Below are 68,516 nucleotides of genomic sequence, written 5' to 3' on the forward strand. Positions count from 1 at the left end.
CTAGCATAAGGGTGGACATTCAGTCAGCTCCCTAAAGGGAGCTTAGTGTGGGAGGGCACTGAGGTACTGCCAAACATAGACCTCAGCTTCAGCCTCTCCTGGCGGCCCAACCCAGCCCAGCCTAACCCTAGTCCCCTAATCTCAGCTCCAACCCAGCCCCACCTGGCCTTTAGTTCTCTATTTCCTTCTCCCAAAAACTAGGTAGGTGGGTGGTGATGGAATAGGAAGACTAGATTTTAACCTAGGGAGAGGGTTTTGAATCCAGAGCTGGTCATTTCCTGGCTCCAGCGGGGCTAAGTTGGCCCTGAGTGAGATGGTAGGAGGAGCATGAGGGATGGCAAAGATACTGAAGGCTCCCTACTAGTTCCTCTCTGATTCATCCTCTGATCCCCCAACATCGCCTTCTTTCCCAGAAAGGGGGAGGTACAGGCTGAGTCAGAAGTGAAGTTCAAGTTCTGGCTGTGTGATTCTGGATAGGTTACTCAATCTGAGTTGTTTCCTCAGGTAGAAAACTGGATGATAATGATGATGGTATTACCTGTCTCACTATGCAAATCTTAAGGTTTTCAAAAATTGTTTCCCAGGGAATGTAGCTTTTCTTGAGGCAATAATGGCCCCTGGTGGCCATGCCCCAGCAGACCCCACTACCTTCTGCCGAACAGAGACCTGCGCTGAGTGAGGAAGTGGGCAGGTTGCCTCTCTGAAGTTGCTCATCAAAACCACAGACCCAGGTTGGGAGTGGTGGCTCATACCTGTAATCCCAGCACTTTTGGGAGGTCGAGGCAGGCGGATCACCTGAGGTCAGGACTTCGAGACCAGTCTGATCAACATGGTGAAACCCCGTTTCTACTAAAAATACAAAAATTAGCCAGGCATGGTGGTACGCACCTGTAATCCCAGCTAGTTGGGAGGCTGAGGCAGGAGAATTGTTTGAACCCAGGAGGCGGAGGTTGCAGTGAGCCAAGATTGCGCCACTGCACTCCAGCCTGGGTGACAGAGTGAGACTCCATCTCAAAAACAAAAACAAAAAACAAAACAAAAAACCCCACAGACCCAGAGAGTTAGTGTTAGAAGGGAACAGCTTGTTGTTTTGTACCCTTACCCTTACCCTCTGCGACCTCATCCATGCTCATAGTGGCCCTTTATCCACCCTAACCAGGCATCACCCTTCTAAATCTCTATCCCAGCCCTCAACCCTAGAGCTGCACATCTGGAAGCTGCTGTATCTCCCCCATGCCACTATCTCTCCCCTTCCCCAGGGCTTAACCACATACCTGGGAGTCTTCCCTGTCCCCTCCCTCCATCCCCACATCTAACTCATCCTGGAACACACACAGCCTAGAAATTCTCATGTCTCTTTCCTCCTCTCTACCCCTAGGCTCAGGTCTCATCCAACCTTGCTGGTGGCAACTGCCTTCTAACTCGACACCCTACCCCAACCCTCCAAGATGATCTTTCTTTTTTTTTTTTTTTTTTGAGACGGAGTCTCGCTCTGTCGCCCAGCCCAGGCTGGAGTGCAGTGGCGCGATCTCGGCTCACTGCAAGCTCCGCCTCCCGGGTTCACGCCATTCTCCTGCCTCAGCCTCCCGAGTAGCTGGGACTACAGGCGCCCACAACCGCGCCCGGCTAATTTTTTGTATTTTAGTAGAGACGGGGTTTCACCGTGGTCTCGATCTCCTGACCTTGTGATCCGCCCGCCTCGGCCTCCCAAAGTGCTGGGATTACAGGCGTGAGCCACCGCGCCCGGCCCAAGATGATCTTTCTAAGATGCAAATATGACCAGGCTACCCTTTGGTTAAGGTTAAAACCCTTCATGGCTCCTTGCTGCCTAGAGGACAAAGGCCCATGTTCCTCCCTTCACCATGCCTGCCCCCTCCTCTGGGTTCCCTTGCTCATGCTTGCTTGTCTACAAGGAACACACTCCCTGGCTCCCAGGCCTGTCCTCTAGCACACCCATAGGCTCCTTGGGGAAGGGCTCCATATCGCTCATCTTTGATTCCTTTGCAACATTTATTAGGTGCCTACCGTGCCTACCTGGTATTCAACAGGTGCTTAATAAATATTGTTTGGCCGGGTGAGGTGGCTCACACCTGTAATCCTAACACTTTGGGAGGCCGAGGTGGGTGGATCACTTCAGCCCAGAAGTTCAAGACCAGCCTGGGCAACATAGGGAAACCCCATCTCTACAAAAAATAAACAAAATTAGCTGGGTATAGTGGCATGCACCTGTGGTCCCAGCTACTCGGGAGGCTGAGGTGGAAGGATCACTTGGGCCCGGGAGGTCAAGGCTGCAGTGAGCCTTGACAGCACCACTACACTCCAGCCTGAGGGACCGAGTGAGGCCCTGTCTCAAAAAGAAAAAAAGCTGGGCTCGGTGGCTCATACCTGTAATCCTAGCACTTTGGGAGGCCCAGGTGGGAGGATTGCTGGAGTTCAGGAGTTTGAGACCAGCCAGGGCAACATAGTGAGACCTCTCCTCTACAAAAATAAAAAACAAAAGACTAGCTGGGTGTGGTGGCACGTACCTGTAGTCCCAGCTACTTGGGAGGTTGAAATAGGAGGATCGCTTGAGCCTGGGAGGTTAAGGCTGCAGTGAGCCGTGATTGCATTACTGCACTCTAGCCTGGGTGACACAGTGAGATCCTGTCTCAAAAAATAAAAGGAAGTAAAATTAAAAGAAATAAATCAGTAAGAAAACCAAGACCCAATGCCGGGCACGGTGGCTCACGCCTGTAATCCCAGCACTTTGGGAGGCCGAGGCGGGCGGATCACAAGGTCAGGAGATCGAGACCACGGTGAAACCCCGTCTCTACTAAAAATACAAAAAATTAGCCGGGCGCGGTTGTGGGCGCCTGTAGTCCCAGCTACTCGGGAGGCTGAGGCAGGAGAATGGCGTGAACCCGGGAGGCGGAGCTTGCAGTGAGCCGAGATCGCGCCACTGCACTCCAGCCTGGGCGACAGAGCGAGACTCCGTCTCAAAAAAAAAAAAAAAAAAGAAAACCAAGACCCAGAGGGGTGACTTGATTAGTTCAGATATCCCATAGTAACACAGGACTCCTCGTTCAATGTTTTTTTCACTCCACTGGGCTGCTCCTTAGTTTCTACCCCCACGACAGAGAATGGGAAGGCCACCTTTCCTGCTGTGGACATGAAGGGAAGGAGAGGGCAGGAAAGCCAGTCCCATCATCCCTCCAGTAGGGAAAGGAGAAAATGGAGTGAGAAGGAACATTCCCACCTCCTGGTGTCCAAGCCTCCCTTCTGTGGCTGGGGAAAAGCAGGACAGAAAGGCAGAGGCCAGCCTGGGTGCAGAGCTCCCAGGTCCCAGCCGGGCTGCCCAGAAGAGGCCGTTCCCTTTCCCTGCTTCCCAGGTGCCTTGGTACAGAGCTTCTCAAAGTTGATCCCCTGCCACCTGGTCTCCATCCTGTTTGTTTCCCTTTCCCCATCTCTTTTCTAAGACTCATTGCTGACCTTATCCTTGCCACACACATCCAGTGGGACCTGTCTAGCTGGGAAATGGAGGGAAAGGGAGAAGAAGGGAGAGCAGAGGAGGGGCTAAATTAGGGATGAGGGCAAGAGCGACTTCCTGGCCCCTGCCCTAGCCCATGCATTGTGAGGCAAAGAAGGTTGGGGTAGGGGAGGTGACAAAAATGAAAGAGTTTTAGATCTGTCTGACCACTGCCTGCAGTGTTTTGTTGTATCTCCCCCTCCTGTCCTGTAACGACTTTTTGGCAGATTCCAGAGCTTTCTGGGCACTTTGGGCTACACAAGTCCTACATAGTTCAATTGACCCAGTTTTAAACTTCAATTACCTATCCCATTAAAACACTCTTCATTACTTGCTAGCCAAGGCTTGACCCCAGGTCCAAAGACTGGCACTGGGGAGAGGAATGCTCTGCTCTTTGCGCCCACCCCCACCCCTGTAGCCCCCTCTGAGGCTTATTTCCCCTCTGTAGGAGAGGAAGACACAGGGTAGGTGCCACTTACCTAGTGTTACAGTCAACCTCCCTCAGATGTGAGCCTCCCTTGGGTGTGGTGACACCCGAACCGGCTGCACCATGGGGGCTCCTTTTTGGGGTCCTCTTGGCCCACAGAACCTCACCTGTCTCCTCCTGTGCCCCTCTCCTTTCCTCATTCATCTCTCTCCAGGCTCTGTGTCTCTTGTTTGGTGAGGCCAAGAGAGTGGATGAGCAAGTCCTCCACCCTGAAAGACAGCTGGCCTGGAGCGGGATGCCAGTGTGTCCTTCAGCAGGCCCTGCCTTGAGGAGTCCTTCCTTGGGGAGGCTGCACGCACTCTCCTTGGTAGGCATCATCCTTGCCCTCTGAGCAGAGGAGGGAAAGCCACAGCCTGCCATCCTGAGCTGGTCATTCCATACTGCAGTGCTGCTGGTCACGGCCTCCTCACATTCCACCTGCCTTCTCTAATGCAGACTTGGGTGGGGAGAAGGCCTTCAGGATGGAGGCTGGCAATTTCCTTTGGGCTGTGTGTGTGCTACTCAGAGGCCATTATTTTTGGTTTCAGAGCTTAGACACAAGTTCATTCAGAAAGTCTTCATCAAACATTATTCCAGGACGGGCGCGGTGGCTCACGCCTGTAATCCCCGCACTTTGGGAGGCTGAGGCAGGTGAATCACTTGAGGCCAGGAGTTTGAGATCAGCCTGGCTAACATGGTGAAAACCCGATCTCTACTAAAAAAAAAAAAAAAAAAATTAGCTGGGCATGGTGGCACAAGCCTGTAGTGCCAGCTACTCGGGAGACTGAGAATCGCTTGAACCAGGGAGGCAGAGGTTGCAGTGAGCCGAGATCACACCACGACACTCCAGCCTGGATGATGGAGCGAGACTGTCTCCAAAATAAATAAATAAAATTTAAAAAATTTAAAAATTAAGAATACAAAAACATTATTCCAAGATCCCTTACCATCTGGTCATCTTCTTCTGGGATTAACTCCAATCCATCAAGGTTCCTCTTGAAATATAGTGTCCAGTACAACACTCCAGATGTGGAGGACGATGGGAATGTTGCCACTGCTCATCTGGACACCTCACATCTATAGTCACTTATATCCTTTTCACTTTTTTAGACAGCCACTTAGTATTGGTTTCTTCCTAACAAGCTTGTAGTCTTCTAAAACCCCCAGCTCTTTCTTCTTCGCTAGACATGCCCTACTCTTCAACTGGTCTTTATTCTTCTCTTCTTATGCTGTTGATTTTTTGAAACCAAAAGCAGAATTTTACACTTATCCCTATTAAATGTCTTTTTTTTTTTTTTTTTGGATGGGGTTTCACTCTTGTTGCCCAGGCTGGAGTGCAATGGTGCAATCTCAGCTCACCACAACCTCCGCCTCCCTGGTTCAAGTGATTCTCTTGCCTCAGTCTCCCGAGTAGCTGGGATTACAGGCATGCGCCACCATGCCCGGCTAATTTTATATTTTTAGTAGAGATGGGGTTTCTCCTTGTAGGTCAGGTTGGTTTTGAACTCCCGACTTCAGGTGATCTGCCCACCTCGGCCTCCCAAAGTGCTGGGATTATAGGAGTGAGCCACCGCGCCCAGCCTGTTTTTTTTTTTTTTTTTCTATTTTGTTAAAATATAACTCTCAGTTCTTGCATAGTCTGTAGATCTGGTAAACATGGCTTCCATGTTTTCATTCAAGTCTTTAATTAAAACTTTTAATTGTCAGGACCAAGGACAGAATTCCCTCTGGGCAGCACACAGAGCCTCCCCTAGGCTTGCTCGTGGCCATCTCTGGGGATGACTGCTCAGCTGACTTTGTATCCACTGGCTGTAGTACCACATAGCTCATATGTCCTGGGTCCAGAGACCCAATAAAAGGTACAGCCAATGGCCCCACAAACATCCCAGTAACCAAATGCAGTCACCAGGGAAAGAGAGGAAGGGAGGGCGGGCCTAAGTTTCTCTAGGGAGTGCCTTATTTCTCTAAGTGCCTCGAATATTGGGTATCTGCTTAGAATCTGGTAAGCACTGACATCAGATCCTCTAGGCTGTGAATGCTGGAGCCTACCATCTCCTGTTTTAGGAAAATCAACACCACACTCTTCCCCAGAATTCTTAACCATCTCTATTCCCCGTAATTCCTAAAACTCACCAAGAGTGATTCACGAGAGGAGGTTTCCTTCAGCTTAATAGCTTTCATTGTGACGGTCCTCAAAAAAAGCTTTATACAAAGACTTCCCCATACACGGTCTTATCTGATTATCAGAACAAACTTATAGAGATAGGTGGGTATTAACCTGCTTTACCAAATAGTTAAACTCAGGCTCACTTAGAGAAATTATGTGATTTGTCCAAGGTCATTCAGTTAGAAAGTGCAAAAGTCATCTGCTCTTTGCATGAGACACAGTTCCAAATGTCTGCCTTCTGGGTGAGGGTGAGGGGTTCAGAGAGGAACCCCCAGCCCAATGCCACCCTGCCTCTTTAGGGGACTCCCCCAAGAATCCCAGGGGATCTCAAACATTTAGCATCCCTCTTCTCCCAGACAGAAAGTGAAAGAGAGAAGGAGGTCAGGTGCGGTGGCTCACGCCTGTAATCCCAGCACTTTGGGAGGCCAAGGTGGGTGGATCACCTGAGGTCAGCAGTTCAAACCAACCTGGCCAACATGGTGAAACCCCACCTCTACTAAAAATACAAAAATTAGCCTGGCATGGTGGCGGGCAATTGTAATCCCAGCTACTCGAGAGGCTGAGGCAGGAGAATCACCTGAACCTGGGAGGTGAAGTTTGCAGTGAGACAAGATCACATCACTGCACTTCAGCCTGGGCAACGGAGCAAAACTCCCTCTTAAAAATAAAAATAGGCCGGGCGCAGTGGCTCAAGCCTGTAATCCCAGCACTTTGGGAGGCCGAGACAGGTAGATCACGAGGTCAGGATATCAAGACCATCCTGGCTAACACGGTGGAACCCCGTCTCTACTAAAAAAATAAAAAAATAAAAAATAAAAATAAAAGAAAGAGAGGAAGAGATTCCAAGCCAGCTCTGCTGGCCACAGCTCTAGGGAGACCTCAACCCAAACCAAACAGCAGGATTTATGAAGTTATGCAAGGTTGAAGGAGCCTGGGCATCCCAGATCCTCAGCCTCCTGGCCTGCACTGACTCTTAGTCAATCTCCTGTCACTAACCCCTCCCTGGCCTCCATTCTACATATTGGTGGTGAATTCCAAAGCCCCACTGGCCTGGGGACAGCGATGGGGGCCTTAAGAGACTCCTCAAGGGGAGGGGGTATTGATGGGATGACTTCCTGGTTATTGACCTGGCTGTACCCTCTACCCAGAAAAACCCCTCCATCCTTTGTGCTGCCCGGCTCTGTCCCCAGCACCTTGGAGGCTGATCAAGTATTCTAGTCATCTTATTATGTTTACCTCCACCACCAGACTATGAGTGCCCATCACTGTTGACCTCACATCACCAAACTATAAGCATTTCCAGGGCTGGGACAGAGTCCCAGCAATCTCTTTGGTGCTGACACATAGTAGGTGCTCAATTAACACTTGAGCTAAATTGGATTTAGCAGCTTGATCAGAAATGTCTTCCCGGAAGATCCCCTCTGTCTCATTATCCCTGCATCTCCTCCCCAGCCCTGCTTCTCCTTCACTGTAAATCCCCCAAATTCCACTTGTCCTTTACCTCCCAGCTCAAGGATGCGCCCCGTCCAGAGAGCCTTCCTTACTACTCTCACCCTTGGTGAGCTCTCTACTTCATAAACTGTGGAATCCTTAAAAGGCTGTTTTGAAGATTAAGTCAGGTCATGGAAGTAAAATGTTAGAACACGACTGGGCACATCATAAAGGCTGGATAAACTTGGGCTAGTGGTTAGGAAGGAAAGAGTGGCCTCTTCCTGCTGCTTCCACTTCTGAAAGCCGCCAGAGGGCGTCCACCACCCAGAATTCTCTGGCAGGGGGTGCGGGAGAAGGGGCCCCTCCCCAAGAACAGAACTTTCTAAAGTGGATGTTTGAACCTCGCAGTTATAGGGAAGAGTTGTAGGAAGGATGGAGAGACAAACGTTCTTAAGCCCATGACGGCCCTTCACCTGGTCGCTCCCTTTTCTGATGGAGACTCGGGCAATAGCGTGTGTGTGTGTGTGTGTGTGCGTGTGTGTGTGTGTGTCCCAATATCAGACATTTGTTCTTGTTTTCCAGGCAGTGTCTCTCCAGCTTCTTTCTGCAATGCTGTAGTACTCCCTCCAGTATTTCAGGAGGATGAGCATTTGTTATTTAAAAAAAAACCAAAAAACAAAAAAAACCTGGCCACATTCATTTCTTTCAGTAGCCATGCGATTTCCATCACTGCTCCCATTTTATGGATGAAGAAACTGAGTCTTAGAGGAATTCAGTAAGTGATACCTCTCTCGGATGTGTCGAGTAACTGAGACTGCACTCCCTCCCAGGCTGGAACGTCCTGGCACCCCCACTCCCACAGGCTCGGTTCTGTGCATTATTTGCCTTTTTTGCGGATTGTGACCCTTCTTCACGGCCTCCTCCCTCAGAAAGCCACCATCCTCAGATCCGATTCTCCATGGTAGGGCTTCTTCTTTGGTTCCACTCTCCAGCACCCTGGGGAAGCAGGGACAGAGGCTGCTGCCACTCTCTGACCTCTAAGGGGTTAAGACCTGGGTCCCGCCCCTCTTCCCGCCCGCCTGGCGGGAGTATGAATAGCCTCGCTCCCACTCCCGACTCTCAGTCGCTCAGGCTACTCCCACCCCGCCCCGCCCCGTCATTGTCCCCGTCGGTCTCTTTTCTCTTCGGTCCTAAAAGCTCTGTGAGCCGCTCCCTTTTCCTGGTGCCCAGCGTCTGTCCATCCTCAGTGGGTCAGACGAGCAGGATGGAGGGCTGCATGGGGGAGGAGTCTTTTCAGATGTGGGAGCTCAATCGGCGCCTGGAGGCCTACCTGGGCCGGGTCAAGGCGCTGGAGGAGCAGAATGAGCTGCTCAGCGCCGAGCTCGGGGGGCTCCGGGCACAATCCGAGGACACCTCCTGGCGGGCGCGAGCCGACGATGAGCTGGCGGCCCTGCGGGCCCTCGTTGATCAGCGCTGGCGGGAGAAGCACGCGGCCGAGGTGGCGCGCGACAACCTGGCTGAAGAGCTGGAGGGCGTGGTGGGCCGATGCCAGCAGCTGCGGCTGGCCCGGGAGCGGACGGCGGAGGAGGTAGCCCGCAACCGGCGCGCCGTCGAGGCGGAGAAATGCGCCCGGGCCTGGCTGAGCAGACAGGCGGCAGAGCTGGAGCGCGAGCTAGAGGCTCTACGCCTGGCGCACGAGGAAGAGCGCATCGGCCTGAACGCACAGGCTGCCTGTGCCCCCCGCTGCCCCGCGCCGCCCCGCGGGCCTCCCGCGCCGGCCCCGGAGGTGGAGGAGCTGGCAAGGCGACTGGGCGAGGCGTGGCGCGGGGCAGTGCGCGGCTATCAGGAGCGCGTGGCGCACATGGAGACGTCGCTGGGCCAGGCCCGCGAGCGGCTGGGCCGGGCGGTGCAGGGTGCCCGCGAGGGCCGCCTGGAGTTGCAGCAGCTCCAGGCTGAGCGCGGAGGCCTCCAGGAGCGCAGGGCAGCGTTGGAACAGAGGTTGGAGGGCCGCTGGCAGGAGCGGCTGCGGGCTACTGAAAAGTTCCAGGTGAGGAGGTTGAGGGCCTGGGTGAGAGAAAGTTCCAGAAAGCTCCAGAAAGTCCCTTATGAAGCTCAGAGACCTTCTGGGAAGGGAGTGGGGCTAGCTGGCTGTTGAATCAGGAGCCAGTTCTCAGAAACCTGGTGCCACAAGTCCTAGACTTTTACAGCCCCGTCTAGTGTAGGGTGCGAATGGTGGGGCTTCTCGAAACACATCCCTGGGTGGGCAGTCAGGCCCAAGACTCATTGCAGCAGCCCCCCCCCCACACTCTCTGGGTGGCACCGTCTGGCTCTGATGATGACCGGGTCTCCGGGCCCCTCCCCAGGCTCTGCTATTACTGGGAAGATGCCCAGCACTATCGCCTCTGCGCTGAGTCTGGTGGCCTGGTCACTCAGAATCTCCAAGTTCCTCACAGCCCTCCTTCCCCCGAGGGGAGGAGTGAGGGGCCCTGAATGAATGGTTACCAGCCCCCTCCCATGTCATGGCTTCTCGGCTCCCTGGAGCACATTCCAGAGGCCCATAACAGCTGCTCCTTCTCACAGGGCACAGATGTGACCAGCAGCTGCAAAAACAGCTTCTTGCCTGAGCCACACAGAGGTGCCATGGCCACCTCCCCATCCCTCCTCTCAGAGGAGAGAGAATCCAGAACATGTGGGAAATGGGGTGGGGCGGGGGTGGGAGCCTGCTGTGAGGAGCAGGAGACAGCTATGGGAGATGGGACCAATGGGGGACTGGGGCTGTTTGCCTTCCAGTCCTGCAGGCTCCAGGCCTCTTGATTAATCGTTTTTCCTTCTGCTTCCACTTTTTTTTTCCCTCTTCTCCTCTCCATAACCCATCACCTCCCCTTCCTGTGGGGGCTGTGTTCTGAGCAACATGTGCTACCATTTAATCAGCATCCTCAGAGGAGGAGCAGTGGGAGAGGGCTGAGAGGGCTGACAGGGGCCCTGGGCTTATCTTGGCTGATCCAGAGGGGGCTCTCTGGGCAGGCAGTAGGGTGGGGGAGACGGGGGTCTGCTGCACAGAGAAGTCAGCCAGGGAGCAGGAGGTGCTTCCCAGGCAGCAGCAGCGGGCAGGACACAGGTTGGTTCGCAGAAGGGACCCCAGCCCCTCCGCTGACTGCCTCTTGCCTGCCCTGCAGCTGGCTGTGGAGGCCCTGGAGCAGGAGAAACAGGGCCTACAGAGCCAGATCGCTCAGGTCCTGGAAGGTCGGCAGCAGCTGGCGCATCTCAAGATGTCCCTCAGCCTGGAGGTGGCCACGTACAGGTACGAGATGAGCCCTGTCTACCCAGGCACACAGAGGTGCACACACATGCTGGGGCAGACTGTGTGGCTGAAGGGGACCAGAGGTGTAGGTGATGGTAACTCTGCTGCCACTGGGTTCTGTAACTCTAGGCTAGTCACTTCCACACCGAAACATGTCCTGCCTGAAACCATCTGCTCTCCCATAGGTTGGAGACCTGAAAAATGTCCTGTGCCCAGGAAATTCCCCCAGGAGAGATGATATTGCTGAGTGGGACAGCCTCTGGAGAGGGGCTGGACCCGTGTGGGGCAACTGTATCCAGACCCTCCCCCCAAGGGGCAAAGCTCCAACTCTATGCGTGCCCACACCCCGGGGGCCATGTCCTTTGGCAACCACGGAAAGGAGGCATTGCAGGCATGGGGTGGCTGCACTGACTTGCCACCTGACCTGGGCCTCAGCCTTGTCTAGGGGCTGAGGGCTGGGCTGGGGGACTTCCAAGGCCTCTTCTAGCCTGGATGTCATGGGGCCTGACTCCTCTGATGCCCCCTAGTGCCCTTGGTCCTGCCCAACCTTTCATCGTCCACATTTTCTGTTTTCCTAGAAATGGCTGAGACCAAGGAGGGGCGGCTTCTCACTTGCTATGTGGCCTTGGGCAAAGCCCGCAGTCTCTTCTGGGAAATTGGCCCTGTTGGCTGAGGGGCCATTGATGGACCCTGAGGAAGGGGCTCTGTGGCTGGTGAAGGGCCATATGAGGTCAGGAAAGGAGGGGAGGCAAGGCCCAGAGATGGAAGGTCAGTGAGGCTCTGGGGAGGATGTGGAAGAGAGGGGCTCCACCACCAGGGAAGAGAAGCCCAGAAGGAAGGCCACAGCATTGGGAAGGACAGAGGTGAGGCTACAGCAAGTGCTAACCAGTCTCAGAGATCATGGAGCAAAGCAGAGAGGAGTAGCTGCTCAGCCTAAGTTGTTGAGTTGATTGGTCCCTGCTCCCCTCATTGGTTCAAGGGGCACTGAGGCAGGGGCCTGGACACAAAGACCTCCGTGCACCGAAGAGCTTGGGATCCAGAGTGCTCAGAGATCCTAAGATGAGGGCCCTGACCCCAAGTGAAACCACCGAGGGGAAGGGTCTGGTGGGCCCCGAGGAATTTAACTGCTGGTTTTTGAGGCATGAAAAGGATTTGGAGAGGGGGAGCTGAATTCATTTGCTTTTGTCTGTCGCTAGCTCTGGGGGCCACCAGGGAAGGAGGAGGGAGCCCATCCCATGGGAACGGCCTGAGAATTCCCACTTCCCCAGAATCCTCTCCTTCTCAGACCCTCCAGATGGTGACTTGGACAATGGCAGCAATTAGCATGAGAATCGGTCCCCCACACAGAGGATGAGGTCATCGGCCTGGGGTGGGAGGAGGAGGCTAGCCTAAGCCTTGTGTGCGTGTGTGTAGGGCAGTGTCCGACTGTGTGGGAATCTGCTTCTATGTCTGAGCTCTGCTGTGTATCCCAATACGGTGTGACTCTGTGTGACCAAGTGTGTGACGTCTGTGGGTATGTGACTATGTGATTTCACCCTGAGTGTGACTTTTGTGTGACATTGTCAAATGAAGAGGAAGCCTGCAGGGCCAGGATGGTACAAGCTCAGCCTGAGTTGTCCCCAGCTGGCTTGCTGCCTGCAGGCCTGGGGGCAGAGGGCTGACCCCACTTTCCCTCCCTCCTCTCCAGGACCCTCCTGGAGGCTGAGAACTCCCGGCTGCAAACACCTGGCGGTGGCTCCAAGACTTCCCTCAGCTTCCCGGGTAAGAGGGGCCAAGATCCCACAGAAACTACCCTGCTTTGCTCTTCATATCCCAGACCTATCTTTCCCTAGAGGCACCAATCTAAATCACAAGTCCGTGGCCTCCAGAGTCAGTGAGCATGCTCTCAGCCCAGCCGTGGGCACCAGGGGCAGGCGCATGGACACTCTTGCCAGTGGTGGCCGCTCTGTGTCTCCCCTCACTGCCAGTGGTATACTGATGCTGTTTCTTCCCCCTCTGCCTTTCCAGACCCCAAGTTGGAGCTGCAATTCCCTGGGACCCCAGAGGGCCGGCGTCTTGGATCTTTGCTCCCAGTCCTGAGCCCAACTTCCCTCCCCTCACCCTTGCCTGCTACCCTTGAGACACCTGTGCCAGCCTTTCTTAAGAACCAAGAATTCCTCCAGGCCCGTACCCCTACCTTGGCCAGCACCCCCATCCCACCCACACCTCAGGCACCCTCTCTTGCTACAGATGCAGAGATCAGAGCCCAGGATGCTCCAGTCTCTCTGCTCCAGGCACAGGGTGGGAGGAAACAGGCTCCAGAGCCTCTGCAGGCTGAAGCCAAGGTGGCCATTCCTGCCAGCGTCCTGCCTGGACCAGAGGAGCCTGGGGGCCAGTGGCAAGAGGCCGGTACAGGCCAGTCCCCAGAGGACCATGCCTCCTTGGCCCCACCCGTCAGCCCTGACCACTCCAGTTTAGAGGCTAAGGATGGAGAATCTGGTGGGTCTAGAGTGTTCAGCATATGCCAAGAGGAAGGTGAAGGACAAATACGGGGGTTGGTAGAGAAAGAAACAGCCATAGAGGGTAAAATGGTGAGCAGCTTGCAGCAGGAAATATGGGAAGAACAGGATCTAAACAGGAAGGAAATCCAGGACTCCCAGGTTCCTTTGGAAAAAGAAACCCTGAAGTCTCTGGGAGAGGAGATTCAAGAGTCACTGAAGACTCTGGAAAACCAGAGCCATGAGACATTAGAAAGGGAGAATCAAGAATCTCCGAGGTCCTTAGAAGAAGACTTAGATACACTAAAAAGTCTAGAAAAGGAAAATAAAGAGCTATTAAAGGATGTGGAGGTAGTGAGACCTCTAGAAAAAGAGGCTGTAGGCCTACTTAAGCCTATAGGAAAAGAGGACACACAGACATTGCAACCCCTGCAAAAGGAGAATCAAGAACTAATGAAATCTCTTGAAGGTAATCTAGAGACATTTTTATTTCCAGGAAAGGAAAATCAAGAATTAGTAAGTTCTCTGCAAGAGAACTTAGAGTCATTGACAGCTCTGGAAAAGGAGAATCAGGAGCCACTGAGATCTCTAGAAGTAGAGGATGAGGAGGCACTGAGATCTCTGACAAAGGTGAATCAGGAACCCCTGAGGTCTCTTGAAGATGAGAACCAAGAGGCCTTTAGACCTCTGGAAAAAGAGAACCAGGAACCACTGAACACTCTAGAAGAAGAGGACCAGAGTATTGTGAGACCTCTAGAAACAGAGAATCACACATCACTGAGGTCTTTAGAAGAAGAGGACCAAGAGACACTGAGAACTCTTGAAAAAGAGACTCAACAGCCACAGAGGCCTCTAGGGGAAGAGGATCAGATGACATTAAGACCCCCAGAAAAAGTGGATCCAGAACCACTGAAGTCTTTTGACCAGGAGATAGCTAGACCTCTTGAAAATGAGAATCAAGAGTTATTAAAGTCACTCAAAGAAGAGAGTGTAGAGGCAGTAAAATCTTTAGAAACAGAGCTCCTACAATCACTGAAGTCTGCAGGACAAGAGAACCTGGAAACACTGAAATCTCCAGAAACTGAGGCACCACTGTGGTCTCTAGAAGAAATAAATCAGGGGACAATGAAACCTCTAGAAATTCAAGAACCACTGGAGTCTGTGGAAGTGAACCAAGAGACATTGAGACTCCTAGAAGAGGAGAATCAGGAACCATTGAGATCTCTAGGAGCATGGAACCTGGAGAATTTGAGATCTCCAGAGGAGGTAGACAAGGAAAGTCAAAGGAATCTGGAAGAGGAAGAGAACCTGGGGAAGGGAGAGAACCAAGAGTCACTGAGGTCTCTGGAGGAGGAGAGACAGGAGCTGCCGCAGTCTGCAGATGTGCAGAGGTGGGAAGATACGGTGGGAAAGGACCAAGAACTGTTTCAGGAAAGCCCCGCTGGGATGGCTGGAGTGGAAAATGAGGATGAGGCAGAGCTGAACCTGAGGGAGCAGGATGGCTTCGCTGGGAAGGAGGAGGTGGTAGAGCAGGGAGAGGCGAATGCCACAGAGGAGGTCTGGATCCCAGGCGAGGGGCACCCAGAGAGCCCTGAGCCCAAAGAGCAGAGAGGCCTAGCTGAGGGAGCTAGTGGGAAGGGAGGGGCTGAGGGCCTCCAGGACCCCGAAGGACAATCACAACAGGTGGGGGCCCCAGGCCTCCAAGCTCCCCAGGGGCTGCCAGAGGCGATAGAGCCCCTGGTGGAAGATGAGGATGTGGCCCCACGGGGTGGCCAAGCTTCCCCAGAGGTCACGTTGGCGTCAGAGCCTGTCACGGGTGAGTCTGCTGTGGGAGCTGAGCCAGGCCCGAGGCAGGAGGTGGGAGGGCTGGAGGACTCAGGCCATCTGACCAGGGAAGAGGTGATGGAACCACCTCTGGAAGAGGAGAGTTTGGAGGCAAAGAGGGTTCAGGGCTTGGAAGGGCCTAGAAAGGACCCAGAGGAGGCAGGTGCTCTGGGGACAGAGCTCTCCGAGTTGCCCAGGAAGAGTAGAGACCCTTGGGAGTCTCCCAAGGGTTGGGAGGAGTCAGAGGCTGAGGCCCCCAGGGAAGCAGAGGAGGCGTTCCCTGCTGAGACCCTGGGCCACGATGGAAGTGATGCCCCTCCCCCTCCGCCCCTGGGGTCAGAGGAAGCTGAGAAGGATGTACCACCAGTGCTGGTCTCCCCCAGCCCAACGTACACCCCAATCCTGGAAGATGCCCCTGGGCCCCAGCCTCAGGCTGAAGGGAGCCAGGAGGCTAGCTGGGGGGTGCAGGGGAGGGCTGAGGCCCTGGGGAAAGTAGAGAGTGAGCAGGAGGAGTTGGGTTCTGGGGAGATCCCCAAGGGCCTCCAAGAGGAGGGGGAGGAGAGCAGAGAAGAGAGTGAGGAGGGTGAGCTGGGGGAGACTCTTCCCGACTCCACTCCCCTGGGCCTCTACCTCAGGTCCCCCACTTCCCCCAAGTGGGACCCTACTGGAGAGCAGAGGCCACCCCCTCAAGGGAAGACTGGAAAGGAGGGCTGGGACCCTGCTGCCCTGGCTTCCAAGGGCCTTGAGGCCCCACCCTCAGAAGAGGAGGAGGGGGAGGAGGGAGAAGAAGAGTGTGGCCGTGACTCTGACCTGTCAGAGGAATTTGAGGACCTGGGGACTGAGGCATCTTTTCTTCCTGGGGTCCCTGGGGAGGTGGCAGAACCTCTAGGCCAGGTGCCTCAGCTGCTACTGGAGCCTGCAGCCTGGGATCGGGATGGGGAGTCTGATGGGTTTGCAGATGAGGAAGAAAGTGGGGAGGAGGGAGAGGAGGATGAGGAGAAGGGGAGGGAGCCAGAGGCTGGGCGGTGGGGGCCAGGATCCTCTGTTGGCAGCCTCCAGGCCCTGAGTAGCTCCCAGAGAGGGGACTTCCTGGAGTCTGATTCTGTGGGTGTCAGTGTCCCCTGGGATGACGGCTTGAGGGGTGCAGTGGCTGGTGCCCCCATGACTGCCCTGGAAACTGAGTCCCAGGACAGTGCTGAGCCTTCTGGCTCAGAAGAAGAGTCAGACCCTGTTTCCTTGGAGAGGGAAGACAAAGTCCCTGGCCCTCTGGAGGTCCCCGGTGGGATGGAGGACTCAGGCCCAGGGGCAGACATCATTGGTGTTAATGGCCAGGGTCCCAACTTGGAGGAGAAGTCACAGCATGTGAATGGGGGAGTGATGAACGGACTGGAGCAGTCTGAGGAAGTGGGGCAAGGGACGCTGCTCGTCCCTGAGGAAGACCGAGGGAGCCCCTTTCAGGAGGAGGAGGGGAGTGCCCTGAAGACCTCTTGGGCAGGGGCTCCTGTTCACCTGGGCCAGGGTCAGTTCCTGAAGTTCACTCAGAGAGAAGGAGATAGAGAGTCCTGGTCCTCAGGGGAGGACTAGGGAAAGACCATCTCCCTGGCACTGGGGACTTAGGGGTGCAGGGAGTGGGAGGATGTCTCCAAGCCCGCTCCCTGCTCAGGGGCAGCACTCTTAACTTATGATCTCTTGACCTGTGGTTTCTGGCTGAGAGGCCTGGCCGGCTAAGGTGAAAAGGGGTGTGGCAAAGGAGCCTACTCCAAGAATGGAGGCTGTAGGAATATAACCTCCTGCCCTGCAAAGAGGATCTCTTGCCTGCACCATCTCATAGGCTACGTAAGCTGAATCCCGATAGTACTAGGCCCCCTTCCCTCCACATCCCATCAGCTGGAAAAGTCCGGTAGCCCAGAGGCTTCTCCAAAGGAAGGGTGACATGCTGGCTTTTGTGCCCAAGCTCACCAGCCCTGCCCCATCTCACTGCAGTAGCACCACCCTCCTGGGCTGTCTGGCCTGTGGCTAATGGAGGTGATGGCACTCCCGTGTCCTGACCTCCCCATCCCTGCCACCTGTGGCCCTGCCTGGCTAGTCCCTGCCTGAATAAAGTAATGCCTCTGCCTTCAAAGTCTGGACTCTTCCTTCCGCCTCTCAGAGGGGCCCCTCAGAGTTAGTACAGGAGCAGAGATGGGGTGGTGGGGGAGACTGTTGGGGAGGAGGGATGAGATGCTGGTGCTGGGGAGGGGCTGCCTCCTGAGGAGAGGAGGACCCTGGAGACCTCCTTGGGGGATGAGGGCAGACAGACCCAAGCTGCAGACAGCAGTGCTGGGGCCTGGGGAGGGCCAGGGGCTGTAGCTTGGCTGGGGGAGGCCAGTCCAGGTGACCTCAGCGCCTGCAGAAGCCAGGCCTGTCATCATCTCTGCCCACAGCACTGATTACAGGGATTAGGCCTTGGGGCCACCCCCACCCTTGTATGTCCCCCGCCATTAGCCCCTTGGTGCCGCCAGCATAATAAGCCCCCTTGTCTCTAAACCCAAACAAGTTGTCTGGCCTGATCTGCTCCCCCTGGCTTGGTGGGAGCAGGGTGAAGGAAGAGGCAGGCCTATTCGGCTTCAGTCTGGCTGCGTGGCCTCAGGTCAGCATTGATCCTCTAAGCCTCAGACTCTGCCACACAATGAGAGAGGCTGGGCCAGGTGACCTGGGAGCCTCCCTGGGCCCAGGAGAGCAGGAAGGAGGCTGAGGACAGCATAGCTCTTCGGTAGGACTTCCCTCCAACGCTGCAGCAGGAGGCAGGGGAGAGGGGAGAGTGGGGGGCTGAACTGTCGGGGTGGGGGCTGGGGGTGTGCTGATGACAGTGCTGTGCTGGCAGCAGCTTAGCCCAAGGGTCCTCCAGCCACAGCGTCTCCTCCTCCCCCCACTTCCCAGGAACTCTCTGTGTCCCTGTGGAGGACAGGGAGGGGACCAGGGGTTCCTGGATTAGGTGGGGCCTGCAGGCCTTGAAGTCAGGATACCCAAATAGAAACCACTCGCTGCTTCAGCTCTGTGGGGAAGGAAGATCTGGCGACACCTCTAAATAGCGCCGGTGGGGGTGGGATAGGGGCTGCCAAACAAATGTTCCAGTTTGGAGCGGATCCCAAGTCCGGGAGCAGGCTCTCCCTCCCTTTGGGCTCAGGGCTGAGGGCTGGAGAAAGATGAGAGGATGAAGTCCCAGCCCCTCTGGCTCCTACTCCTGTCCTCCAGTCAGAGAGGGGTGGGTAGGGGCCTCCCTGACAGGCCCTCACTGTCTGCCTCTCTGCCTGTCTTCATCTAGCACCTCTGTCTTGGGCACCCAGGCTCCATTTCTCACCCACTATGCCCCATCCCTCAGGGGCCGGGATCCTGTCTCTCCCCACCCCACCCTCCTGGCAGCCCAAGCCTCCGCTCTCTCCTTCCTGTACCCACTGCTAACAAGGCCCTATCTGATCCTGCCAGGCTGCTAGGCCTAGGGCCAGTGCATTGGCATCCAGGCAAGGAAGGTCCACTCCCTGCCCCTCCAATGGGACAGAGGTGCCCTGTGCTTGATCTCCCCAGGCCCTCGGGCACCTCCGCTTGGGCAAGGGCCGAGGACGGGGGCCTAGCCAAGCAGTCCTTCCCTGTGTCTGGTGCCCACCCTACCCCCCCGCCCACAGGACTCCTGATCCCATATAGAGTTACCAAACTGGCCATTGCTGCCAATAATCTCAAACAGGGTAGAAGCGAGGACTTCCCTAAGGGGATATGTCGTGGGAGGCGTGTTCTCTTTGGAAGTGATTGTCAATGCAGCAAGAGGAGCGAGGGTTGGACAGTAACAGGGACCTTCCTGGTGGTGAGAACAGGAGCGGTCATCATTTGTCAACAACTATTTACTGAGCATCTACCACATGCCATGTGCTGTGCAGGCACTGGGGAGCCACAGATAAAGAACAATGGGCTTCCTCACTCAGGCAGCTTTACCTACCAGTTGAACAAGGGCTTCTGAGTGGAAATCATATCTGAAAACAGTGAAGTGCCCTAGGTTATGGGAGCAGAGTGCAGGGGACCTCGCCTGACCTGGGTTGGGGGCGTACGGGAGGGGTAGACAGGGAAGGCTCTCCTGAGAACCTGAAAGATGAGCAGGAGTGGCCAGTTGGGGAGGAGGAGAAGGAAAGGGGTTCTAGTCAGAGGGAACAGCATGTGCAAAGTTCAGAGGCAGGAAGAGAAAGCCTGGGCAACTGAGAAAGAGAAGGAAGGCTCCTGTGCCAGATGGTGGAGGAGGGAAGAAAAAGTTCATCATGAGACTGAAGAGAGAGTCAGGGTTTGGGGACAGAGGTCTCATTAGATAGCCAGGAAATAAAGACTTCTACGTATTTGGAGGCAATGAGTGAATTCTGAAGCGAGAGCTTCTAAAGGGTTGCAAGCAGAGGTGACCTGACCAGGTTTGCATTTCTTTCCTTCTTTTTTTTTTTTCTTTTGAGAAGGAGTCTCATTCTGTCGCCCAGCCTGGAGTGCAGTGATGCGATCTTGGCTACTCCAATCTCTGCCTCCCCGGTTCAAGCAATTCTCTTGCCTCAGCCTCCCAAGTAGCTGGGATTACAGGTGCCCGAGGCCACGCCCAGCTAATTTTTGTTATTTTTTGTTTGCTTGCTTGTTTTTTGAAACGGGAGTCTCATTCTGTCACCCAGGCTGGAGTGCAGTGGTGCAATCTCGGCTCACTGCAACCTCTGCCTCCCCAGTTCAAGAGATTCTCCTGCCTCAGTCTCCAGAGTAGCTGGGATTACAGGCACCTGACACCACACCCAGCTAATTTTTGTATAGTAGAGACAGGGTTTCAGCATGATGGCCAGGTTAGTCTCAAACTCCTGACCTCAAGTGATCCGCCTGCGTCGGCCTCCCAAAGTTCTGGGATTACGGGCGTGAGCCACCACCCCCGGCCCAGGTTTGCATTTCAAGTCAAACTCTGGCTGCTGCGTGAAAACAGGTTGGTGTGGGCAGGAGGGCTTCAGGGAGGCTGCTACCTGCCATAGTGCAGGCAGGAGACAGTGGCGGTGGCAGTGGTGGAGAGGAGACACATGAGGAAAGGGAATCTCAGGACTTGGTAATCCATGGTAGGGGATGGGGGGGATATGCTAGCAGAGGGTCCCAGGTTTTTGGCTGGGCAGCTGGCAGACATAGGACTATTTTCTGAGCGGCAGCATCCAGCAGGAAATTGTGACCTCCAGGAGGAGGTGCTTGAGGCAGGTGGACACGTGGAGCTGGAGCACAGGAGAGAGGGCCAGGTTGGAGACAAGAATTAGGGGGTCGCTGGCCTAGAGATCCCCCAGAGAGAGCATATAAGATGAAGAGAGCCCTGGACAGAGCTCCAGAGGAGTTTCTGACAGAGAGGAGATGACTGGGAAGGAGCTGGAAAAGGAGGCCAGAGTAGAAGCAAAACCAGGGAACTGCGGAGTCTCAGACATGCTGTCATCATGGGAGTTTCTGGGACAGCAAGACCTTTGTCCTGGTCATCGCCCAGAGCCTAGCTCAGTGCCTGGGAGCCCAGGAGGTGCTGAATAAATGCGTATTAAATAAATGAATGACCATGACAGACAACGGGACACACTTCTGAGGGTGAAGTCCCAGGGGAGGGAGCACAGAGGGACAGTATCCCCCCTGCCCCCACCCCTCCAATCAGTGCAAGGACAAGTGGGAGGTTATTCTGGGGCCTCCTCTGGGTAAATATAGCTTTTGGATGGGGTGGGGCCGGGTGGGGGGCCGGAGGTGGCTTCCTCGGTTTGTTTGGGGCACTTCCTTATAAGGCTGTGCAGGCTGAGGCGCCTCAGAGGGTGAGGTTAGGGGCTGAGCTCTCCATTCAAGCCAGCCTGATGCTGTCCCATTGCTGCTGCTGCTGCTGCTCCTGCCGCCATTGCCACGAGTCTCAGAGGAAATCAAAGGCCTAGGTGTTGGGCTCGGCCAAGGGAGCACAGAGTGTGGTCTCTTAAAGGGCTCCTTCAGCCTTAATGTCTGTGTGAGAGCCCAGCCCTGGAGTGGGGAGAGTACGTTCTTCCAGGGTCCTCTCAGAAAGAGACACTGGACACCTCCTTCCCCCGTGGGGCCTTCCTGGGACTGGGTCATCCCCAGAGGCACCACACAGCTAGGACATCCTGTGGTCTAACCTTGATCCCTGCCACTGCAGGGTCTGTGCCTCTTTCTCTGGTCTCTTGAGATCAAAGAATCAGAATTCATTTATTGCCTCCAAAGAAAGGCCCTGGTCCTCCACTTCCCTCCCCACCCCCTTCTCAGCCCCTCCCTGGGGAACCAGCTGCTGCCACTTGACCCTGTGGTGTCACAGCTGCTGTCAGCAATGCCATGCTCATGAAGCAGGGAGAGAGGAATGTGATTTAATTTCAGCTGGAATGTGCTCTCTGAGGCTGCCCATGGAAGGGAGAGGGGATGGAAAAAAAGCCCACCTAAGCCCAGGAAACCCGAGACGACTCTGGGCTTGGGCACAGGCTCCTGGGTCCCAGCTGGACCCCCAGCCCCACCCACAGGGGAGAGCTACGTTCCAGGATGGATCCTACAGCAGGACAGATGGAAGTTAGACTTGAGGGTCTTCTTGGGAGGTGGGAAAATAGGATGTTTCTTGAATGCAGCTCAAGTACCTGAAGAAAGGACTCAGGCACTCTGTTCCTGAATCTACAGGCTGACCTTAAAAAGACTAGGATGAGAAGAATCTCAAGTGGCTGAACCAGGGGAGGAGATGCTTGGCTCAGAAGCAGAGGGAGGGACAGAAAGAATGGCCCACAGAGGAAAATGTGGCCCTCTCTCTTTCCTCTCTCATGGCACTGGGGTCTCCCATCTACCTCCCTGCTGGGAGCCCTCTTTCCCCTCTCCCCCCCCCCTCCTCCTCCTTCTCCTCTTCCTCCTCCTCCTCCTTCTTCTTCTTCTTCTGATGGAGATCTTGTCTGTCACCCAGGCTGGAGTGCAGTGGCACTATCCTAGTTCACGGCAGCCTTGACTTCCTTGGTTCACAACAGCCATCCTCCCACCTCAGCCTCTCAAGTTGCTGGGACTGCAGGCGTAAGCCACCAGACCTGGCTAATTTTTGTATTTTTAGTAGAGACAGGCTCTTGCTATGTTACCTAGGCTGGTCTTGAACTCCTGGGCTCAAGTGATCTGCCTGCTTTGGCCTCCCCAAATGCTGAGATTACAGGCATGAGCCACTGTGACTGGCCTCTCAGTCTTTCTAACACAGCATTCCCACACCCAGATCAGGCTTGTCTCTTCTCCCACATTTCAAGGGTAGAGGCCCTGCCTCCTACTCCCCAAAGCCTTCCCCAAGCCCCACTATTCCAGGGGCTCCAAGGTGGATGTCCCTCCTGTACTTGATGCTCTGGCCCCAAAGGGATGGACCCTAGGTCCCAGCGTCCCAGGCCCTAGAGCCCTCTTCCTTCCTCAACCTTCTCTTCTAGTCACAGTCTCCCCTCCCCCCCAGTCCCGTTCACTCTCCCCACCCCCATGACTCAGCTGTGGCTCCAGAAATAAACCAAGGCAGGTGCCAGGAGGCCTCTGTCGAGGAACCCCCTCCCAACAGCTGCCGTCTCAGCTGCTTGCAAGTGCCAGGGCCCCAGAGCCCCAGGCAGGCTGGCTGGGAGACTTTACAGTGGGGAAATGCTCCGCTGGCTCTGGCCCCCTCCTGGGTCTTCAGGACTCCATCCTCTTCGCAAAGGAGAGAAATTTGCCACTCAGGGACCCAACTCTCCTTCCCTGTCTCCCCATTTTCACCTCTCTTCTGTCTTCTGCCTACTTTCCTCCCTCCTCCCTGGTCCCTTCCCAAGTTCTGAGTCTTTTTTTTTTTTTTTTTTTGTCGGAGTCTCGCTCTGTCGCCCAGGCTGGAGTGCAGTGGTGCGATCTCCGCTCACTGCAAGCTCCGCCTCCCGGGTTCACGCCATTCTCCTGCCTCAGCCTCCATAGTAGCTGGGACTACAGGTGCCCGCCACCACACCCAGCTAATTTTTTTGTATTTTTAGTAGAGACGGGGTTTCACCGTGTTAGCCAGGATGGTCTCGATCTCCTGACTTTGTGATCCACCCGGCTCAGCCTCCCAAAGTGCTGGGATTACAGGCGTGAGCCACCGTGCCTGGCGCAATTTCTGAGTCTTTTGGTCTCTCCAGGATTTCTTCCTTTCACTTGCCAGGAAATTATGTCAGAGAGAACTTCGGTTCACCTTGATGGAGAAACTGAGGCACAGAGCGATGTCCCTTGCCAGTGATACTAGGAATTCCTAGATGCCACTTGGGGTCTATATAACATGGGCCAGGGCAGGCAAGATGGCTTATGCCTGTAATCCCAGCACTTTGGGAGGCTGAGGCGGGAGGATCGCTTGAGCCCAGTAGTTCGAGACCAGCTTGAACAACATGGAGAAACCTCATTCCTACAAAAACAAAAACAAAAACAAAAACAAAAAGTTTCCTGCCTGGTAGCATGCGCCTTGTAGTCCCAGCTGCTGAGGAGGCTGAGGCATGAGAATCGCTTGAGCCTGGGAGGCAGAGTTTGCAGTGAGCCAAGATCGTGCCTCTGCACTACAATCTGGGCGACAAAGTGAGACCCTGTCTTAAAAAAATGAAACAAAAACCCATGGGCCAGGGGACTGTGGGCTAGCCCCCTTAAATATTCCAGTCCTGTGGTCGACAGCCTCCCCATTAGCAAGCTCTCTAAATACTAAGGAAGAAGCATCCGGGAATAAACACAGAAGCCACAAGATCCACCCACTCAGACAATTAACTAGTCTAGAGTCTCTCAGTGGGGGGAATTTCCTCACATTCTTCCTTTTCTCCTGTTTTCTTTTCTTTTTCCTTCCTTTTTTTCCTTTCTTTCCTTTCCTTCCTCATGCTCTGCCCCTGCCTCTTTCAGTTCTCCCTTCTCAGGAGGAAGTAGGCTGCTTTGCAGAATGCAGAGCGGAAGTCAGATCTCAGGAAGGACCTCCAGTCTGTGGATTGAAAGAACTTGCACAGCTGGGAGAGACAGCACCTGGGCCCTCACTCCAGGCAGAGATCTGGCTGCAGCCCCCAGGGAAAGTCCACTCACCCACGGGAGTCTGACGGGCTAAGCATTTTTGGAAGTCTTTAGGAGCTGCTGTGTCACAGCAGGGAGCCGGAACAATGGGACTCTTTCTTTCCCTGTGCAGGAGACAGGCCCACAGACAGGGCCTCACAGCTAGGACAAAGGCCCCAGTGAGGTCAGGACAGTGCTGTGGGAGTTGGGGGTGTGGGGGAGGAATGAGCAGGTAGGTGTGTGGTAGAGCAGCCTGGAAGGAAGGAAGCTGGAGGCCCTAGCAAATAAGTTGGGGCTCTCTGGAAGGCCATCTCACCAGGCTGCCAGGCCCCTCGGCAATGTTCAAGCCCCTAAATCTCACCCAGGCTGGGTCTCTTCTCTCCATACACATTCTGATCTCCTTCATTCCCAGGAAACTGAAAACTCTGCAAAGGGACCCCTGTTTAGACATGTGGGAATGAGGCTGAGAGCTTAACCACACGTCCAGGGGCTTGGCAGGGGTGAGCACATCGTTAGATTGGTGCTGTGCCCTGGAAGCAGAGGCAGACACAGATGTGGCCCCTACTCCACATCCCCAAAGATGGGGCTGACACTCTATGAGGGGCCAATTCCTCCTGCCCAAGGCCAGGATAGGACACACATACACGCACACACACACAGGGACTGGGCCAGGGGTTGGACTCTGTGCAGGACGCTGAGTCACCCGTGGACCAGCTCCGCCTTCCCCAGGAAGCCCAACAAAGCCAGGAGAGGGCTTCCGTTTCCGGGCCCCGCCAGAACACCCGGGCAGGTATCAGGGACAGGGCAGGATTCCAGCTTCAGCCTGTCTACCTCTGAAGCTCTCCTGATCAATACATCAGAGAAGATGATGGAGCCCTCCTGCCGCTCTTGGGGAGAGTCGGTGAGAATGCCTTGATGGGAAACCAAAGCCCCTTCCAGCTCACCACCATGGGCTCTCTGGGGAAATCCAATATACTATCAAACTCCACCTCAGGGGACCTCCCTTAAGAGCCCAAGGACAGACACTGCCCCTCCCCAGCCTTCTCCTCTTAAGGCCCTACTTTCAAAGGCCCACCTTGATCTTCATCCACTCAGTTCCACCTAAATCCCCTGAGAGCCCTAAAAATGCATTGACTGTACAATCACAGGGTAACACAGGATAAAGTGAGGATCTACTCTGGCCCCAGAATCATCCTCTTCCCTATAGCTCCTTAAGAAACAGAAGTCTCTGCTCCCTAGCGACGCAGGGCTGAGTTGTGTGGGGGGCAGAAGGTGGGGCAGGTGAGGCCTGAGGTGAGGAAGGAACGTGGTGGTAGGTGGGTGTGGGAGGTCACACTGGTATATCAGAGACCAGCTGGTGTCAAGTTTAGAAATAGGGTGGGGAAGGGCCAGGAGCTAGGCAGGGATGGCCTGGGAGAGCCCCAGCTCCCACCAACACAGAGCTGTATTGAACCTGTGTCTGCCTGTCTTGCCCACTATCTCTGGGTCTCCCGGTATTACTATCAGTCTTTGTTCCTCTGGATCTGTCTCCCTGTCTCTGGATTTTACTGGCTTCAGAGAAGGAATAAGTATTGCCCTTGTGGGTGATGTGCTGTAACAAAGTGGGCACATGCAGGAGTGTGTACATACGACAGTGTGCACGTGTGTGCCTATGTGTGACTGTGTGTGCCTAACTGAGGATCTGCAGGAATGTTCTCTCATCATGAGGACAGACTGCATCCTGATATGCACTTCACCAACAATTCTGTGCACTGGGAGAAGGGTGCGCGCGCACACACACACACACACACACACACACACACACACACACACACACGCGGGCGCTGGGTCACTCTCTGCAGTTCTCAGAGTGACCTCATCCTCTCAACCTCCGCTGACTCACAGCCCCCAGGGCCAGCTAAGCCTGGCCGGAAGTCCAACCCCCTACATAGCCAACCACCCCCCTTCCCCTCCCGCCTCCTCAGGACGCAAGCCCGCGGCGCCCCCTGGCGGGATCCTGGGGCTCCTCGCACCCCTCTGCCCGTCTCCTTCGGCGCACGCTTACACGGCACTCTCAGAGCGCCGCGCTGGGTCCGCAGCGCCCTCTGCTGGCCGCTGCCTGTGACGGCCCCCAGGTCGTTCCCTGGAGCCCAGTCCGCCGCAGGGCTGGGAACCTCCCCTTGGCCTTTAGCTTGTTTCCCTATTTCTTGCATCTCTGCCTTCTCTGCTGGACGTAAACCTTCCTGCGGCCTAACCCCCAGACGTGCTGCAGTGCCAGCGGAGCTCTCCCATCACCCTCACTCTCACACTCCCATGAGGGAAGGCCCTTCCGGAAGCTCAGAACTGGGATACCAAGGCACCAACCTCTACCTTCCTCTCTGGGACCCCAGCCCTTCTCCCTCCCAGGACAGAGCTCATTGACGTCCACTTGATTCTTAGGCACTCAGGCACTCCATCTCTTTGCACACATGCTGCATCACTCCAGCTGTCCCCCAGCACCTGTGCGTTCCTTCATTCCATAAGTACTTCCTGGCAGCTATTCTGGCACTGTTCTACTTGCTGACATCTTTGGGACATCTCTGACCTTTGGAAGCGAATAAATCCCGAAGCTCTATGTATCCTACGAGGCCCTGCCCAACCTAACCTCTCTCTGTCTGTCACAGACATACACACAGAAGCGTCCAACTTGCTTGGGCTCATACACAGTTTTATTTCCTGTTGGTTTTACAGACAGTTCATCCTGCAAGCCCATTCCCTTGGAAAATCCAGAATGAGTGGGCACAGTGCTCCCCAGAGAAATGGAGGGGAGAGGATGGCTGCCAGGCAGAGGGCAGTTGAGGCACTTAGGGATTTACCCCGGCCCTGATGGAAAATCTGGTGCCCAGGGGAGGGGGAGAGGGCCTGGGCTGGGCTGCAGCCTCCCAGGTATTTCCCAGAAGCCCCTTCAGGAACTATCACCTGGACTCTAGTCATGTTGTGACATCCTGTGGTGGCAGGAGCACAGGGTATGAGGGAGAATTTGGGTGACAGGGCAGTGCTGTGGCCGGCAGTGTTCAAGGCCTTGCCCCCTAAGGACCTGGCGTGGGGCTGGAAGAGGGGATCAATAGCGCCTTCCAGCGTCCCAGCAGCCTCCCCTGACGTCCTTCTGGGTCCTTCTCTGGGTGCAGAGCTCGGGCCTGGGGAAGACAAACACTCACCCTCCACCCTGGCTGCTCCTCTCCTCAGAGCCTGCCCTCTGATGTTCTTGCTCAGCCCACGAGAGCCCGGAATGTGGCTGCATGTTATCAGACATCAGCACTGAAGGAACCCGAGAGCCTCCAGCCCACCTTTCCCCCTTTGCCTCAGAGAGGGGCAGTGACTGCTCCAAGGTCACATGGCCAGTGACAGGCAGGACTGAGAGTGGAGCCCAGGGCTACCGTTGGCTACTGTCTCCCACTCCTACCTGCCTCCTCCTGTCACTCACAGGTCTTCTGGGCACACAGGAGATCTGGGGGGTCTCCCAACGGCCGTTCTCTTGGCATCGGATCAGCGGCAGATTGCGCTGGGCCAGTCCTTCCCGGCACCGGTAGCGAAGCACTGTGTCCACCTCATAGCGCAGCCGTGGGCGGCCAAACACTTGAGCCAGGGGCAGCTCCGGTGGTGGCCCACAGGACACTGCAAAGGAAGACAGTTAGGAACTGGGAGCCTGGCTCTGTGGGTGACAGTTCCCAGAATCTCCATGGGGAAGAGAAAAATGGGCCACAACATGACAAAAAAAATTAGGGATTCAGAGTGGACCCATATAACTTGTTAGCTCTCCCATGGTCTGGAACACGTTGTGACTCCTCTATGTAGCCTTGCACTCTCTGTCTACAAACATCAGTTGCCCTGGTCCCCTAACCCACCCCTCCACTTCCTTGCTGGGACCCTCCTTTGCCTGCCCTCACCCAGCCCCATCTTGCAGGTGTAGGACAGGTGGTAGTTGCAGGGCACATCACTCCATTGTCCCTGATCATGCCACACCATGACCACGCAGTTCTCTCCAGACAGGAAGTAGCTGTCAGGCTGCCCAGGGTTCCAGTTCTCATAGAGCTAGGGGGACGGAGGAGGTGGTGAGGAGCTCCTACACCAGGAGTACCGGGAGAGGGCCTAGAGGATCTGGGGAGGAGGACGGGTGTGCGGGGCCCCAAGAGAGGGAAGGCTAGGGCTAGGGAGTAGGGGACCTCCCGGGGAAGGGGAAAGGAGAGGGCAAGGACTTTAGGGGAGGGAGAATGGGAGCCAGAAGGGAAAAGAGAGGACACAAGGAAGGGAGGAGAGCCCAGGGAGAAGAGGCAAAGGGCACGAGAAAGGGAAGGAGGCCGGAAAAAGAAGGGGGCAGGGTCAGGAGGGGTGGGGGCGGTAGGGAACAGAAGTGCTTAGAGGAAGTGAGCTAGACGGCGGGGGGTGGGGGTCGACTGGGGCCTCTCACCAGGGGGACGCCATCCGACCACAAGAAGTCGCCTTCAATGGTCCTATCGTTGAGCCCGATCCACTGGTACTCCCGGTACCGGTCTAGGGAGACGAAGGGGTGCAGTGAGCGCCATCGCCAGCAGATGGCGACCGTTCCCCGCTCCCGGGCGGTCTGCGGTGACTGCCTGGGAAACCCTAACCCGCGATCCAGCACCCGCCCTTCCCGGGTTCTTCTACCTCCCTCCAGTCTCTGCTCAAGGGCCAGATGGAAAGCAGGGGAATAGGGGTGGGAAAATAAGGAAGATATGAATCCAGGCTAGAAAAGGGGAGTTTTGGAAAAAGAGTAAAAATTTTTAACAAGATTGGAGTTGGAGTTGGGGGAGGCCGACGGAGGTCGGAGAGCTGAGAGGTTGGAGGGACTGGAGGCGGCCCCTTGCGCGGCGGCCCGGCCCACACAGGCGCACTCTACTGCGCGAACCTCCACTTTCCGTTCCCGAAGGCCACTGCCTACGCGTACGTTAGGGAAGGAGGGAGAGAGAACGAGAAGGCGAGTGAACGAGTGAGTGAGGGAATGCACGCTTGAGAAAACCAAGGAATGAGTGCATGGGTTAATGAGGCAGGCGGTTAGGCGAGTGAGAGGGAGAACGCATGGCGGGCGGGGATCCCTCCCACCCTGTCCCCAGCCCACTGTTGATGAAGTCCTGTTCCTCGGGCGTGCTGATGCTGGCCAGATGCGCGCCGTACATCCGGCACTGGGTCTCTGCCTCCTCCCAGCTCCTTCGTGTGGAAAAGTGTTTGTAGCAGGAGCCCTGGAAGGCGTCCCAGCCCGGGTTGCAGAAGCTAAGGCCTGCGGCACAGAAGGACGGGAATCTTAGGGCACCAAAACCCAGAGGGCCAGGTCCCCCTGGAAGGGGCTGGTCTCCTTCCACTACCGCAGGCTGAGAGGGGCGGGACTAAGGGGCGAAGGGGGTTGGTGTCAAAGAGCTAGTAGAGAATGAGGGGGCTAGCATGAGCCTAGAGGGGCTCTTGGGCAGGGGCGCTGGTGTCTTTTATGAGAGACAGGGACCAGGGTGAGGGATGGAGTTCTGGGCTGAGTCTCCATCGTACCGAGCAGTGCTCTCCTCTCCAGGAGAATGGAGCCTGTCATGTATTGACCACCGATTAAATGCCAGGAGTATGCTTTGCACTGGTCTCAAATGCACCCCCTATGAGAGGCATTTTGGTTTCACTTAGATAAGAAAATTGAGGGTAGGACTCAAAGAAGTTATGCAACTTGCCTAAAACAGGGACTCATTAATGACAAGGTCAAAACCAATGTCCTCCCTCCCCCTTCCAGAAGCAGCACGTTGTGGCAGAGTCCAGGCTTCAAACCTGTGCCCCATCCCTCAACACTCACCAACATCGCACAGGTCCCCCCCATAGCCAGGCAGACATAGGCAGCGGATCCCTTCCTCCTCTTCCAAGCATGTCCCACCATTGTGGCAGGGGCTGGGGACACAGTCACCTGAGAGGGGGAAAGAAGTGAGGCCGGGGGAGCGAGGCAGCCCGACTCTACAGCCTGAGCCCTCCAGGAGAGGGTGCAGAGGGTCCCCCAGCCCTGGTCTCTCTGTCCTGAAAGCTATAACAGCACCCTAAAAGTGCTCCCTAGAGACTGTCTCTGGTTACAACCCAGCCCTGAGTTCTGGGTTTCTTTCCTCTTCCCGCTCCCCACTTCAGCACTGGCTCGGCCTTGTGCAAGCCACTGTTATGGCCACCAGTGTGAGCCCAGCCCAAAAGGGACTGGGGAGAAGTGGCCAGGAGGGCCCTCAGAACCCAGACCCATGATGGAGAAAGATACTGGGCACAGAAAGTTATAGCTCTAAACTCTTATCTGGCTTCTGTGTGACATTGGGCAGGTCATTTTCCTTCTTTAGGCTTGGAGTTTAGCCCCACACCCCCTTGCCTTTGTGCCAGGTCCCAGCACAGTTCTGTATAGTCCAGGTGGAATGAATGGAAGTGAAGGAGGGAACAGAAGGATTACCATAGCAACAGTGGAGGGTGGTCTCCCTTGACTGCTCCTGAGACCTGATATTGGTGTGGTCCAGGTGAATACTAACCATTCTTCCTGCTGTCCACTGGGCAGTCAGCCAGCCCCAGAAGTTGTTAGTGGAGATCCAGCCCACTTTCCTCACTCTAGGCCCTGCCCTTTCTCCCCCAGCTTAGGAACTAAGTTGCAGCAGCTCCCATTGTCCTGCAGTGCTGACTGGCCTCATACATGCAGCTTTCTCTCAACATCACCCAACCTCTCACCTCCCCTTCTTATATCCACAGACTCTTCCACTTACCAGTCTCCCTCTCCCAACTCCACTTTGGGCCTTCTGCAGGTTCTCCAACCTAGAATCCATCTCACTCCTTCCTTCTGGCTTCCTCTCCTCCAGGCAGTCCTCTTAGACTAACACACTACCCTGAAGGTCTGCAATCTGTTGCCTGGCTCTAGCTCCATCTGGCTAAGCCATCTGCTTTACTGGACTTTTTTTCTATGGATCCTGGGGTAGGATGTGGCTGTGCTTAAGATGCGCTTGGGTGCTATAGGAGCTGTCAGTTTCCAATTCTTTCTGGTTCAGATGACCCAGGGGAAGATGGCTCCACAGAACAACTGTGTAGGTCATGGCCCTCAGCGATGGTAAGGTCAAGGCCCTCAGCCATGGGAGGCAAAACCACTCCAGGGCAGAACCCTTCAGACTTTACCATCCACCTCTAGAAGCCATGGCCAAGGCCCACAATGCTTCACGCTGGCCTGGCCACAGATCCCACTGCCTGGTGAGAATCAGTAGGGGTGGAGAGAGGAGAAGCTGGAGTCGATTCAAAGAATTTTGCTGGGATGACCTATCTGTTTTGGGTGAAATGAATCAGCTTTTCCAGCACCACTCCTCCTGTCATCTTCCCTCCTGCCAATAGTTTCTTCCCAGCTGGTAGTGCTGCCCACCTCCCAGCCCCAGAGGAAGAGGTATTTCATTTAACCCATTAAGCACCAGGCCCCACAGAGGGTAGAATCCTGAACTTCCTCCCATTCCTCACACTTTCCTGTCCCTCCTATTGTCCTTTCTGCTCCTTCCCATTCAACCCTCCAACCCTGGGGGACAGAGGTTCTCAAACTTTGTCTTTGGTCCCCTACCCAGGCCATGGGTCCCTCCCCTTGGCTGTGGGCTACAGAACCTGAACCCAGCACAGGCAGAGTCAAGTGAAGAATGCTTCTTCTTGTCATCTTCCCTCTCCCTTTTTGGGGACAAGTACTCTGCACAACCAGAAAGTTTTCCCTTCCTTTCCATTGAAACAGCAGTCAAGGAGACCTCCCACTTACCCTCCAGGTGGGGGAACTAAGATACTGTAGATACCTCCAGTTGTGCTCCTTTTCCCGCCAAACCCCCTCCCTATTCCCCACAGGGCTGAACTCCAAGGCCAATTGTGCAGGGACCTAACAGTTGACATGGGTAAGCCTGGGTGGGACACAGGATGTGATCCATCTAAGACAGGGGTCCTAGGGTTGAGGGAATCCCAGCCTTCCCCAGGGACTTCCACTGGGAATCTTAGCCTTCCTGAGTAGGGAGGGCTTCTCTCAGACCCCAGAACCTGACTCCTTCCTTCGCACTCTCCATCACTTGCTCTTCAATCTGTGTCTTCTCCAGCATTAGGTACTTTGAGACCCTTTGGGTTTGGGGAGGGTGAAGCCATTCCTTCTGGAGAGTAGGGAATGGTCATTAGTGCAGGAGTTAGTGGAGAAGAGGAAAGCTGTAGGTAGTGGGATGAGCATTAGACACCACCCCCTGCTGAGATGCAGGGCTAGGGGGTGGGGGTGAAGGCACCTGAATGCCAGGGAACTGCCTCTATGCTGAGAGACCCTCAGTTCCCTCAGTTACTATGACTCTTGGCACCACCAAGATGGACTGGAAGTGAATATAAATGCACAACCCATGCACCCTGGGCTGCAGGGGTTTCTCCTCATCAGGAGTGAGGGACTGCAACTCCCAGCACTGCCTCAGACTATGGATGATGACTTCTCCAGGAGTAATGTGTACAGTCACATTTTGGAATTTCAGCAGCCAGGAAGGAAAGTGTAGACGGGCCTGAGAAGGAGAGGCTGGGGGAACAATGAGGGCTGTTAGACTGCCAGGACAGACAAGGGGAGAAGCTGAAAATGAAAAAGGAAGAGAGGCCAAGACACACACACACAGAGGGAGAGACATGGAGCCAGAGAAGAAGCATCCAAGTGCTCCTCATGACACAGACCCATAGAATGAGAGGGATGGACAGCAGGAGATGGAGACAGAGGGTACCAGAGCTTGGTTACAAAGCGGTTTAATAGAGATTTATTTCCAAGGCTTGTTTTCCATGAAACAGTCAAAAAATACTTCACAGAAGTAGTTGCTTAAGGCTCTGTGGGGGTACGGGTTCTCCTGGACTCCAGAGGTTGGGGGATGGGGAAGGGACTCCCAGGCTTCCCTGAGATCAATGGGAGGCAGCTAAAGGGGACGGCACACAGGAGGAGGAAGGGAGTAGCGGAAAATAGGCTGAGCCCTGAAGACTGCAATAGGTGATGAGGACCCCTGGAGAGGCCTGAGGATGCTCTGTGGGACTGGTGAGATGTGAGCCACAGGTGGAGGGCCCAATGGCAAGGAAGGGTCACAGATGGTCAGTGGCAGGGCTGGGGTCACAGGGTGAAGACTCGGAGAGCTGGGATGGAAGTCACAAGGTGGGTATCCGAGATTGGAGACCCATAGGTAAAGGTGGGTAAGAGAATGAAGGCAAAGGACAGGAGAGTTTGGGATGATGGTGGGTTAAAGGACTACAGGTCAGGTGACCCAGAGTTGCAGGGGGAGGAAAAGGAGTAGGGTAGAGAGGGCAGTTGAGCCTTGGGCAGAATTACCTGATGCGGGGACCACGGCCACTCCACCTCGGCTGGCGCTGTCAGTGGGCAGCACTGGCTGGGCCTGCACTGAGGTCCCTGCCGGGGCAGTTCTTCCAGAATTATCTTCAGAGGGGGCCTCCAGCTCCCTGGTACCCTCAGGGGCCCGTGTGGCTGGAAGCAGGGAAGGGGCACCCTCAGAGCTTCCTGTCTCCTCGCTCTCTCCTCGAGGGACCCCAGATAGCTCAGGACCACCGGTTTCCTCCCCTGCCTCTCTTGCCCCAGCCAGAGTGGAAGGTGATGGGGATGCTAGGTTCCTCTCCCTGGGAGAGGGCAGAGTCTCAGTAGGTGGTCCATGGACCCTTGGAGGCCTGGGAGTTTCTGACTCTCCATCAGGAAGTGGTGATACACCAGGCTGCAGGACTGCCCTTGCTGGCGCCTGAGAGAGTGACTCCTGGGCTGCTGGCTCAGTGGGGAGAGAGACCTCAGGGCCCGGGCTGTTGAACTCGCTGGGCCATGCCCACAGAGCCTCATCCTCCACCTCTTCCTCCTCTTCTTCTTCCTCTTTCTCTTCTTCATCTTCATATTTCTCTTCTTCCTCCAATGCCTTGCCTTCCTCTTCTGAGAACACCGTGGGCGGGACCATGGATTGAGTTTCAAATTCTAAGCAAAGCACAAACGGTTCAGCACCAGGGACAGCGCCCGCCCGAGGACCGAAAGAAAAAAGGGAAGGGGAGAAAAGTGGGGCTGGGGAGGGTGAACCCTGGGGAATAGGGAAGATCCCGCCCTGAGGACGGGTGATCCTTGCTCCACACTGGAAGAACTTGACCCCAGCTACGTTGTTGAGGCAACACTTGAGAAGGCTCTGTGAGCCATCATTAGCCCCGGAGAACAAGATCATTGCATCTCCCTCCTACTCTGTCAAAACTCTAGTCTGTTTTGGGTGTGTGAGGTGGAAGAGGGACCAAAGAAGGGAGGCCACGCCTTTCCAGGGCGCGGCTCCTTGGTGCAAGCATCTCTAGCTCCATAGAGTTGGGGGTGGAATTTACTGGAAAAACAAAGGTTGGGAGAGGGACAGGAAAGGTGCCCTGCACCCCTGAGCTGCTGAGCAAGGACAGGGCAGAGTCATGCCATCCATGACGTGAGCATCAACCTAGGCTTGCCTCTTCTGCCCCCAACTTCTTTCAATCAAGACGTCCTTAGGATAAGGGATTTGAGTTACCTGGGACAGTCCTAGGGGCCTCTGCTGGGTCTTCTGGAGTGGAGCTTCCACCTCCTCCATCTTCCATGATGGGGATGGAGTAGATGGCCCCACGGGATTCGCTCTCCATAGCTTCCTGAGGCAGCTGCAGTTCCTCCAGGGTCTCTGTCACTGTGACGATGGCCTCTAGTCCATCAGAGGCTGGGTCGGAAGCTGGGTTGGAGGCCTCAGGAATGGCAGAAGGCTGGGCTGAGTCTGTGGCAGGAGGAAAGTATTGATGCGAGGCTGAATAGGTAGCTCTGCCCTCCCAGGTCACAACCTGCACCAGGGAATTCTCTCAATTCTCTCACATCTTCCCAGTGGAGCACCTACTGGGGTGCAGGGAGCATCCCAGAACTTCATCACTCATTTCTCAAGCATTCATCAAGTGCCTACTGTGTGTCATGCCAGGCATTCTCCTGGGCACTGAGGATACAGTGTAGAACGAAACAGCAAACCTCCTACCCTCAAGGGAAATTATATTCTAGAACAGACGACAAACAAACATATATTATAATGTTACAAGATAAAGAACACTTGAGCAGAGTCAGAAGATAGAATGATGGAAAGTACTACTTTGGAGTGGTCAGGAAAGGCTCAAGTGAGAGATATTCCCTAGGGGGAGGGGCTGGAGCCAGCAAGATGGATGAAACAGCTTTAGTACTTTGGGATCTTGGGCTTGGGGCAAGGTGTGAGGGGTCCCAGCCATCCCCAAATTCTTTTATTTTTTAGACAGAGTCTCGTTCTGTCACCCAGGCTGGAGTGCAGTGGCACAATCCCGGCTCACTGCAACCTCTGCCTCCTGGATTCAAGTGACTCTCCTGTCTCAGTCTCCCAAGTAGCTGGAACTACAGGCATGCGCCACCACTACTGGCTAATTTTTGTATTTTTAGTAGAGACAGGGTTTCACCATGTTTGCCAGGCTGATCTTGAACTCCTGGCCTCAAGTGGTCCACCCACCTTGGCCTCCCAAAGTGCTGGGATTACAGGCGTGAGCCACTGCACCCAGCCTCCAAAATTCTTGAAATAGGAGGGGAGAGGCTTGTCATTTCGTCAGGATAGCTGGAGGGCGGAATGCAGGAATAACTTCAGGCACTACCTGAAGATCTCAGTGGTGGGGCAAGTAGGCTAGGGAAAGGGCCACCTCCTTCTGGGACCTACTCCCTTCAAATAACCAGAAGTTTAGAATGGTTTACTTGTCCTCTGGGGAAGGGAGCCAAGAGCAGAACACCAATGAAGTGAAAGTGGAATTGGGCTAAGAAAAGCCCTGAAGGCCGTCTGTGCTCAGCCAGGCAAGACAGGACAGTGAGTCCCTGCCCTTATCACCTGCTCCAGTGAGCCTTACTCCTCACCAGACCTTGTGTCCTTGCTGCCTCTGTCGTCCACCAATTGTGTCCCAACTGTAGTCATATTCCCGCTCCCCTGACCCTCCTCATGATCCAGGCCATTTCTTTCCAAAACAGTGCTTGGCTTGGCACACAATCATAGCCAGTACACAGAAGTTTTAGCTATTACTACTACTACTACTACTACTACTATTACCCCTGTTCCAGGAGATCTTTTCAGATGGACCTGTCTTCCTATGGACTTTTACTTGCCCACCCCTCCCCAGCCCCCAGCCAGATATGTCCACAGATCTGTCCCAATGGTAGTAATGCTTTTCTCTCAGTCTCTCCTCATCCCGGGAGTGAAGCATCTTGTCTTCCCTTTGACTGGGGGTTCCCATGGCAAAAGCTGTGTCTTCATCCTTCAGACCAAGTGCTCCCTTAGGGTGAAGGCTGTGTCTCCTCCTTCCGTTTCTGCTTCCAGCTCTTGTAACAGCATTTCAGGCTTACAACTGGGGAAGGACCCAGACACCCCATGGCAATGCCTGTCTTATTGTCAGTTACCCTTGGCCTCGGCCTTTTGCCTCTGAGGGTCCCAGAAACTGCCTCCCCCTCAGCTCCCAACATAAGATATGGGCAGGTTTGGGTGCAGTGGCTCACACCTATAAATCCCAGCACTTCAGGAGTCCAAGGTAGGCAGATTGCTTGAGCCCAGGAGTTCAAGACCAGCCTGGGCATGTGGCGAAACTCCATCTCTACAAAAATTTGCTAGACATGGTGGCATAAATCTGTGGTGCCCCCTACTCCAGAGGTTGACATGGAAGGATCCCTTGAGCCCAGGGAGGTTGAGGTTACAGTGAACCATGATCGCACCACTGCACTCCAGCCTGGGGAACAGAGTGAGACCCTGTCTCAAAAAAACCCGAAAACAAACCATAAGACGTGGGCAGAAAGCTATCTCTATTCCCAACTGTGCTTAAGGTCCTGCTCCCTTTAGGGGGAATTGAGTCCATCCACCAGTATTTGGTAGTTAAAGATCTGACACTTTCTTAAGCTGTAGTTTCTGGAAATCCTCCAGAGGGCTCCTGAGGGCATTTGGTTGTTGACCGGAAGAACTTGAGCAGATTACTCATTGAATTCACAGAATGTTGGTCAACTCTGCTCTGCCAATAAGCTGGCAGGAAATGGGAGCTTATTCAGCAGCCCAGCTGGAGCAAACAACGCATGGACTACTGGTGGGAAGGCAGATAAGGAGAGGCCAAAAGGTGAGCACTCCTTGGGCCAAACAGCTGACAGACACCACACCAGAGGGCATGCCCAGATTTAGAACCCTAGATGACAAGCTGGATTTCACCCACGACCCCTTCAGGCAAATGGCAAAGCCCTGAGCTAAACTGATCAGACTAGGGTAGGATTTTTAGGGCTCAACTTTGCCTTTCTGAGATTGGTCTCAGCTTCTGCAGGGAGGTGGGCTCACCTCGGAAGCAGTAGACGTTGAAGCGGCTGTGCTTATTGGGGAAGCCAGTCTGGTTGGGGAAGAGGAAGAGAGTCTTGACACCAGGCAAGCCCCCACCACAGCGCTGGCTGGGTGTGACAATGGGGTAGCGCACACTGCCATCAGCCAGCCACCCTGGGCTGCAGCGGTCCAGGCCACCGTCCCAGGCGGCATACAGCTGGCCCGTGGTGGCAATCTCTGCACCCCGCTCCTGGCAGTACGCCCGTGCTTCCTCCAATGTCAGCTTTTCTGGAGGATCACCCAGGAACAGTTCTCCTAGGTGGAGAAGAGAAGACTGGGTTACCAGGCAGCTGGTAGCTCCTTCCACTCTGGTCTCCCATGGGAACCCTGGGCAAGCTTCTCCAGTTCCCTCATCTGTGGCAGGGAGTCAACTACTCTAGGATCAAAATCAGAATAGAACCTCAAGATGGACATTAGAGCTCAAAGAGATGGAGCCCAGACTTCTCATTCTGCAAAGCCATGCACAGAGACCACCCAGCAGGTGGTAGATGAGTTAAACTCGGTATCCTGCCACCTGGCTGAGACTTTAATCATGAGCTTGCCTCTGTGACAGTGTTTGGAGAGAAGGACACCAATTTTCTCCTTACTCCTGCTTGCACCCTTAAACTTAGGAGGGATAGTAAAGTCCTGCCGAGGCCCTGGGAGGACCTATGGGCAGCATGGGGGGTAGGAGATTGTCCCCTGGGAACCTCTCACTCCTAATCACCATTTAGGTCTTCAGCATAACAGTAGACATCATAGAGGTCATCCGGGTCCACCACACCATAGTTCCGGACCCCGGGGAAGCCATCCATGTCTCCGTAACAGGCCTCTCGTGGGGTCTGGATGGGATACCTGGGGAGGAAGGACCGAATCACTTAGTACAGATGCTTTCACCAGGGAGCCAGCCCATATTGACTCTACTGAACCCCACTGCCACCACAGTGCAGCCACTTGCTGACAGCTCGCTGTCCTCCTAGCTCTACAGGGATGCACATGCTCAGGGTCCTCACCTCCCCTCCTCAGACCAGCCTCATCCCCCAGAGGCAAAGAGCCCTGCGTGCCCAGCCTGACGCATCAGGCAGCACCCGGCAGAAGAGGGGCCATGGCCACCTCAGGGGCAAATAGAAGCCCCAGTCCACAGCCCCTGCCCACCTCACGGTCTGATCCGACAGCCAGCCAGCATCACATTGCTCATAGCCCCCAAGGTAGGCGGCATAGAGCTGCTCCGGGGTGGCGATGTGGGCTCCAATGCGGGCACAGGCTTCCTGGGCCCCAACAAAGGAGAAAGCGTAGCGGGCAGAGCCCTCTCGGTAGAGAAAGACGACCCCTGTGGGGCAGAGAGGACCCCGGAGCCAGGTGAGCACCCAGCACACTGGCCTCCCCTCACCCTCCTTGTCACTCCTCTGTACACAGGGGTAAAGTTCAATTGTGCTCACTCTACAGCATGAGGGACTTAAGTTAGATGGTGGGGAGAATTTCCTCTACCTGAAGAGAGAAAGGAGGCCTGTGTCTCCTCACTCTTTTTCCAACCCAGGCTGCGCCTTCCAGCTACGTTTGCTTCCCTCTCACACTGTGGGCTCCCCGAGGGCAAGACTCCTCCCTTCCCTCCCTCCCTCCCTCTGGGAACCTCCCTGCCCTCTCACCTTTCACCTTGACCTCCACAGCGTCGCTGCTGTCATCGATGCCGTGCTGGACCTCGCAGCGATAGATGCCTGAGTCGTTGGGGCGCAGCTCGCTCAGCGCCAGGGAGACATCGGTGAGCGACGCTGGGTACGCAGGCAGTGCCACGCGGAACCGGTAGGCCTCATTCACCTTGACGCGAACTCCCCGCGCCACCAGCACCTCTGCCTCCCGGCCCCCGGAGAGGAAAGTCCACTTGACCCGCGGAGATCCCAGCACGGCCCGGCGGCTCGGCGGCGGCCGCAGGTAGTGGACGTGGCAGGGGATGGTGAGGGCGCCACCAAGCACACCCTGCAGTGGCGCGTGACCGGAGATGCGCACGCGAAAGGCGCGGTCCTCTGTGAACGGGTGGAGCCGGCTAGAACTTAACGCTGTAGACCCTCAGAGTCCCACCCGGTGGGCTGCAAGCCCCGATCCAGGATCCCTCCTTCCAGCCCCAGGATTCCCCGGCCCCTCTAGAACCAGGGGCCAGGGTCCTGCAGCCCTACCTCTGGGTCCTCCAGGACCATCACGGTCTCCAAACCCATCCCCCAAAGTCTCCCAGTCAATTCTGCCCCCGGATTCCTTGCCCTGCTCTCAGAGTGTTCCACTTCCTCTCCAAAATTCCTAGACCACACCCCAGGGTCCTCCAACCTCGCCCCCTGAGTCCTCCAGCCCAGTTTCCCGGTCTGCTCCCTTTAAGGCCTCCTTCAGGGTTTCTCCCAGTCCCACCCCTTTCCCACCTGCTAGCTCCAGGATCCCCTATCCTCCACCTTAGGGACCCAAAGCCTTGCACCCAGTGCCCCTCGCTAGTCCTCGCTAGTCCTGCCCCATGATTTCTCCAATCTACCAGATGCTCACAGCTCAGCCTTTATTTCCAAGTGTTCCAGCCTGGACTCTTCCCCACAACCCTCCCCATTCTCTCTCTTTCTGGGGCCCCTAAGCCTGGAAGCAGTTGGTTAGGACTGAACAAGACAGAGATGGTGACCCCCAGTGGGGTTGCTTACCTGAGCTGTCTCCTTCCAGAACATCTGCTAAAGCTGCAGGAGCCTGGGCCAGGACCAGGGCTGCCAGCAGGGGCAGGAGTAGCTGGGCCATGCTGCAGGCTGACAGAAGGACATGAGAAAGAAAGATGGGGTTAGACTTCAAGATGGACTTCCCCAGGCTCCCTACTACACCCATGTGGGTTCACACATATCCTGGCTCCAGAAGTGCCCTACCTTCACATCACCAGGGACTCTCTGTTTCTGATCCCCATCTTCCCACCAAGGGATTCCTTCTCAGAACCAAGACCTGAGTCCTAGTCAACTCACTGTGTGACCTAAGCCAGCTCCTTACCTTCTCTGGGCCTTTATTTTCTTATTTATAAAAGAGCATCATCATTACTACCTCCATGAGTTGTAATGGAACCATGTGCTTTGAGAGTGTTTTGTATCTTAAAACTCCTGTACACATGTATAGCACCAGGCACACAGTAGGAGCTCAGTATATAGCATGAATGGTGGGTGCTATTATACTCAGAATTCTGTCTGCTCCTCCCAGTGCCAGACTCCTTCCTTGAACCCAGAGCCTTCTCCCATAGTGCCTCTCTAGCCTTTCCTGCCTTCTAGACGGTCCCTGCCTCCATGGACATCATACTCACCTGGCCTTTTCCAGGAGGGCCTTCTAGACTGAACACAAGTAAGCACAACTTCTCTTGAGCTCACCATCTCCTCTACCTCCTCCCCACCATTATTTGTAAGGAAACTCTTCTCTTTACTCCCTGACATTCTCCATCCCCCTTCCTTGGCTGCCTCCTCCCTTCTTCTTCCCAGCCTCTCCTTTCTGCCTGGCACGGGCTTTCCCACCGGAACTCTTGGCTCAGAAATCAGTTGGGACAAAGCCCCTGTCTCTGCCAGTCTGGCCTCTGTCCAGCCCCTCCCTTCCCCCACCCTAACTTTTGTGAAAGCCTTGGGCTGGAGGGTGGACTAAGGGGGGTGAGAATAAATGGGAGGGGCTACCCCTTCCTACCCCTGGCTATCAGAAACTGTAGAACCCAGAATATTCCTCGAAGCGCTTACACTGTCATAAAAAGGATGTGGCCTGACATTGAGAAATGGAGACTCAGGCTCAGAGAAGGATAGGGCTGACCCTGGATCCCTAGCAAAGAAATGTCAGGCACGAGGGCAATGTGCTCCCAGGAGAGAAGGCTCAGAGCTACATCATCTATAAGGGTTGGGCTAAACTTAGAAGAGCATGGAGATCCAGGTCTGCCATGGAATAGGCCAATGATGCAGCAAGAGAATTGAAGGTTAGACTATAGGCAGGACTCCTAGAAATCAGGTTTATTCCACTGGCTGTGCACTCCCATTCCAGGCCCACTGTTTATCCCCCATCTTCCCTGCCCTCTCAGCCTCTGCCTTCATACCTGCCCCTGTACTTTCCTAAGCCTGAGCTGATGTGAAATTTCCTACTTTCCCCAGATCCTCCCACCTCCCTGCCATCATAACCTCCATCTCCCCCACTGTGTCTTGGTATCATTTCCTAGGGTCAGAGTTGGGAGAGGGGTGGCACAACCAGATGTTTAGGGCCTCCCTCTGACCTTTGAGAGGGAGGAGGTTCTTGATGGGGCCAGATTAGAGGTGCTGAAACCAGCTCCAGGCATGGGGGTGCTTGAGAGGACTGTTCTGGGGCTGGAGTGGGGACCATTGGGCATGAGCAGCCAGTGCCCACCGGGTGCTGGGAAGACTGTTTGCCATGCATCTGAGCTGTGCCAAGGCCTGGGCCCAGCCCCCTTCTGGCGCCCTCCCTCCCTTCTCTCTGGGCTGGAGCTGGAGTTGGAGCTGCTCACAGACCTGGCTCCCATCTCTCTGACAGGCGGCCCAGAAACCCATATAGTTGGAGTCACTTTGGGGCCAACACCCTGTACCACTCTTTCACCTCTGTTCTGACAGTGGGAGAGTGATAGAAGAGGGTCTAAGGCCAATGAGGACCTAACTGCTCTGGAACATGGAGGGCAACCTACCCTTGACCCCAAAAATGGCAGTCATTGACCAGTGACGCCAAGAGGGCAGCCCCGTGCAGTTCTCAGAGAGCTCTGTCTCTCCAGTCTCGGTCCTTAGCCTCCCAGGTGCAGCTAGGAGCCCTGAGGAAACTCAGACTTCCCCACATCTGGTACCAGCCTCGGAACCCAGGGGTCCAGGGTTCTGTGGCCTTCTCTATCCCACACACCACTCACCTCCATTTCATCTTCTCTTCCTCCAGAGCAGGCCACACCTCTCCGTCTCTAACCCGGAGAGCTCAGCAGTCATGCTGTCCCTTCCCTTGATGCCACAACATCCCCCTCTCTGTTTCTGCTCCAGCCTCTTTATCTCTGCCCTTGTTTTGAATTTCTTGAGCTGTTCAGGAAACTTTCCTCTTGTCACATCGTTTCTGTCTGATCCTGGATGTCCATCTCACTCACAGTCTTCGTAGACCCAACCCAGAGAGTTAAGACCAGGTTCTCTCTCTCTCTCTCTCTCTCTCTCTCTCTCTCTCTCTCTCTCTGTGTGTGTGTGTGTGTAGGCATGCACATCCACCACCTCCATGCTGAACACCCATCAGCTGGCAGCCAAGGCCTGTCCCATAGGAACTGAGCTCCAGCACTCAGCAGGGTCAGCAGGGAGGCACCAAAGAAGCCAGAGCTTTGGCTATAGCAGGAGTGAAGCTCTCTGCTACCCCCTTAGCAGCTTCATGAGGAGCAACATGAGCCTACAAGATATCAGCGGGGCCTTAGGGCCTGTAGGAGTAATTGCAATTATCATATAAATAGTCCTTTTTATTGGAAGCACAACTAATAATACTATTAGCAATGTCACCAGCCGAGCTGTTGCAGATCCCTCTCGTATAGAGTCTGAAATGTGGATGATGCTGTCATAAATAGCAAAGTTAGCCATAACAACATAGGCATTGGTAATACTGTGGGTGGGTCTATGGGTAACACTGTTCCCTGATCTTACTGTTATCATCTGCAATCTAAGTAATGCAGATAATAATGGTGCCCCTCAGAATTGATGCCAATCTCTTGGTCCTATTAGAACCATGTAGGCAGAGCTATTCTAATAGGTGGGGGAATACAGGATATGGAAATACCTGGGAGAGGGAATTCCCAGGCCCTTGGGAATTGGACTTCCTGGCAGTGCTAGGAAGGAATGCAATAGTGGTAACGGAATTCCAACTAATAGCTGGAATATTGCTAATGTCTACCTGAGCCAGTTCTCCTAAATGCTTCCTGTGGATAGCCTCAACTGTGAGAAAAAGATTATTTATATTTTGCTCATTACACCAATGAGGAACCCGAGGTTCAGGGAAGTCAACTAACTACCCCAAGGTCACAGAGCAAGGAGCCGAGTTGGGATTCCAGCCGAAATGGGCACCCCGACCACCTCCTAGAGCGGCTCTGATCGGCTGTCTTGCCGGACTACAGTAAGGTGTCCCCAGAAGGGTTGCTGGCCGCTGCTCCTGGAGCTGCCTGCAGCGTGGGGAACGGAGGCAGGGACTGATCCCGACCGCTACCGCCCTGCCTGGGACAAGGTCGCAAATCTAGGGGGCCGCGCTGGGACAGGAGCGCGCAGCAGGGAAGACGCGAGGACCCTAGGGGTTGCTGATCAGACTGCGAGCAGCAGGGGGGCTGCCACTGGCAGAGCTGGAAGCGTGTAGATCAGAGATGGCAGCAGCAGCTGCGGGAGCTCGGGGCTGTCCGGCAGCCTACCCCGCTGCGGTGTCAGGAGTCGACGAGTTGGGTGCCCCAGAGCCTCGAGGCAAGGGCTGACAGGCGGGGGGCGCAGACCAGGCGGGCACTCCCTTCTCTCTGTCCCCGACCCCAGGGCGGGCGGCGGGGCTGCGGAGGCACTCACCTACCCAGGGCTGGGGTTGGGGCGCGGCACTGAGAAGTTTGTAGCCTCCTCCGGGGGTCTCCTCCGGGTCTACGTCTGGGTCCTGCAGCTGCAGCTGAGACTGCGGCGGGGACTGCGCGAGCTCAAGAAGAGGCTGGGGCCGCAGGACATTCGGAAGAGGGCGCCGGCCCTCCCGGCACCGCACAAAACCCCCTTTCTTCCCCCCGCCCCTGCCCCGCCCTCCCCGGGGCCACCCCCACCCCCTGGTCGGGAGCGCGGGGGGCTCGGGACGGTCACGGGACCCGCTGCCTTCTTTGCGTTGGCTCCCGGCGGCAGCGGCGAAAGCAAGGACGAGCGAAGTAGGACATCGTTCAGCGGATGAGAAGCCGAGGGCTTGGGGGTGGGGGGGTGGGGGCAGGAGGAGCGGGGAGGGAGCGTTCGCTGAGCTAGAGGATGACGATGTTGCAGCTGGAGAGGTGGAAGTTGGACAACCAGAGGGACTTCTCGTTGGTCAAAGAAGGAGGAGGGATTCAATTAGACTGTAGGAAGTGGATGAAGGGAGAATGGGGGCTTTGCTCCTGAAAAGAGGCACCCTTCCTAATAAAAATGGGAAGCTCTTTTCTGGAGGTAGAATGGAGTGCAAATGCCCGTAGCTACCTCCCTGGAGGCAGCTATGATTGGGCTTTGGCTCCTGTAGTGCTCCCACTCCCTGCACAGAGGAGGAGCTGACTTTGCAGCTGGAAGGATGGAGGTTAGACAGCAGAATCATGGGTTAAGCAAAGCAAGTCAGGAAATCTCTAGACCTGAGGTGGGGGTGGGGTGCGGGTGGCACTGTGAAGGGACATTACCAGTCATGCAAACCAATGTGCAAAATGCAGGCGTTGCTGGGAGCCCAGAAGGCCTACTGGCCAGGGCTGTGGATGCTGAATGTGCAGCCTGATGCCAGGGGGTGGGCCTTGAGTGCTGCCTAGCCAGGAACTCCTCAGTGCCCAGAATACCAATGACCCTCCTTTCCACCAGCTCCAGGGCCTCTCTGCTTCCCTCTCCTTTCCCAGGCTCTCTGCTTTTCCCTCCTCCCTCCTGGGACTGTAGGCAAAGCCCCTGGCATGGACAGTGGGCAGGACAGCCAGATGCCTAGATTCCCTCCCCTGGATACCAATACTGGCACCAAGGATAGCTTTGGAGGGCTTTGATCCCCATAATCTCCACAGCATCTTCAAAATACCCCAAGTAAAGTGAGGTGCGCTCAATGCAAATGCAGCCTCAAGGCAGATCCCCAGCCTTCCATCTAGACTGCACCCTAGGTCCCTCTTGGGAACTCTGGACTGCTCCCCACTGAATGTGCCAGCGCCCCCACTCACCACTGCCTGGCTTTCACTCCCAGCGCTATGGACTTGGTTTCAAAGGGCTTTGAGAAGCTCACAAATAAAACCCACTCCAAATCTTTGAGGATCTAAAGGGAAGATTCTGGCCCCTTCTCAGAGACCCATCTACTGTAGGAACAGGACAAGAAGACCTGGGGGATAGGGAGGGGTGGATGGTAAATTTCCTTACCGAGAAAAATGCAGGCTGGGTGCGGTGGCTCATGCCTATAATCCCAGCATTGGAAGGCCAAGGCGGGAGGATCACCTGAAGTCAGGAGTTCAAGACCAGCCTAGCAAACATGGTGAAACCCCATCTCTACTAAAAAAATACAAAAATTAGCCTAGTGTGGTGGTGGGCACCTGTAATCCCAGTTACTCGGGAGGCTGAGGCAGGAAGGATTGCTTGAACCTGAGAAGCGGAGGTTGCAGTGAGCCAAGATCGTACCCCTGCATTACATCCTGGGTAATAGAGCGAGACTCCGTCTCAAAAAAAATAAAAAAAAAGAAAAAGAAAAGAAAAGAAGGCCGGGCGCGATGGCTCAAGCCTGTAATCCCAGCACTTTGGGAGGCCGAGACGGGCGGATCACGAGGCCAGGAGATCGAGACCATCCTGGCTAACACGGTGAAACCCTGTCTCTACTAAAAAATACAAAAAACTAGCCGGGCGCGGTGGCAGGCGCCTGTAGTCCCAGCTACTCGGGAGGCTGAGGCAGGAGAATGGCGTGAACCCGGGAGGCGGAGCTTGCAGTGAGCTGAGATCCAGCCACAGCACTCCAGCCTGGGCGGCAGAGCGAGACTCCGTCTCAAAAAAAAAAAAAAAAAAGAAAAGAAAAGAAAAATGCCCCAGAAAGGGATGCAAGACTGAAGGGAACAGAGGAAGGTGCTTGGGAGAGTCTGGGAAGGAAGGGATCTCAATCTATTTACTTCGTTAAACAAATATGAGTTGAATTGAATTCCAACTGTGGACCAGGAACTGCTCGAGGTCTGGAAATGCAGTTCCAATTCTTCTAGTAGAAAGAGGGGATCTGAGAAGGCCTTTAGGGACAGGTCTGGGCAGCCTTAGGATGTCTTTTTGCTCCCTTTAGATGTTGCATCTCAGAGTTGCAAGAAAATCCCCCTTCCTCAGGACAGTCTCAGCATGGATGCGTGTGTCCAGCCTATCTCCACACTGGCCCTACAGGGCTTAAGGCCAGCCAGGCTGAGCCAGGCAACCAAGCGGCTGAAATTTAATCCCAGTGGTGGCTCAGATGTAACCACAGTTCTTGCCTCAGGGAAACCTGGCTATGACCAGAGAAGGCAGAGAAAGTGACCTTCCTTACCACCTCTCCTCATGACCAGAAGGGTTGGCACTCACTTCGGTGCCCTGGGGGAGTCCACTCTTGACTGAGGCCAGCAGCACCTGGGTCTGGACAAGGGCTGGTATCAGACAGTCTGTTCCAAAAGGCAGATCCCTGGTGGGAGACCAGATGTGGTAAGAGAACAGACAGCTGCTATTGCACAAATGAGGACTCTGGCATCACAGGCACTGAGGTCAAATTCCTGTTTTGTCATTTGCAGTGGCAAACCTCAGAAAGGGCCCTGTTCCTCCTCTGAAGCTCTCTTTTCTGAACAACGGGCTGAATAATATCTACTGCACTGGGCAATATCTACTGTACCTGAACTGGGCAAGGGAAAACCCTGGCCCATGACTTGGGCTCAGCAAAATCTAGTTCTTTTCCTTTCCCAGTCACATACACATGCGCACACACCCAGCAACCTAATCTGCCCAGATCTCCTGGCCAGGAGGTCAGAGGACCACTCTCCTGGAGGGCTCATTATTTGGGATTGGAATCCTTTGCAGAGGATTTCTCAGGGGAGGAAATGAGCGCTCTGAGCCTTTTTCAACATTTCCAGCTGAGAAAATGTATACTGAAGGCTAACTCGCAGTTTGAACCAGCAATTGCTGATCAGGGACTCTCTTTACAGTTACAGACCCTTGGCCATATGTGTCTTCCCCTGTTTCTATTCACTTTCTGAGAGGAGGCAAGAACTAAGACCTCCCTCTGCCCTAGTCCTTCCAGATCTCAGAAAGAGATCCCCAGGGACTGGCTGAAAGCAAACAGAATCAATGGCAGTGGGAAGAATGAAAGTCAAATTTCAAGTAGAACCTCCTGTCTCAGTAACAGGAGAAAAATTTCTCCAGTAACCTTGAGTATCTTCTGAACACGGAAACTGAGACCCAAAGAGGTCAAGCAACTGTCCAGAGTCACACAGCATGGAATTGGCTGAACCATGACCAAAAAATCAAGTCTCCCAGGCCAACGTTCTTGCCAGGGCTCCCCAGATGTCTATCAGGGCAGAGAGAAAGAGGGAGGTGGAGAGAAGAAAGAGAGAGAGAGGGAGAGCATGGGCAGCTCTCCTCCCTCTCCCACATGCAGCCCAGCTGGCTGCCTCCCAGTCTCCTGGGCCCTGGGGAATTTTCCAGCCTCTCTGGATGAGAACAATCAATCTCCTGCCTCCACCAGACCCCCAACATCCCCCATCCATGCCAAAGCCGAGGCCATGACCCAAGTTCAGAAAAGAGAATATCCCCTCCATGTTCCTGTACCCTGAGTTCCCCCCATCTCCAGTGTTAGCCCTGGGCCTTCCTCACTGGATTCTATTCCACAGTGGCTACTGGGAGAGCCTGTTCTGCCAACCTCTTTGAACACCTGCCTCCTTTCTCCCAGACTTGGGGTGGGGGCCTAGGCAGCTGAGTTCCTCTCCCAGGCCTTGCACAGGCATCTGGGTCTTGTGCCATGGGCATGTGGGAGTAGAGCTGAAGAGGGGGATGTGGCTCTGAATGCTGGCACAGCTGTGTTCAGAGAATGGGGGCTTTGATAGCTTCTGAAAGAGGCCAGGAAGCACAGGACCCCAGCCCAGGCGGGAGGGGGTGGGGAGCAGAAATGGCTGAGTGTGGCTCTGAGGGCTCCTGCTGCCACAGACAGGGAGTGTGGAGTGTGGAGTGTGGAGTGGGAGGGGAAGTGGGGCAGTAGGGAGACAGCAATGGGAACTACAGGCTGAACAGCATCATCAGAGAGCCCCCTGCTGCACCAGCAGGAGCCAGCGTCCCCATGAGCTGGTCAGACCGCGCTTTGAGGGTTGCAAACCCATGTATTCAGAGAAGACCATCAGCTTGTTTCACAAAGAATAGTGGGAGGAATTGGAGGGCTGGAGCCCGAGTACATCTGAATCTACCTCGTGAGGTCCCACCAGAAGGCCGCCTGTAGTGCCTCTCCCAGCCTCCTATGGGGAAGGACCACTTATTTCTCTGTGATGTAGGGGCGGGTACTAATCTCTCTGCGCTTCAGTTCCTTCACCTGTAAAATGGTAATAACCCCTTGTTGTATGGTTTTGATGTTGGAGCCATGTAAATGTTTTATATAATTAAAATACAATTAGAGTTTACATTAATTTTAGATTAAATTAAAAAGAAGAAAAATAAAGCAATCCCTAAAAATATAAAACAAATTATAACAAATGTACCTAACTGTATATGAAGTTGGAGCAAAACTACATAGAAGAATTTTCTTTGGGCCGGGCTCAAGCCTGTAATCCCAGCACTTAGGGAGGCAGAGGTGGGCGGATCACCTGAGGTCAGGAGTTTAAGACCAGCCTAGCCAACAAGGTGAAACCCCATCTCTACTACAAATACAAAAAATAGCTGGGTGTGGTAGTGCACACCTATAATCCCAGTTACTCGAGCAGCTGAGGCATGAGGATCCCTTGAACCTGGGAGGCGGAAGTCTCAGTGAGCCAAGGTTGTGCCACTGCACTCCAGCCTGGAAGACAGAGTGAGACTCTGTTTCAAAAAAAAAAAAAAATTATTTCAAGTGATTATAAAACTCAGCATTTTGACTATATCTCTCTAACCCTCTAAGGGCGAAAGGAGCCAAGGATAAATTTTAATGTTGGCATTATTATTTTGAGAGTTATACACACACACACACACACACACACACACATATATATATATATATATATATATATATATTTTTTTTTTTTTTTTCTGGAGACGGAGTCTCGCTCTGTCGCCCAGGCTGGAGTGCAGTGGCCGGATCTCGGCTCACTGCAAGCTCCGTCTCCCGGGTTCACACCATTCTCCTGCCTCAGCCTCCCGAGTAGCTGGGACTACAGGCGCCCGCCACCTCGCCCGGCTAGTTTTTTGTATTTTTTAGTAGAGACGGGGTTTCACTGTGTTAGCCAGGATGGTCTCGATCTCCTGACCTCGTGATCCGCCCGTCTCGGCCTCCCAAAGTGCTGGGATTACAGGCTTGAGCCACCGCGCCCGGCCTTTTTTCTTTTTTGAGACGGAGTCTTGCTCTGTCATCCAGGCTGGAGTGCAGTGGTGTGATCTCAGCTCACCGCAAGCTCTGCCTCCTGGGTTCACACCATTCTCCTGCCTCAGCCTCCCAAGTAGCTGGGACTGCAGGCACCCGCCACCACCCCCGGCTAATTTTTTATATTTTTAGTAGAGACGGGAGACAGGGTTTCACCATGTTAGCCAGGATGGTCTCGATCTCCTGACCTCATGATCCGCCCGCCTCAGCCTCCCAAAGTGCTGGGATTACAGGCATGAGCCACCGCGCCCAGCCTATTTTGAGAGTTATTATAACGTACTATTTATCATAATAAAGCAAATAAGTAATTAGTAATATTACTAGTGTTAGAAACCAAGATTTTGACTGTAAGAGAAGGAAATTTAAGCAAAAACTGCTAATCTTTTTTTTTTTTTTTTGAGACAGAGTCTCTGTTGCCCAGGCTGGAGTGCAGTTGTATAATCTTGGCTCACTGCAGCCTCCACCTCCTGGGTTCAAGCGATTCTCCTACTTCAGCCTCCGAAGTAGCTGGAACTACAGGAGTACACCACCATGCCCAGCTAATTTTGTATTTTTAGTAGAGACGGGGTTTCACCATGTTGGCCAGGATGGTCTGCCCACCTCAGCCTCCCGAAGTGCTGGGATTACAGGCATAAGCCACCATGCCCAGCAAATACTGCTAATCCTTCATCTGAATTGGAACTATCAGCATGAACTCGTGCCACTGAAAAGGCTCAGAAGCAGTGACAACCCAATAACAATGAATCCCCTGTGTGTCCCAATTGTGATCTCCACATAGCACTTCCTACTAAAAGGAATAAGGACTCTTTGGTGAAATTCCAGGTCTGGGCCAGGATAGCTTGACAGACTAGAGAATAAGGAAGTTTGGCTGGGTGGGGTGGCTCACATCTGTAATCCCAACACTTTGGGAGGCCAAGGCAGCAAGATTGCTAGAATCCAGGAGTTGGAGACCAGCCTGGGCACATAGCAAGACTTGGTCTGTACCAATAAGAGAAAGAAAAGAAAAGAAAAGAAAGAAAAGAAAGAAAGGGAGGGAGGAAGGGAGGGAGGGAGAGATGGGGAGGGAGGGAGGGAGGGAAGAAGGAAGGAAGGCAGGAAGGAAGGAAGGAAGGAAGGAAGGAAGGAAGGAAGGAAGGAAGGAAGAATCGATCAGCTGGGTATGGTGTCACATGCCTGTAGTTCTAACTTCTTGAGAGACTGAGGCAGGAGGATCACTTGAGTCCACAGTATGAGGCTGCAGTGAGCTAGAACGGTGCCACTGCACTCTAGCCTGGGTAACAGAGCAAGACCTTGTCTCTCTAAAACAAAAAAGAAAAAGAGAGACAGAGAGAATATGGAAGTTACAGTTATACAACTCAGGTTAGGTGAGGGTCATTTTAAAAAGACCCAGTAGCCAACTTGAGAAGACTCCCACTGGCCAAAGATGAAACAGTTTCAGCATTAAAATGACTAATGACTGTATGAGATTGAAACACATCAAATACATGAAAAGTTCATGAGTTCATAATTATACTGAAAAATAAAACCACTGGTCACCTTTGGACATTGATAGGGCACCGATTCAAGGTTTTGAAAATTAACAGGGGCTAGCACATCCTGTTGCTGGCCTGACCCATATTCTCTTAGCACTCAACAAACCAAAGACTGCTTGCTGCCCGAGGATATTTGTGTCTGTGGAGGAATGCTTGGCCTAAGTGCACAGTAAGTCAGAAGCACCAGAAGGTTAATGCCCTTGGGACCAGCCCTCAACAAGTGACAGGTGGAGAGGTGGTAAATTATTATTATTGTTGTTATTATTATTATTATTATTATTATTTGAGACAGAGTTTCACTCTGTCACCCAGGCTGGAGTGCAGTGGTGTGATCTCGGCTTTGTAACCTCAGCCTCCCGGGTTCAAGTGATTCTCCTGCCTCAGCCTCCCCAGTAGCTGGGATTACAGGCACATGCCATCATACCTGGCTAATTTTTATATTTTTAGTAGAGATGGGGTTTCACCAGGTTGGCCAGGCAAGTCTCAAACTCCTGACCTCAGGTGATCTGCCCACCTCGGCCTCCCAAAGTGCTAGGATTACAGGCGTAAGCCACCACGCCCAGCTGGAGTTGGTAAATTAAAACCCCAGCCTCCTCATCTCTCAGGTGGGAAAACGGTGGCAAGTTCTACACCAGCTCCCAGAGCGCCCCAGCAGGCATGCATTTCATTTGTCCACGGCCATAGCCTGTTTCATTATGCAGCCTTCACTGGATTCCTTCCCTTTCTCGTCTCTGCTTGCCATCAAGATCTGGGAATTTTCAGACCCACCAAGTCATGAAGACATATGGGCACAGCAGCAACACAAATGGTACATTTAGAATTGGATGTAAGCATGTCCAGAGGGCATGAATAAGCTACAAGTGCAGGGAGTCCAGATCCCACTTTACCTGTCTCTGTTGCTCCTGTACCTCTCTCAGCTCACCCTGTAGACTTGTGGGAATTTCCCTATAACCAGGCTTTAGAGGAGGAAAACATGTAGGCCTGGTTCATGGGTGGGTCTGTCTGATCCATCGATATGAGCTAAACTTGGATGCTGCCACACTACAGCCCCACTCAGGGGTGGCCTTGAAAGACAATGTGAGGGGAAATCCTCCAGAGAGGACATTTCAAGCAGCACACTGGTGGTCTACTCTGCAGTGAGAGAGGTGACTTGAGGAAAGTATATACACGTGGATTCTTGAGCAGTGGCAGTGGCTTCATTGGTTGGTCAGGGGCCAGAAGAGAGCAAGATTGGAAGGTTGGAGATAAGGATGTCCGGGGAAGAGGTATATGGATGGACTTATAGGAGTGAGCACAAAGTGATAAATCTTTGTGTCTTATATCAGTACCATTAAAGAACATTCACTGAAGAGGGGGCATTGAATAGCTAAGGGAACAGAAGGACTCCAGTGGATAAACCAGCCTTTGTCATGCCAGGGCTTCCATGGTGAGCCCATGAATGGAGTAGTTGTGGCAGTAGATCAGGAGTCTATGCAAGGGTCCACCAGCATGGGTGGCCTCTCATCAAGGCTCGTCTAGCTACTGCCACTGTTGAATGTTTGGTCTGTCTGCAGCAGAGACAGATGCTGGCCCCTCAACATGGTACCAGCCCTCAAGGAGATCAACCAAGCAGTTGATAGTATGTTTTTTGTTTGTTTGTTTGTTTGTTTTTGAAACAGAGTCTCACTCTGGTTGCCCAGGCTGGAGTGCAGTGCTGTGATCTCAGCTCCCTGTGGCCTCGATCTCCCAGGCTCAGGTGATTCTCCCACCTCAGCCTCCTGGGTAGCTGGGATTACAGGTGCACACCACTATACCTGGCAATATCTTTTTTTGTATTTTTAATAGATATGGGGTTTTGCTATGCTGCCCAGGCTGGTCTTCAACTCCTGATCTCAAGTGAGTGCCTGCCTCAGCCTCCCAAAGTGCTGGGATTACAGGTGTGAGTCACTGTGCCCGCCTGATGGTATGTTAATTTCAATGTATCTCTTTCAATCTGGGGGAGGAGCAATATGTCCTCACTGGGATTAGTGCATATTCTGGATAAGGATTTGTCTTTCCTGACTAAATGCCTTGGCCAGCACCAAATATCAAGGGCCCAAAGTCAATGATTTGTCCTTATGAGATCCCTTATAGTCTCACCTCTAACCAAGGGTGTCCACTTTATAGTGAAGGAAGTGTGACAATGGACACACAACCACAGGATCCATTGGTTCTATGCTATAATATATCACATCACCCTGAACCTTCCAGCTTGCTAGTACATTAGTATGGCTTCATTACAGCACATCTAAAGCCAGCTTGGGGAAAAGACCCTCTGGGATTTGGGTGCTGTCCTGCAAAATGCAGTACATGTTTTGAGCTAATGGTTATTATATAGTGTTATATGCCAGATAACTAGAAATCAGGGGTACAGGAACCAAGGTATGGAAGAAGGAATACCCCTCTCACCATCAGTCCTAGTGACTCATTTGGGGGAATTTGTGCCTCCTGTCTTTATATATTTAAGGTCTGCGGGATTAGAAGCCCTGGTTCTTGGAGTGGCAGATGCAGCTCCCAGAGGTCACAGTGAAGGTACTACTAAAGCTAAGGCTACAACAGCCACTGGATCATTTGGGGCATCTCATACCAATTGGCCAGTACACAAAGAAAGGAATTATGCAAGCAGAGATATTTCATCATCATTATCCGATGATCAGGCAGTTGTATCAATGATGGCCTGGCAAGGGCATGGTAATGTAATGCAGATAACTTTAGGCATGAAGGCCTGGATTTTCCACTGAGAAAGCCCTGCAGACCAACAGAATGAACTGTAGAGGAGGGAAATGTTGAATGTTGATTTCAGCCTTGGAACCAACTGCAGCAATGGTTATGGTTTTTCCCACTAACCCACCGGTTGTACAATTTTTTAAAAAAAAACAGATGCGGTCTCACTCTGTCACCCAGGCTGGAGTGCAGTGGCATGATTATGGCTCACTGCAGCCTCAAACTACTAGGCTCAAGAAATCCTTCCATATCAGCCTCCCTAGTAGCTGGGACTAAAGACACATGCCACCATACCTAGTGAATTTTAAAATTATTTTTTAGAGACAGAGGTCTTGCTTTGTTGCTCAGACTGGTCTCAAACTCCTAGCTTTAAGTGATCCCCCAACCTTGGCCTCAAAAAGTGTTGGGATTACAAGCCTGAGTCACCACACTCAGCCTGTTGTTAAGACTTTCTTTTAAAAGAGTTAGAAATTTGGCCGGGCGCGGTGGCTCACGCCTGTAATCCCAGCACTTTGGGAAGCCGAGGCGGGCGGATCACGAGGTCAGGAGATCGAGACCATCCTGGCTAACACGGTGAAACCCCGTCTCTACTAAAAATGCAAAAAATTAGCCGGGCGAGGCGGCGGGCGCCTGTAGTCCCAGCTACTCGGGAGGCTGAGGCAGGAGAATGGCGTGAACCCAGGAGGCGGAGCTTGCAGTGAGCCGAGATCGGCCATTGCACTCCAGCCTGGGCGACTAAGCGAGACTCTGTCTCAAAAAAAAAAAATAAATAAATAAATAAAAGAGTTAGAAATTACAATCAGCCACCACCTTGAAGCATCAGAGACAGGATAGAATGAACTCATGGAATGAGAGGCACGAATGGATCCTAGCAGTGCAAAGCGTGGATGGTACTGTGACCCACATCCTTCAGCATTCACCTCTAAAGGAGAAGGCATCTTTGTGAACATCTGTGACTCTGCCTGGAGGCATTTATTCTGGCTGTGGGAGCATGTTGTGCTCAGGGCAAACCAGGAATGCTACAGAGTTAATGCTCCCAGAAGGAGGTCTCAACCAACAGAGAGGGAGTTGACAGTTATATCCTATTTCTTTGCCCCTTGGGTAGGATTCTCTGAGGCAGCTTCTATACTTCTCCGAGGTTCCTAGCAGGATTTAACACCATTTGCCCACCTGCTCTAATACATGCCTCTAATTGGCCCCCTTCTCTTTCCTGTCCCACTTCTCCACTCCTCTCCCAGTGCCTATAAGCATCACTTACCAAATAAACTACTTACATTCCTGACTCAAGATCTGCTTTTAGGAAGTAGATCTTCCTTAGCCCACCTAAGACAAATGGGAGATAATCAAGCATTAATTCTACCTTTCCTGAATGGGTGAAATGTCAGAGTAACAAAGCAGTTATTGAGAGCAGTTTTTCTTATAGATGATTCACAGCTAATAAACGAAGGTGGGCCTGGCGCAGTGGGTCATGCCTGTAATCCCAGCACTTTGGGAGGCTGAGGTGGGCAGATCACTTGAGGTCAGGAGTTCGACACTGGCCTGGCCAACGTGGTGGAACCCCTTCTCTACTAAAACTACAAAAATTAGCTGGGCATGGTGGCACGCACCTGTAATCCCAGCTACTAGGGAGGGTGAGGCAGAAGAATCACTTGAACTCAGGAGGAAGAGGTTGCAGTGAGCCGAGATCAAGCCACTGCACCTCCAGCCTGGGTGACAGAACAAGACTCCATCTCAAAAAAAAAAAAAAAAAAAAAAAGAAGAAGAAGAAGGAAGAGGAGGAGGAGGAATGACAAAATTAGACAATCTCCATTTTGCAACTGCTAATGAATGAATGAATCTAGACAATGATCATCAGTGCCATCAGATAAAAGGTTGATAGGTGAAGGGGATCAAATGGTGGCCACAAGAAAATATGTCCATAGGCTGGGCACGGTGGATCATGCCTGTAATCCCAGCACTGTGGGAGGCTGAGATGGGAGGATCACCTGAGGTTGGGAGTTTGATACCAGCCTGACCAATATGGAGAAACCCTGTCTCTACTAAAAATACAAAATTAGCCAGGGTGGTGGTGCATGCCTATAATCCCAGCTATTTAGGAAGCTGAGACAGGAGCATTGCTTGAACCCGGAAGGCGGAGGTTGCGGTGAGCTGAGATCGCACCATTGCACTCCAGCCTGGGCAACAAGAGCGAAACTCTGTCAAAAAGAAAGAAAGAAAGAGAGAGGGGGGTGGGGGGAGAGAGAGAGAGAGAGAGAGAGAGAGAGAGAAAGAAAGAAAGAAAGAAAGAAAGAAAGAAAGAAAGAAAGAAAGAAAGAGAGAGAGAGAGAGAGAGAGAGAAAGAAAGAAAGAAAGAAAGAAAGAAAGAAAGAAAGAAAGAAAGAAAGAAAGAAAGAAAGAAAGAAAGAAAGAAAGAAAGAAAGAAAGAAAGAAAGAAAGAGAAAGAAAGAAAGAAAGAAAGAAAGAAAGAAAGGGAGAGGAAAAAAAAGATAATATGTCCATGGCCGAATCCCTGAAAACTGTGAATGTTACCTTGTTTCAGGAAAGGATCTTTGCTGATATAATTCATTACGTGAATTCATGCCTTAACTTCAGTTAAGGGTCATGAAATGAGTTCATCCTGGATTAGTCAGGTGGGGTACATCCAATGACATGTGTCCTTACGAGAGATAGAAGAGGAAAAGACACAGACGCATGAAAAGGAGGAGGCTACATGACCACAAAGGCAGAGATTGGAGTGATGCAGCTAAGGAAGCCAAGGAACAGAAGTTGGAAGAGGCAAGGAAGGGTTCTGCCCACAACCTCCAGAGGGAGACAACCTAGGTTTTTGTTGTTGTTGTTGTTGTTGTTGTTGTACCACTGTGTTATTGAAAACCTAGATTTTGGACTTCTGGCTGATAGAGAATAAATGTCTCTATGGTAAGAGAATAAATGTATGTTGTTTTAAAAACAAAATTTGTGGTAATTTGTAACAGCAGATACCGGAAACTAATACAATGGAGACCTTTTATTTATTTATTTTTGAGATGGAGTCTTGCTCTGTCTCCCAGGCTGGAGTGCAGTGGCCCAATCTCGGCTCACTGCAACCTCCACCTCCCAGATTCAAACAATTCTCTTGTTTCAGCCTCCTGAGTAGCTGGGACTACAGGTGCCCGCCACCACACCAGGCTAATCTCTTTAACTTTTTTATTTTTAGTAGAGATGGGGTTTCACCTTATTGGTCAGGCTGGTCTCAAACTCCTGACCTCAGGTGATCCTCCCACCTTGACCTCCCAAAGTGCTGGGATTACAGGCGTGAGCCACCGCACCTGACCTACAATGAAGAACCTTATAATTAATGGACAGACACTCTGAATTTACCAGTCAGTCTCAACATCACTGAAAGTAGATTAAGGCCCAGGCGTGGTGGCTCACAGCTGTAATCCCAATATTTTAGGAGGCCAAGGCGGGAAGATGTTTTGAGGTCAGGAGCTTGAGACCAGCCTGGGCAACAATGGCGAGACCTTGTCTCTACAAAAAAAAAAAAAAAAAAGGCCGGGCTCAGTGGCTCAAGCCTGTAATCCCAGCACTTTGGGAGGCCAAGGCGGGTGGATCACAAGGTCAGGAGATCAAGACCATCCAGGCTAACATGGTGAAACCCCGTCTCTACTAAAAATACAAAAAAAAAAAAAAAAAATTAGCCAGGCGTGGTGGCGGGCGCCTGTAGTCCCAGCTACTCAGGAGGCTGAGGCAGGAGAATGGTATGAACCCGGGAGATGGAGCTTGCAGTGAGCCAAGATCGCACCACTGCACTCCAGCCTGGGCGACAGAGCAAAACTCTGTTTAAGGCCGAGACGGGCGGATCACGAGGTCGGGAGATCGAGACCATCCTAGCTAACATGGTGAAACCCCATCTCTACTAAAAAAATACAAAAAACTAGCCGGGCGAGGTGGCGGGCGCCTGTAGTCCCAGCTACTGGGGAGGCTGAGGCAGGAGAATGGCGGGAACCCGGGAGGCGGAGCTTGCAGTGAGCTGAGATCCGGCCACTGCACTCCAGCCTGGGCGGCAGAGCGAGACTCCGTCTCAAAAAAAAAAAAAAAAAAAAAAAACTAGCTGGGTGTGGTGGCACATGCCTGTCATCCCAGCTACTCAGGAGGCTGAAGCAGCAGGATCACTTGAGCCTGGGAGGCAAAGGTTGCAGTGAGCCAAGATCGTGCCACTGCACTCCAGCCTGGGTGACAGAGCAAGACTCTATCTCAAAAACCAAACAAAAAAAGAAAGTAGAACTACCAGTCACCAGGTGCCTCCTAATGTGATGAAAGAGGATACAGTATCACTTACGGAATGTTTCCAGAAAAAAAGTGAATGTGAATTTGTTTGTTTGTTTGTTTTGAGGTGGAGTCTCACTCAGTTGCCCAGGCTGGAGTGCATTGGCGTGATCTCGGCTCGCTAAAACCTCCACATCCTGGGTTCAAGCGATTCTCCTGCCTCAGCCTCCTGAGTAGCTGGGATTACAGGATCCTGCCACCATGCCTGGCTAATTTTTTATACTTTTAGCAGACATGGGGTTTCACCATGTTGGCTAGGCTGGTCTCAAACTCCTGACCTCAGGTGATCCGCCTACCTCAGTCTCCCAAAGTGCTGGGATTACAGGTGTGAGCCACCATGCCTGTTTGAATTTAATCAAACTTCTAAATATAATCACAGGGGACAAAGGAACATGTTAAATGACATTTGCAAGGGTACACTCAGCCAAATCCAGAATATGGGAAACTTGACAGGAAAAAATGACCTAGTTTCTTGAACAAACAAATACAATGGCGTAGATAAAACGAAGGGGGCAGAAGTATTGTAACTTAACAGAGACTTAAAAAAAATTACTCAGGCCGGGCGCGGTGGCTCACACCTGTAATCCCAGAACTTTGGGAGCCCGAGGCGGATGGATCATGAGGTCAGGAGATCGAGACCATCCTGGCTAACACGGTGAAACTCCGTCTCTACTAAAAATACAAAAAATTAGCCGGGTGTGGTGGTGGGCGCCTGTAGTCCCAGCTACTCGGGAGGCTGAAGCAGGAGAATGGCATGAACCCGAGAGGTGGAGCTTGTAGTGAGCCAAGATTGCGCCACCGCACTCTAACCTAGGTGACAGAGCAAGACTCCGTCTCAGGGGAAGAAAAAAAAAATTACTCAGGAGGCTGAGGCAGGAGGATAACTTGAACCCAGGAATTAAAGTCTAGCCTGGGAAACATAGTGAAACCCTGTCTGTTAAAAACAAACAAACAAACAAAAAAAACACCCCCAAATTAACCAACTGCAAAGTTGTAGACCTTAGTTGGATTCTGGTTTGAGCAAATCAACTGTAAAATTTTATTTTTTGGACATTCAGGGAAAAATGATCATGAACTAAGTATTAGATGACTAATATTTAGTTTAATTTTGTTGGAGAGTGAGATAATGGAATTATGGTTATTTTTAGAAGTCATTGTGTGTTAGAAATGCATGTTGAGTCTTACAGGTGAAATGATAGGCTATCTGGGATTTACTTTCAAATACTCCAGTAAAACCCAACATGACTGAGAGGACCCATGAAAAAAGAAGGGCAGAATTTTGATAATGGCCAAGCCAGGTGATGGAGTAGTTCATCATACTATTCTCCTTACTTTTGTGTATGTTTCAAATTTTCTATAACAAGAAATAATGGTGATAGCAATATACAGAGTAGTTGTAGGAATGAGTGGTATTTTGGTTTTGTGATTGAAGAAATGGAGATTTGCAGCAAATGGAAAGCTCTTCTCATGGCCTTTTTCACTTTTTTTTGTTTGTTTGTTTGTTTGTTTTTTGAGACAGGGTCCTGCTCTGTCTCCCAGGCTGGAGTGCAGTGGTGTCATCTTGGCTTACTGCAGCCTCGACCTCCCTGGCTCAAGTGATCTTCCCACCTCAGCCTCCTGAGTAGCTGGGACAACAGGAATGTGCCACCGAGCCCAGCTAATTTTTGTATTTTTTTGTAGAGATGAGGTTTTGCCATGTTGCCTAGGCTGGTCCCAAACTCCTGATCCCAAATGCCTTGGCCTCCCAAAGTGCTGGGATTACAGGCATGAGCCACTGTGCCCGGCCCATGACCATTTCTTGTATGATCTCTTGCCCTTAGGCTGAAGGCATTACACTGAAGAAAAGCCATCCTCCTGCTGGCTGAGCTGCTGGGGTCCAGTATCTTGGCTTTCTGGGGCTCTGACTTTATCATAGGCAATAGCTTAGAAAACCCAGAAAAGGGGTAGATGGATGGGTGACTACCAATATGTCCCAGAGTCTAGACTGCTCTCCTTTGTGCTTATGGTGGACACTGATGCTGTTCAGCAAATATTTCCCGTTTTCCTATTTCTAGGCCAAAGAAGGAGTGCTCTTTCTTGCCCCCTTGTGGTTGGGTGGGGCGATGTGATTAGTTCTGGCAAATGAGTTGTCAACTGAAGGGACAGGTGTCACTTCTGGGTGGGAGCTATTAATTGCCTTTGTGAAACCCTGCAGAGCTCTTATTATTTTTTCCTGCTAGTATGGTGACTGACAGTATTCGAGATGGTAGGTACTCTATCAGCCTGTGTCCCTGAATGACAAAAATAAGAACTCCCCTGTTGACCGTGTAGCCTGAGAAATAAACCTTTGTGTTTCTGTTTTTTTTGTTTTTGTTTTTTTTTTTTTGAGACAGAGTCTCGCTCTGTCGCCCAGGCTGGAGCGCAGTGGTGCGATATCTGTTCATTGCAGCCTCCGCCTCCCGAGTTCAAGCAATTCTCCTGCCTCAGCCTCCTGAGTAGCTGGGATTACAGGCACCCGCCCCCATGCCTGGCTAATTTTTACGTTTTTAAAGTAGAGACAGCGTTTCACCATGTTGGCCAGGCTGGTCTCAAACTCCTGACCTTAAATGATCCGCCCACCTCAGCCTCCCAAAGTGTTGGAATTACAGGTGTGAGCCACCGTGCTGGGCCTGATTTTCCTATCCTTAATAGTAGTCCCCACAAACGCTTCTGGGAGATCTGCAGGCTGCACATTTTGAAATATGTTTAAGTCGTCTTATATTTGCTATCTGAGATTTGGGAGTTGTTTTCACAGCATAATCTACATGATCTTGACTAATATAGTGCCATAGGTCAACCAACCCTCCAGGCTGCCTGATAAGAAGCTGAAAAACTACTATTGTTGCTGTATTACTGTAATCACAATACTTAATTATTATAGGTACCACTTGAGTGCCTATTATGTGTACCAGGCATGTACTACCCAGTACATGCAATGCCTCAACTGATTCTCACAACAAACACAAAAGACAAACACTACTATCCCATACTAAGATGAGAAAGTCAAGGTTTAGGAAATGGCACAAATATCTCATTTGTTGCGTGATGGTTTTTGAAGATGCTGTTCATTCTATCATTCTTTGTCCCTTATATAATGTTCCATGGCATGAATTCTCTTTAGCAATTATAGCAAGAACCCCCTTGGAAATCAGTTTTACTATATATATCAAGTACCATTAGCTTGTTCATGCCCTTTGCCCCATTCATTAGTATTATCCAGCTCAGGCTTTTTGAAGTATAGTTAGAAACCTATGTATATACACACCAAAGTATATGTGAAAAGTGAATTAATAACATTAGAATTTGTCTCTTGAATTGTTAGTATGTTTCCTTTAGCCACGAGTTAAGAATGTTACTTGTCCAGTTGCCTGTTTCCTTTGGTGGCCCTGGTGTTTGGTGTTTGCCTCCTCCTTCCACAGGGTTAATTTCCTGTCAATTCCAGCAAGAATATCACTTTCCTATCTTTAACAGTAGTCTGTGCAAACGCTTCAGGGAGGTCTGCAGGCTGCACATTTTGAAATATGTTTAAGTTGCCTTTTTTTTTTTTTTTTGAGACGGAGTCTTGCTGTGTCGCCCAGGCTAGAGTGCAGTGGCACAATCTCGGCTCACTGCAAGCTCCGCCTCCCGGGTTCACGCCATTCTCCTGCCTCAGCCTCCCGAATAGCTGGGACTACAGGCGCCCACCACCACGCCCGGCTAATTTTTTGTATTTTTAATAGAGACGGGGTTTCACCATGTTAGCCAGGATGGTCTCGATCTCCTGACCTCATGATCCGCCCGCCTCGGCCTCCCAAAGTGCTGGGATTACAGGCGTGAGCCACCGCGCCCGGCCCTAAATTGTCTTATGTTTGTTATCTGGGGCACACAGTGTAGGCCTGGTGGTATGGGGCGCCCCTGGCAGATTTGAACTAATCTTAGGTGAGTGTGAGGCGCCCCCGCGTGGCGCCTGGCGCAACAACATGCTGGATTCTCCTGCGTGGGCCAGGCGCCCACGTCGTCTCCAGTTCTCCCTCTCCCTTGGCCTATTGGTGCCCTCCCACCGCACTCCCGCTCTTCCGCTGACCCACCCCGTAACGGCAACAGCCCTACCCCTTACCCTGTCTTAGGTGCTCGGTGGGCACGCAGGATCACGGGTCATCAGCCCCGACATGCGCGCGCGCGCACACACACACACGCGCACACACACACCTCTCCACGCCTCGCAGCGCTTAGAGCTCCGCCCAACACAAAAGATCCCCAGGTTATTTTATTGCTGTACTCAGAGGTCAGTTAATGCCCCCGGCCGCCTCTCCCTCCCCTCTGCGGTGGCTGAGTCCTCTCCTGGGGCTCGGGAACCGCAGCGGGTCCGAGGGTCACCGCCGCATCTCGCCGCTGGGGGCGCCCCGCTTCCCCTCCCCGCCGCCGGGCCAGCCAGGGTCCGAGGCCCGCAGGCCCCAGCTGGGAAGACAGGTCTGGAGAGGCCGCTCCGGGTCTAGAGGGAGGGGAGGTTCTCCGGAAAGGGGTGGCGAGAGAACCCCGCCACGACTGCCAAGCTTCGTCGCGCGCGCTGGAGGGGACACGGTGGGCGCCTAATTCTCGGCGTAGCAGTAGGTCCCATAGGCTGCCTGCTGGGGCCTGGGGAAGCCGAAGCTGCGTACTCCGGGATCCGGGAGCCCCCCGCAGCGCGGCCGCGGCGTGACGATTGGGAAGCGCACACTGCCGTCAGCCAGCCAGCCGCCGTCGCACTGGTCTAGCCCTGAGAACTTCCAGGCGGCGTAGAGGTGCCCAACCTTGGCCACCACGGCGCCTCGTCGCCTGCACGCCGCGTGGGCTTCAGACAGCGTCAGCCGCCCGGGCACGAAGAACACTTGACCTGGGGATCACAGCGGGTCACCGACCGAAAGTGGGGTAGCCGGGGCGGGGCGGGGCGGCTGACTCCCAGAAGGCGGAGTTGGGGGGCGGGGCCGCAGAGGTGCTGGATCGAGCTTGGGTACTAGGAGTGGGGGGATCAAGGCAGAAGTGCAGGGAGGGTTTGGAGAGGTGGGCTGGAGCCCGGGCGGACGGGTGAGCGGGCTGATGGAGGGACGGTGCCTTGGAGGGACTCGGAGACCCTGCCCTGATCTCAAGCTGAGGTCCACTCCTCGCCCCCCACATTTTTCAGACCCCGCCCCAAGACCCTGCCTTCGCCCCGCGCTTCACCTGCCAGCGCGGAGGTGAAGCAGAAGGCGTCGTAGCGGTCGCGCATCCGGTCGCGGGGCCCGTAGCTGCGGATCCCGGGCCGGCCTCGGCCGCCGCACGGGGCGCGCGCAGTGAGCACAGGGTAGCGCACGGAGCCCTCGAGCAGCCAGCCCGCGTTACACCAGTCCAGACCCTCGGTCCAAGCTGGCGGGAGACGGCGGGGGTCGGGGATGAGAGGCGTCACAGGCAGGAGCCAGACTGAGCTCGCCTGGCGCCCTTTCTTGGGCCCCTGAGACAGCTCCGCGGGGCCTGGGAGGTGCTGGGTTCGGCCGCTCACCCTGGTAGAGCTGGGAGTAGGTGGCCAGGCGTCCGTCCTGCTCCTCGCACGCTTGCTTCGCCTCGTAGTAATTGAACTGGTACCGGCCCCGGCTGGGTTGGTACGGAAACACCACACCTAGGGGGTGGCGGAGAGCCTGGGGAGGGCCAGCAGATGGGAGCGGAGGGGGAGGAAGGGCGGCGCGGCCTGGGAGAGGGAGCTGGGGTCCCCAGGGGTGAGGGGGAGATACTGGAAAGGAGCCCTGGGAGACCCAGGCGAGGCGGTCCCGCCTGCTACAGAGGAATGGGGCGGGAGCGGAAGGGCCTCACCCTCCAGGCTCAAGGTCAGCGCCACGCTCTCGTCCTCGATGCCGTTGATGAGCTCGCAGCGGTACCGGCCTTCGTCCTCCAGGCGCACGCCCGCGATGACCAGGGAGGCGTCTAGCCGATGCCCCCTCCGCATCCTGGCGCGCCCTCCCAGGGGCCCATACCCCCGGGCGTGCAGTCCGTTGGTGACGAGGATCAGAGTTTCCCGGAGCTCCCCAGGCTCCACCTTGCTCCAGCGCACCTTATAGCTGGGAGGCGTGGTGCCCAGGACACAGGGCAGCGTGGCCGTGGCCCCACGATGAGAGTGAATGACCTCGTGGATGGGGGGCAGGAGGTAGTGGGGGCCCGGGTGGGATGCTGAGCAGAGGGGGCCACAGTGGCAGGAACCCCCGATCCTCACTGCTCCAAGTGCCCATCAGACCCTACTCTCCAAATGCTTTCTCCAGAGCCCCCCAACCCTCTCCTCCATGGCTTTCTCAGCAATGACTTTCACTCCCTGAGTACCTGCAATAACTGCCCTTTCCCCTTTCCCCACCCTTGCAGCCTCCCCAAGCCTTCCCCAGATTCTGGCCTGGGCTGGGGTCTTACCTGGGTCTCCTTGGCCTTTGTGGAAGATGGTGAAGACCCAAAGAAGGAAGCAGCAGAGTGTGGAGAGGGTGGGCCCACCTGGCATGATGGGGGGCAGCCCAGCACTGTCTGCAGGGCACAAAGAGTGGGCAGTTAGGACTGGGGCAAAAGGGTGGGGAAAAGCAGGGTTGTCAGTGAACTCCCATCAGAGATTCCTAGAAGGGACTGTCCAGTTGGAAGCCACTGGGGCAGAGAGAAGGGGTAGGTGACAAAAGGAAGGTGATGAGGGGAGGAAGGCAGTGGCAATCCCCTTCCTCTCTCTCTCTTCCTCTGTCACATCCTCTCAGCCTGCAGGTACTAATTTAGCATCTCCTCTACCTGTCCCCTTCATCACAAGTGCCATTTCCCAAGCTTGCCATCTGGACTGCCAGCTCGTCTCTATCCTCTCCCAGCACCCATTCTCCATCTTGAAGCCAAAGTCAAAATGATCTTATCACTCTCCCGCTTTTTTTTTTTTTTTTTTCTTGAGACAGAGTCTTGCTCCATGTTCCAGGCTGGAGTGCAGTGGCATGATCATGGCTCACTGCAGCCCCTAACTTCTAGCCCCAGGTGATCCTCCCACTTCAGCCTCCTGAGTAGTTGGGACTACAGACATGTGCCACTACCCCAGCTATTTTTTTCTTTTAAGTTTTTAGTAGAGACAAAGTCATGCTGCGTTGACAAGGCTGGTGCTGGGATTACAGCAGGCGTGAGCCACTGTGCCTGGCCTTGTCACTCTCCTGCTTGAAAGTGACTCCCGGTTGCCCTGAGGATAAAATCCAATCTCATAACCACAGCTTCCAAGGCTGTCTATAATCCAGTTGCTCCCTGCACCTCCAGCATGGCCCCCACCTCGCCTCTTACCACTTTGGCCCCTGCACTGTGCCCCAGACATGCTGGACTTCTGGCAGTTTCCCACACAGTCCAAGTTTGCACTCATTTCCTTTCCTTTGTGCCTGCATTGGTTGCACAGGCCTCACCTCCTTTGGGAAGCCTTTACTCACCCCCAGTTTGCCACACTGTAGAGCACTGTGATCTGCTGGACTGGGGACCTTTTTTTCTTGAGATAGGGTTTCACTCTCTTGCCCAGACTGGAGTGCAGTGGTATGATCATGGCTTACTGCAGCCTCGCCCTCCCAGGCTCAAGCCATCCTCCCATTTCAGCCTCCTGAGTAGCGGGGACTACAGGTGCACACCACGATGCCCCACTAATTTTTTTTTTCTTTTCTATTTTTTGTAGAGATGGAGTTTCAAAATGTTGCCCAGGCTGGTCTTGAACTCCTGGGCTCAAGTAATGCTTCTGCCTTGGCCTCCCAGAATGCTGGGATTACAAGCATGAGCCATCACACCCAGCCAGGACTTTTTTTGTCTTACAAGTACTTTTATTAGCACCTAAACTTAACAGTGTGGGCCGGGCGCGGTGGCTCAAGCCTGTAATCCCAGCACTTTGGGAGGCCGAGACGGGCGGATCACGAGGTCAGGAGATCGAGACCATCCTGGCTAACACGGTGAAACCCCGTCTCTACTAAAAAAAATACAAAAAAACTAGCCGGGCGAGGTGGCGGGCGCCTGTAGTCCCAGCTACTCGGGAGGCTGAGGCAGGAGAATGGCGTGAACCCAGGAGGCGGAGCTTGCAGTGAGCTGAGATCCGGCCACTGCACTCCAGCCTGGGCGACAGAGCGAGACTCCGTCTCAAAAAAAAAAAAAAAAAAAAAAAAAAAAAAAAACAGTGTGAATTTGAACATAATATGTATCCGTATATAGACTATATTAAGCAGGTTTTCCAGAAATTACGAAGTTAAAATATATAAAATTATAAAGTTATTTTTTAAAACTACTTTAAATGCAATTATCTATTTCAGTACAGTAGTTGATTTCCCCCCTTTTAAAATTTTTTTAAATAAGATACAGGGTCTTACTATGTTGCCCAGGCTGGCCTCCAACTCCTGGGCTCAAGCAATGCTTCTACCTCAGCCTCCTAAGTAGCTGGAACTACAGGTTTGAGCCACTGCTCCCAGCTCCTCCTTATTGTATCATTCTTTTTTTTTTTTTTTTCTGAGACGGAGTTTCACTCTTGTTGCCCAGGCTGGAGTGCAATGGCACCATCTCAGCTCACTGCAACCTCTGCCTCCTGGGTTCAAGCAATTCTCCTGCCTCAGCCTCCCGAGTAGGCTGGGACTACAGGCACCCACCACCACTCTGGGCTAATTTTTGTATTTGTAGTAGAAACAGGGTTTCACCATGTTGGCCTGGCTGGTCTTGAGAACTCCTGACCTCAGGTAATCCACCCTCCTCGGCCTCCCAAAATGCTGGGATTACAGGCATGAACCACCACCTCCGGCACCTGTTGTATCATTCTTATCCCCTTGACCTTAAAAAAAAAAATTGGACTAGGCCAGGCACAGTGGCTCACGCCTGTAATCCTAACACTTTGGGAGGCCGAGGCGGGTGAATTACTTGAGGTTAGGAGTTCAAGACAAGCATGGCCAACATGGTGAAATCCTGTCTCTGCTAAAAATATAAAATTTAGCTGGGCATGGTGGCATGCACCTGTAAGTCCAGCTACTAGGGAGGCTGAGGCAGAATTGCTTGAACCCAGGAGGTGGAGGTTGCAGCGAGCCGAGATCATGCCACTGCACTCCAGCCTAGGGGATAGAGCAAGACCTTGTCTCAAAAAAAATGAAGACTTCTCGACTTCACTGTATTCATTTTCCAAATCTGGCTCCTCTATTTCCTAATTGCATGACTACGCATAAGTTAATTATCATGCGCAAGTTACTTAACCTCTCTCTGCCTCACTGTCCTCATCAGTGAAATGTGGGGAATAATAGCACACCTACCTCACTGAGTAGTTGTGAGGAGCAACTGAATTGATATATGCAAAGTGCTTGAAATAGTGTCTGGAATGTAATAAGTGCTGTGTATGTGTTAGCTGTTATCTCTAGTTCCCAGCATAGTTTCTGGTACATAGTGGTGTTAAATAAGTGTGTGTGGCTTAATGAATGAACTTTCATTAAGGATTCATAAGAAGACGGGATGGGGAATGGGGAAACGGAGGAAGCACCCTGAGAAGTCACCAGAAATCTAAAGAATGGAGCTCCATCTTCCTGCAAATGAGGACCAAAGACCAGCTTGCCGTAGGAGAAACAGAGGTTAGGCACAGAAAACTTCTCAGTGGTTAAAAGTGAAAGTATCTGGGATGCGAACATGAGCAAGAGAACACTTCTTTATAGGAGAACTTGGTAAGTAAGAGTGATCGTGAGGACTGAAATTGACTGAGACCAACAATGATAGCTCAAATGAATACCTTTAAAATTGAATGTGCCTGACACTGCTCTAAGCACTTTACATGCATATTTTTATATTTACTCCTCCCAGCAATCCTGAGGCAGAAACAATTATAAATCCTATTGTACACATGCTGAAACCAAAGTGCACACATTTTAGGAAATGAGGTCACACAGCTGGTAAGAGGACAGGTTTGCTGGGATTTGAATCCAGATCTGACAGTGAGGCTCAAGCACTTAATCACTAATCTATATTTCTGTATTTCAAAACAAGTGCACACACAGGCTCTTCATACCCCTTACAGAAAATACGAGTAGTCAGCAGCTCCATTGCCTACCTGTTAGAAGCTGGTCTCTTCACAGAGACGGAGGGAGCAGTGCTTAGCAGCTTTTTGTCTTGCTTGAGGAAGAGGTTCTGGATGAAGGTTTTGCCAGGCTCCTGGGAGTTC

The 68,516-nt window shown here is 53.3% G+C and overlaps 3 protein-coding genes and 1 long non-coding RNA gene across 12 annotated transcripts in view; 2 read left to right on the top strand and 2 right to left on the bottom strand.

Annotated features, from left to right (window-relative positions):
* Window positions 1–8,690: 8,690 nt before the first annotated feature.
* Window positions 8,691–17,293, top strand: LOC105498064 (nestin). Its single transcript, XM_011769863.3, has 4 exons — window positions 8,691–9,616; window positions 10,746–10,870; window positions 12,558–12,631; window positions 12,878–17,293. Exons 1-4 carry the CDS (start codon window positions 8,834–8,836, stop codon window positions 16,753–16,755), a joined length of 4,860 nt encoding a protein of 1,619 aa, XP_011768165.2. The 5' UTR covers window positions 8,691–8,833; the 3' UTR covers window positions 16,756–17,293.
* Window positions 17,294–26,857: 9,564 nt separating this feature from the next.
* LOC105498063 (brevican) lies at window positions 26,858–44,264 on the bottom strand. Of its 9 annotated transcripts, none has more exons than XM_011769861.3 (14): window positions 44,082–44,264; window positions 40,211–40,309; window positions 39,188–39,562; window positions 38,697–38,871; window positions 38,269–38,396; window positions 37,524–37,817; window positions 34,704–34,937; window positions 33,503–34,144; window positions 29,996–30,103; window positions 29,288–29,446; window positions 28,619–28,701; window positions 28,098–28,242; window positions 27,614–27,825; window positions 26,858–27,347 (listed from the first exon to the last, which is right to left on the bottom strand). In XM_011769861.3, exons 2-14 carry the CDS (start codon window positions 40,299–40,301, stop codon window positions 27,240–27,242), a joined length of 2,754 nt encoding a protein of 917 aa, XP_011768163.1. In that variant the 5' UTR covers window positions 40,302–40,309; window positions 44,082–44,264; the 3' UTR covers window positions 26,858–27,239. The 9 variants fall into 9 exon arrangements, 6 of the variants coding, with proteins under 6 accessions (XP_011768163.1, XP_011768164.1, XP_011768162.1 ...); XM_011769862.3 differs by having other exon boundaries at window positions 27,635–27,825; window positions 44,078–44,264; XM_011769860.3 differs by having other exon boundaries at window positions 44,078–44,264.
* Window positions 44,265–62,603: 18,339 nt separating this feature from the next.
* On the bottom strand, window positions 62,604–64,867 carry LOC105498060 (hyaluronan and proteoglycan link protein 2). The gene is made up of 5 exons (XM_011769856.3): window positions 64,763–64,867; window positions 64,178–64,531; window positions 63,870–63,986; window positions 63,554–63,736; window positions 62,604–63,227 (listed from the first exon to the last, which is right to left on the bottom strand). Exons 1-5 carry the CDS (start codon window positions 64,845–64,847, stop codon window positions 62,944–62,946), a joined length of 1,023 nt encoding a protein of 340 aa, XP_011768158.1. The 5' UTR covers window positions 64,848–64,867; the 3' UTR covers window positions 62,604–62,943.
* LOC105498062 (uncharacterized) overlaps window positions 63,144–68,516 on the top strand; it is an 11,158-nt gene continuing 5,785 nt past the window's right edge. The window contains exons 1-2 of the long non-coding RNA XR_011616010.1: window positions 63,144–63,262; window positions 67,799–68,022. This is a non-coding gene — a long non-coding RNA (uncharacterized lncRNA). The remainder of the gene's footprint in view (window positions 63,263–67,798; window positions 68,023–68,516) is intronic.

This window comes from Macaca nemestrina, chromosome 1 (assembly GCF_043159975.1).
Source record: "Macaca nemestrina isolate mMacNem1 chromosome 1, mMacNem.hap1, whole genome shotgun sequence".
NCBI lineage: Eukaryota > Metazoa > Chordata > Mammalia > Primates > Cercopithecidae > Macaca > Macaca nemestrina.

Coding starts and splice junctions, on each gene's coding strand:
- LOC105498064 (XM_011769863.3), top strand. CDS start 8,834: ATGGAGGGCTGCATGGGGGAGGAGTCTTTTCAGATGTGGGAGCTCAAT. Junction 10,871..12,557: donor CTGGAGGTGGCCACGTACAG/GTACGAGATGAG, acceptor CCTCCTCTCCAG/GACCCTCCTGGAGGCTGAGA. Junction 12,632..12,877: donor GACTTCCCTCAGCTTCCCGG/GTAAGAGGGGCC, acceptor CTGCCTTTCCAG/ACCCCAAGTTGGAGCTGCAA.
- LOC105498063 (XM_011769857.3), bottom strand. CDS start 40,972: ATGTCAGGGAGTAAAGAGAAGAGTTTCCTTACAAATAATGGTGGGGAG. Junction 38,397..38,696: donor CTGTCGGATCAGACCGTGAG/GTGGGCAGGGGC, acceptor CTTCCTCCCCAG/GTATCCCATCCAGACCCCAC. Junction 27,348..27,613: donor TGAGTGACAGGAGGAGGCAG/GTAGGAGTGGGA, acceptor TGTCTTCCCCAG/GCCCGAGCTCTGCACCCAGA.
- LOC105498060 (XM_011769856.3), bottom strand. CDS start 64,847: ATGCCAGGTGGGCCCACCCTCTCCACACTCTGCTGCTTCCTTCTTTGG. Junction 64,532..64,762: donor CAAAGGCCAAGGAGACCCAG/GTAAGACCCCAG, acceptor CCCTCTGCTCAG/CATCCCACCCGGGCCCCCAC. Junction 63,228..63,553: donor CTTCACCTCCGCGCTGGCAG/GTGAAGCGCGGG, acceptor TGTGATCCCCAG/GTCAAGTGTTCTTCGTGCCC.